The sequence below is a fragment of the Platalea leucorodia genome, assembly GCF_965183815.1.
Source record: "Platalea leucorodia genome assembly, contig: HAP1_HAP1_SCAFFOLD_42, whole genome shotgun sequence".
Classification (NCBI taxonomy): Eukaryota; Metazoa; Chordata; class Aves; order Pelecaniformes; family Threskiornithidae; genus Platalea; species Platalea leucorodia.
Genome location: NW_028121455.1, coordinates 547107 through 617752, shown reverse-complemented (window position 1 = coordinate 617752; position 70646 = coordinate 547107). Strand labels below are relative to the sequence as shown.

Here is a 70646-nt window from a genome sequence, read left to right as displayed (position 1 = left end):
TGAAGGTAGCTGATTTTTCTTTTAAGTCGTGTTTGTTCCAATGTTTTTATTACACACCAGCCCAGATACAAGCAGGGCCTGAGGGAGTGACTGTAAATGATCTGGACCTTCAGGCACTGATCATGCAGGTCAACCACTCCTGCTTTTGTTTTTAGATGCATTCACTCCCAAAAGCAACCAACCAGGTTCAACATTCTCTTAAATGGTTGTTTCATATACACAGTTTTTTCTCCACAGTCACATAATGCAGATCGACAGCTATGAAATCATTAATGTTTATAGAAAACTTTACAGATACTTGACTCGTTTGTTTGAACCCAAACGGTTTACAAAACACACCCAAAACCCACAAAACCTTACTAGGAATAGACCAAAATTCAAACATAGCGTTTCATACATAGGAATAATAAAACAGAAACCTGCTAACACATTGCCTCCATGCTAAGCCAGTCTGCACTGAAGAGGTCAGAGCAAGTAACAGTTTTGAGCTGCTTTATGCTATGTTCCTGTATTTTTCTGAAATACTTAAATTTTCTCAAAAGCTTCAATGTGTGCCCTACTTGGACAGGTTTTCACATTTCAGAGTAAAACTTCACAGGAGTTTACAGAACCAAGGACACGTTCAGAGACAGCACCAATGGAGACCAATTTCTTTTGGTGGCTGCCTTCCAAACAAATTTATGTTTCCTTCCCCCCAGTGTACACAATTTAATTTCTGCAGGAAGAGAGGGAAGAAGTTACCCGTGGGGAGAGATTTCTCTTTCTCGGCAATGAACTCCAGCCTTTATTTTCAGAAGAAAGAACCAGCTCCTCTGCATTAAGCCCTGCCTTCTCTAATCTTTGTAACTTTGCAGACTAGGAATTCAGTTGGCTAGCACTACGCCTGTCACAAAGGGCCATCACTAGTGCTTTCCCCGACAAAGTGACACCTGGCTGAGCAAAACCAGCAAGCAGCTCCATAGCAAAACAGGGCATTACAACCGTTTCAGAAGGGCACATCTGCTAAAATGCCACACATGCGCATCGGCATGTTCCTCTCGACAGTTAGGTACACTGACACAATTTACACAGTCTGCATTCAAACAAATTAGATCGTGGTGTCCACTGTAGATACGCTACAATTGATGAAATTGTGCAGCATCCGCAGAATGCATCTAGAACTATAAGGACTAGAAATTCAAAAATAGCCATGCAATTGTCCGTGTTCCAGAAGCGCTTCTATTTTGGCTGTTGCAAACCCCCTTGAAATGGCCATAACTTACAGCCAATTAAATTCTTCTGTAAAAAGTGTGTTAGTTTCCAACGCAAAATTAACAAAACATAGGAAAAACGGTAAACGGCTTCCGAAGTGCTGCTGCTTTGTGTCTTGCAGATGAGTAATACTGCAACATTATGTTGAGGCTGAGTTCCCATACTGGTAACTCCTCTTTACAGGATAGTACCAAAATATACACACGTTTTAAAGTTAAAATAAAAACTTTAAATTGCTAAGAATTAAATTAAAGTTGTGTTCACATTACAACAGTCATCCAGCTACAGATCACGGTATAGGACTTAAAAATATGAAGCTAACACAGTTTTTTTAAAGTATTTGACAAGAATACGTACATACCTTAGCAAGCTGGCCCAGAGAAATAGATGCAGAAGAGTCATCAATCTGTTCACAAAAAATGAAACACAGATTCAAGTTCTACAATCAAAACACAGCAATAGTTAACCTCTGCTGTAGCCTGAGAGCCTGCGCTATGTCCTCTGAGTGTCACTCAAAGAGGCATTTCTAACCTAGTGCAATCTGTATCTGCTCAAAACAAAGTCCAAGCCTATGACAGCTTAAGAGTGCCTATGTGGTTCATGAGAAGAAACTAAAAGAACCAAACCCGCTTGCGATCAACTCACTGCTCCAGAATATCGCAGAGAAGGACCCCTGTCCAATGTTCACAACTGCTTAAAAGCTGAAAGGGTAAGGAAGCTGTCAATTTTCAGCTCAAAAGGACTTAAAAAAATACTTGAGTTTGTTTGAGAAGGAAGCATCACGACAGGAGACTTCTTTTCAGTGTAGTTTGTAAATTAAGCAGTTAACGTCTCATCATTTAGAAATGCACACGGTTTGGGTTTATGAACGCAGTACAGTTGCCCGTCAAAATAAAGCACAGGCGTATATGCCCTGAAACATGAACTCTGCCCCTCCTGTCCACCAGTTTAAGAATATTCACCGTCCCCCACCAAACCCAAATAAGAACACCAATCCAACACATCAGCCATACAAGTAACCACCACTTTGTCTAGACAAAAATCAACTGCTCAAATTATTGAAATAAAGGTGACCGAGAGCTTGGCCAAACTAAAAATTCAGCCAGGAAGGATCACAGTTGTGCCTGACGGTGCTAAAACAACGGCCATGACTCTCTGCATTTGTGCAGCCTCGAAGGACAAACACCAACTAGAGATCCTTGCTGTTACTGAAATAGTAATCAAAGTCAAAAAGGATCCACTTTCCTGCTTTGGGCGTAGTAACATTAGGGCAAGAGCGCAAATGTGGAAGTGGAGAATGATAGCTAACACAAGACAAGACAATGAAGAAATATTCAAAGTGTAAGCTTTTGTGCATGCTTTTTTTAAAAACTCTTAACTCATTTCAATTTTGCTGCTTTACTCTTCAACAACAATTGGCAAGCTTTCCAGTGCTTTATTCCTGAAAGACACAAAAAGCACACGACAAGCTGTACAAACATACATCTTGCCAGCTCTAGGCAGCCAGATGGAGAACACGGCACCACGTTCAGCTGTGCAAACCCTGAACCTACATGATCTAAAACCGATCACGCGTCCTCTGTACAACACAAAGTCATTCAGGACATGTTCTAGCAGACTCAGTACGAAATACAACGCATTACTGGGCACAAATACCAACGTTCACATCAGAGCTGTGCAAATAATGGCATTACTCAGTTTTTACTATGCCCAATCAAAGACATTGTATTTGCAACATATGCTATGTTTCACTGGAAAAGATATTAAGTTCATGTTTGGAAAACTACTACAAAGCTGCATTGTTTAGAATTAAGGGCAGTGTGTAGAAAAAAGCGTGAGATTGTGTTTTACATACTGCTCTTGATGTGCCACTCGCTGGCTCAGTTCGACTTCTTCTAGAAGAAGAAATAAAGGTGATCAGAACTTCAAATAAAGCACTTGTACCCAACGTAAAGTAGTGAAAACCGATTATAAAACCTGAATATCAAAACATTATGTCCCGATAGTCTCGTACATGTGGAAATTTATTCATATACACAAACTGTTCTCCCTTGGTACATGCAGTGCAACTAAAAAAAAATCCCCAAATCACGTTTCTACTTTGTCACAAATTACTCTAAGGCTTACAGCTATAGAACACAGCAGTGCAAGAGCAAGCCCTCAGGTATTTTGTCTCTGCTATGGAAGTATCAAAAATACAAAGTCTGTACTACAGGTCTGTGTTCTCCCATAATCAGCCATCAAAACACGAAGGTCACTTTAGCCAATGTGGGTGCCCCCAGCGTTACAAATAGGCACCAGATACAGCACTTTAGTTTCTAAGAAAGAACACGGACAGTCTAGACACTTTGAAGTGCAAGTGCACTTATGTTAAAAAAATCAGCCGTCGGACAAAGAAATACCAAAACCGTCAGCAGCAGAGTCTTTAGAACAGGGTTTCTTTGTGGAAGCCCAAGCCCTGTGCTCAGGTATCTGCCATATTTAGCTATGAAAGTGCCAAAATATTAAATGTGTTACGTATGCTATATTGACTCAAAATAGTAATAGAAAGGTCACCTGAAAGCAGTTCCTGGGGCTTTGTGCGATTTAGGAGTCCTGCGACAAAAGAAAAAGGTCTTGATTGCCAGAATTTGCATTAAGATAATCTTGAAAATGTTACAATAGTTTAGGAAATATTTATTACATTTGAACGCTCGCTGAGATTCCACACACTCATTGATCTGTACCTGCATGCTACTCATCATGGATCAGACATGCAACCGCTGATAGCGTTAGCAAACAATTCATACATCCTCCAAAGTGTGCCATGAGCAGAGGCAATTCAAAGGCTGCAGTGGAATTTAGGTACAAATAGAGAGTGCCATTCTTTCCTCACCCCCACATGCAGGCATTTATTTGGTCTTTGATGCTAGCAGCATCTCTCCTCTCCTTTCAGGGCAGCATTACAATACCAGGAGAGGGTGCCATCCAACCCGAAACGGAGGATGCATTGACAAGACGGCGCTAAGCATACGCGTTGAAATTAACCCCCAACACAAGGCCCTGTTTATAAGCACAACGCTGTGGCGTCCAGAATTACCAGGCAGCGCCTGAAAGCACTGTAACAACCACGGCAGTAATACGCCCAAAGTTTACATGCAGAGCCACATTAATTCAGGGGTTTTTGCTTGCAAAGGCTTCCTGGGTCCCAGGATGCTCCTGTACTGTTGGTTCAAGACACGCTGTAACTCATCAGTTTATTTACTGAGAACCAACATTAGAAAGACGTGGCAGAACCCCAAGCTAATAATATCAACTAATTGTGGTGGAGAGGCGTATCTTTAAGTAGGCTGGCAAACAGGACCCTCCAAACAATGCCAGTGGAGCTAATATAGAACTGGACTGCATGAATATATAAATGACAGCAATAATCCTGTAGTCGGGATTGCATTTGAAGGGCTGTCATTTTAATCAATATGCCCGGTTCTCTGTCCTCCGTGAATCTTAGGAATACAGAACTAAAACCTGGGGCACCGGTATCACCTCAGGGTAAAAACAGACTTAGAAGGATAACTAGTAACATTTGGTACCGTGCTAAACGGCTTACTGAGTTTCAAGTTTGGAAAGGATTAACCATTCCTTCATCGTACTCGCACAAAAGGCAATATACTTTAGGATATTGTTGTTTTTCTCTTGCCTGAAACGGACATTGTCTTTAGGAAACTACTAAGAATCACTTCTGAATGGAACTTCTTGTTTGCATGGTTCGCCAGCTGGCAACCCTTGGTCTGTCCTCTAGAGCTAGCGTGCAAAAGCCCCAGATTTGGGGGGTAAGAAGAGCTGCCATATCCCTCCCCCCCCCTCCCCCAAATGCAAGGAAGAGTCAAACCCCGAGAAGCAGACTCTTCGGAGATGGGAACAAATTACAAGTTTACACTACAATGCCTATCTGTCTGTACTATAAAAGCCATCAAAGCAAACACATATAATAAGGAATCTCTCCATGTAGAGGAAACAGGATCCACAACTTGGCTCTCAGAAGAATCAACCCCAAGAACAAACCCAATGAAACCATCTTAAAAGTTACCACTGTTGGAGGTTGAACCCCATGGCCCAGCAGGTCTGAAAAGGTAAGTCTGCTTTGGGACAGATACATTAAAATTTACCCCATTACAACAAAAACTAACAGCAGCTTTCACAAGAAAGATCCAATCGGAATGCCTCTGTAAACTAAGAGCAATAAAAAAGTTAACACACTGAAACCCCCAACAAAGAATGCAATGCTTTACGGGTACTTACATCACGTAGGGTTTGCTGGCAGCTTTAACTCCTGCAACAGGGATTCTTCGAACGATGACCGAGGAGTTCTTAGGAATGAGGGCATTATCATCGGTGTATTCTGCAAACAACACAAATACAGACAAAAACATTAGTCGCTTCCGAAGAATGTGTATTAATAGCTAATTACACAGCACTTCAGAGAACCCCCTCACAGATGTCAAAGCAAAATTTGATGTGTAACATCGCGCTTTTATCATCTCAACACACTAACAGTACAGTTCAAGAAATCTTCAGGTCTGATAATCAAACACAAGCAGCACCATCTTGTTCTTTTTTTTAAAATAGTTGGAATGCCAACAGCAAAATGGTCCCAAGGGTCACTAAAGGAGGCTCTGCTAATGCATGAGGTTCTTTCCTGACCTAGCTGAAGTGGCTTTTGCTGCTGTTGGGCTCCAAACCCAGGAGGTCTTTGAAGAAAAACAAACAGCAGCAAAGTCTCACCTGCATAAACCAGATTCTGAAGCCTGACCAGCTTGCCCTGCAGCAAAACAGGCACTGCGCTAAAGCCTGGAAACTCTGCGCCATTGCTTCAGTAGCCGTTCACTAAAAACGCTTCAGCTACGCTGCTGGTGCTCAGGACGGACAGAACACGGAAGAGAGCCTGCCCTCGCTGCCTATTTCTTGGAGCTTCATCCATCAACAGCCACACTTCTCAGCTGCTCGTTACACTGAAATGGAAACGGGGCTGGCAGTTCTAGAATTTGGATCACAGAAATGTTGGGCGGTTTTTGAGCTTGCTTTCACAAGCAGGGCAGAATGGGCTCCAACGCGGTATCTCCCCTCTTCAGCTGCTCATCTCGTTTGAATGAACCAAAGGAACGTGAATACTTTCCATTCACTTTTTGCAGAGCAGAGAGACTCAATGGAAATTCCTTAGGAAGGCAGCCTCGGAAAGCCTCTCGAAAACAGCGTGTGCCTGAAGCTACCCATGCTCTGCCTTGGCTCACACCATGTCAGTCTGCTGAAGAGGAGGAAAGCCGCCTGACCTTTACACAAGGCCCCAACAAAAAACCACCTGCCTGAGACACTTGGACTGAGACAGCTTAAAATGCAAAGATCTCTCCATGAGAATGGTTTTGATATTGCACTTCCACAAGCTGGAGATGACTAAATATGTTAAAGCACTCTCAGCAGCCATTCCCTGTAATCTGCCTACAGTTTGCAATATCGAAAGCCCTTACCTTCACAGACTAAATCAGAACGATGGTCTGAAAACCAAAGATGCTGCATACCCAGCCAAGCTCTGTCAGGGTCGTTTTGCTCAGTGATCACATACAAAATAGGAATATTTCACAATTCACGCTCCATTTTTCAGTGTCTTAGTCCTAGAAAGGACTACCATTGACAAAACCAGAAGCTTTTCCAGAAGGCCCATATCCTGAAACCAACCCCTAGAGCTCTTCTCAAAAGGAAAATCTAACCATTGCACAGCCCCCTGTCAAGAAAGGCCTGCCCTGGGACGTTTTGATGGAGCAGGAGCTCCGACAGTACTGAGGCCCAGACAAAGAACGGGGAGATCATGCCAGCTGCACTTCTCGAAGCCCCAAGCTTCAAGGTTTTGAGCTGCTGAACGAAGCCGTGCAGAATATTCTTCCTGCTCCAGATCACAAACCACCGGATTTCGATTTCAGAGATACGCGATAAGCAACAGTGGCTCCACAAAAAGGCAGGGGTTTGCTACGCCTGTGCCCAACTGAGGATTGCGGGGGTTCTGCAGAAGATTGCAAGCGGCAGCACCTCTCCTAGAAAGAGACTGTATATATGAGGACAGCAACCAATGCTTTGATTCACAAATCACGCAAGCCTGCAGCGGTCAATTTGAACACGCACAGCGGGTGTACGACGCAGAAAGAGGAATAAGACCTCTTTTAGTATCTTGTGACAATTCATTGACCGTTAGAGGAGAAGCATTGACATCTGCCTTCTGAAGCGACTATCCTTGCATGTATCTGGAGAGAGACAGGTACGTGCTTGTTTTCAATCCACTTGTTAAGTGCACGCTGAAGAGAGCTCCAGCCATCTAATGACAGACTGCTATAAAAATGAATTCACCTTCCAAGTCAATCAGTCCACATTTAAATGGATCACCTGAGGAGTGACAATAGCTTGGTGAAGTAAAGGCTTTATTTGTGTAGGACACTCATCATGGCCCATATTGGTATTTGGTGCTTGAAGGATCCTACTGGCTCAGCCAGCAGTCAGAGAATTTGTGGAAGAGTGTTTGCATACAGCAGAGGACATTGCTGAGCTCGTTGTGGGAAGGGACCTGGGGCCAGTTGGCTTTCATACATTTATTTTTCCTTTGCCTCAATTAATTGAATGCATTTTGGTGAGGAAATTTTGTTACACGTGAAGTCAAACCACGTAGACTAAAAAGTTAATTTTTTTTTTTTTTTTTTTTTTTTTAAATCGGAAAGGACTAAAGCTAAAAAACGTGTCTAAAACACAGCCCTGAAGGTAGCTGTCAGGACAGTGACGACAAAACAACAGCTCTGTCGGGCCCCCAGCACAAGTCACAGCTACCGACTGTGGCCGAATCCCGTTATCGCATCCCACCCCGTGCCCACCACCCCCACCCACCTTCTTGGGTCTGGGCGTTGGAGATCTGCAGGTCACAGTTGGCCGCCTTCAGCTTCTCGCGGCCCATGATCTGGCGCTTCAGGTCGCACAGGGAGATGTGGAGCCCATTGAAGGTGACTGTATCGTAGTTCAGCTTGGAGAAGAACTTATAGTGGATGCACGACATGGTCGGTGCCTGCTCCGCGACGACGTCTACCGCAGCAGACGGCGTCGCAGCCTCCGCGCCAGGACAGGGCCTGCGGCAGCTCGGGGAAGGGCCCACGGAGGGGGCCAGGCAAGCAGCACGGGCTGGGCTCAAGGCCGCTCAGAGGCCACAGCGCTCCACCACGGCCAGGCCCCCTGGCCTCAGGCAGACTCGGCTGATGGAGGCCAAGTGGTGGAAGGCCCCGGCCCTCGCCCCTGCAACGCCCCTGCCCACAGCCCTCAGCGATGGAGCTGGGCCGCGGCGTATGCTCCCGCCCGCTCCTCCTCGCAGTCCAAGCGGACGAGTGGACGACGGGGAGAGGCCCCCACGGCCCCGGCTCAGCCTCCGCTCCCTCTCCGCACGCAGCGCACCTCGGCCCAACCGCTCACTATGGCAACTCGGGAGCCCTTGCCCCAGCATTCCGCCGAGGGGTTTCCCGGCCAACAACCGCAGGGGCTGCCGTCAGCGTGTCACCGCGCACACATAATGGCGCACGCACAACGGCACACCGCACCCACCTCCCCGCGCCTCACGTGGCCGCTGGTGTCCCTGCTGTCCCCCTGGCCTGTCGCTGCCCGCTGTCCTGCCCCGCTTTGGGCCTGCGGTGTCCCCCTGTCACCCCCTGGGCCTTCACCACCCAGCGTCACCTCCCGCCAGCCCCTGGCCTGTGGTGCCTCTCCCAACAGCCCTGGGCCTGCGGTGTCCTGTCGCCCCCTGGGCCTGCGGTGTCCCTCCTGTCACCCCCAGGCTGTCACCACCCGCTGTCCCCTCCTGTCAGCAGCCAGCCAGGGCAAGACAGCCGGGGGGAGATGCAGCGGCCTTTGCCGGCTGGCGCTCGGCTGCCCGCGCCACAGGGCCAGCGAAGGGAGGGGACATCTCAGGGTGTCGGAGTGTATTTGGGTGCATTTATGGGAAGTTCAGTCAAAGAAGCCCACGACCATTTCTATTTCTTGCCATCAACCAAGGTACTTCCCCACTGTGGCACGTCCACGGCTGCCTGAACTCTGGGGAGGAGGACTAAAAAGCAAAGAAGGAACCATGAGCGATAGGAGCTGCCCCAGGACAATATTTCTTGCTTTCTCAGTCCTCACCGCTGCTGCTGCAACAGCCCTAGCGCATGACATCATGCCTTGCCTTACCAGGTCTCGTTCTGCTGACTAATATGCTACAGCTTGCAGACGGTTCTGGCCCAACTGGCTATTCCTTTCTCTTCATGTAAATATAATATGAAAGACCTGTTAGAGTCTGGCGGGGCTAACGAGGGAGCTTCCACCACGGCTTGGTTTAGATCTCTAAATGCCTTTTGGTTTTCTGGAGTCAGGAAACCCTTTTGATTTCAGTGCTGTCCTCTATAGCCAAGGGATGCTTAGTTTTGCTACTTGTGTCTCTTTGTTTTTCCTGTCACCAGTGATTTGGAAGCCTAGGCTTTAATATGGTAGCCTTGCTTATAAGCCTGGGGTGGAATATGGATTATACGCATTCATTCCATAATTGGGCCATCGCCACACTCCAAACGACAGCAGCAGAGGCAAATAAGTCCGACTGTTGGATAGGCACTAAAAGCCTATCCTCTACCACAAATCTACTCTCCTGGGTACCCGTCCCATTGAATTCTCAGTGGTACAAGGACAGGCCCCTACGTTACGAATTTTCACTGAAGAAAGGAAGCACAGCACCCTTCCGCCAAGAAGGGTTTGTCACCGGTCTGAAAGGAGACCCCTGGGTATGCTTGGAGAGCAAACCTATGGACAAGCTTACTCACTCTGTAGGGGCTGGGAACTGGGAATGCCAATAAGCCGTAAAATTCATAGAATGGAGGGACATGGACAATTCAGATCTTATGACCATACGGGCAAAAAGGGGAGGCTTATGCCTGGACTGTTCCATAGATCTGTTCCTAGGCCTAAAGGGAATTGGTATCACTCCACAAATCCTTCTAAAACCTTGTTGTATACCACATCCACCGAGCATGGGAGGCAGATTCTCCAGAAGCCCTTACATAAAACCTATTGCAATAAGCCATCACGCTGCAGATTTCTTCCTGGATGGAGCTTATCAGGCCCTGCAGACTCCAAGACAATGTGGATATTCGCAGATAGATTAACTCGCTATTCTGCAGGAAGCCATAACCAGATTGAAGATAATCAATCACCATCGAGCTCCTGGGGGATATCAAGAACACTTGTCAGGCAGCAGCTGCATCCTCTTGCGCAGGCTTTGAACTAGCCCTGGCGAAAAAGCTGACCAGCAGATTGGGGTGCATAAGAAAAAGCTCCTATGTAAAGATGGCTTCGAAGGATGCGCAAGAGAGCTTGACTGGCAGTGACCTCGCCTATACAAGTGGGTCTATTGTTAGAAGAAACCAGACAGAAACCAGCTGAAAGCAGCAAAGTTGCAACAAAATAGTGCAAACTCAGCTAATAAATGTGCATTAAGCGAGCTTGCACGGGGTTTGTGCGTACAAATCCTCAAAAGTGAATGGTAACAGGCGATCTCACGGCCAAAGCCAACAGGTTTTTTAGACTGTAGAAAAGCACATGTGAGTAGCCTTAAGATTGCCTGTAAGGAATCAAGAATTGTACCACGGGGTCCTTCTCAGGCTCCCAGCCAAGAGGCACCTTGATGGCCGGCAATAAAAAGGGGTTTCAGCTAGAGTGCACCTCTGCTGCCTTCTTTCCTGTACCCACGCGAGAACTAGAAGAGAAGTGCAAGCAAATCCATTTCAGTAAAAGTTCAGGCCAACATTTAAACAGCCCAAACTCTCAGTACTTACACTGACCCTTACTTAGAGATTTATTTTATCTTCCTTTGGTATGTAACTAAGCACATTCCCTCCTACCCACAGTCTTTCCTCCCAGCCTCACAGCTCTCCTACATAAGAAACGTAAAGCTACATAAGCGACAAAAGACAAAAAACCTGCTTTGGTGAACACCAAAACACCCATGACTTGCTCAAACTCTTCATCGCCCCACCTGAGAGTCAAGGGACAGGATCTCCTAAAGGCTCTTTCGCAGGCACTGCCCTGAAACCCCCTCGCTGCTTCTCTGCTAGTGCACAGCGATCAGGAAGAGTTTCATTTTTAACTCTCTGTAGACAATTTCTGAAATTAGACAAGTAATTGTTAACGAGGATAAGCCCTTTGCCTTGCATCTGGCAACCAACGCGGATGCGGACCCAGCAGCACAGACCACTGCCACGCACAAACCACCACCCCACGCCCAGGGAAAGCACGACCCGTCAGAGGTGGTACCCGATCCCGCTCCTCACATCAGCTCTCTGTATGAGCAGGTTAGTTCTTTTAGTCAGACACAGAAATCAGAAGTGATTTCTTCTGCTGCTGCCGCCGAAGCAGACTTTTAAGTAGATATTGCCAAAGAATGCAAAAACAGCCACAAAAAGTTAAAGCAGGTACTTTCATCCTCACTAGATGCACACCATTGAAGTGTTGCTCACATTCTCTTCTCTAAAGGGTCCCCACTTCAGATGCATTTGAGTGACATTGCCATTGAGCATACTCCCCTACAAGACATTTCTCCGGACTGAAGGCTGGCAGCAGTGGACAAGGACAGTCCTTTGTGGTCACCTCACTCCGGCGTAGAAATACCTGAGACTTCCTTTAAGGACAGAAACTGAAGAGCTACAAGCAGCTTTTTAAATCAAGCACGGCAAATAAAAAGCAAACAAACAAGCAATGACAGGTAAACATCTGAGGCACTAAAGAGGAACAAAAGGTCTCCCGTTAAGCCCGCTGCCCATCACAAAACAGGCAAGAGGCTTAAAGAGATGCCCGCAAAGAAACCGTGGATGGAAGATAACCCTGATAACTCCAGTACAAGCGACCAACGTTGAAACAGGAGTGCTGACCCTTCTGCTCCTCCTATGAGCTCTTCACCAGCCACGTGAAGAGGCAAAACCAAGGTTGATTGACACAGGTCTGACAAGAAATTGGCCCCCCCCAAATCCAAAGTGATCAAGAAATCTATCTGAAATACAGATTCACATCCACTACCATGGATGATGAACCTCGTCCTAAGCACACGTTGTGCCTTCAGACAGGAGCTAAGGACTGCATGAAGTCACCGCCACGAGCAGATGTTCAAACCCGATGCCTCCAGAACACGCAGGCAAACACCCACCATTTTTTTCAGCAATGTTTCAAGTCACGCGATACTCAGTCCACGACTTTACAAAATGTCACAAAATGATAGCAGCCTCTCTGCAGTTTTCTTACTCAAAAGCAAAAACCAAAAAGCCACATACCCTCGGGGAAACCCTTGTCCTTCCGTGTGGCTGGTGCCTTCCCATGGGTCATTTTTTCTTGCAGGTTGAATTTAGAGCTTCAATAGTATTTTTTTAAAAGCAAAATCAACAAGCAAACAAACAAAAAAACCGCTGGGCGACATTTTTCCTTCCAGTTGGGCTCTTCTCCCCCAGCCCTGGCCACCCTGCAAGGTGATGATTGTCACCAATATGAGGGCGCAGGACTGGGCCCAGGTCAGGGCTGTTGCAGGCAGCACGTGTCTTGCGGCTCCCGGGAATGCAGGTCCTGGGGAGTGCGCAAGAAATGGGGCAGCTGCCCATCACTCCTATTTTTGCTCTCTCCCCATGGCTCTCTCTCTGGCTCCCGCTCCCCCTTTTTTAATTCCTCCCTGTCTGTCTTTAGCCCGTCACCATTTTTTCCTTTCTCTGACTCCCTGTCTGTCTTATCTAATTCCTCCCTCTCTCTCCTATAGCCTGCTGCTATTTTTTCCTTTCTCTACATCTCTCTCTCCCACTCCCTCTCCCTCTCTTCTTTCTGTCACCGGCTCCTGCTTCCCGCCCTTAATTGTTCCTCCCTGTCCTGCAGCCTGTGCCCTCTTTCCTGACTGCATCCCCTGCTCCACTGCCTCTGCTTCTCTCTGGCCTCCGTCCCGCTCCCCATCCCCTTTTGTTCTTCCTCCCACTCCACCCTGGAGGCCATCGCTGTTCTCTCCTCCTCCACCTCCTTCTCCCCATCCGCCTCCCTCTGTGTCTCGTCCCTCTGGATTGTGTCCCGCCCTTCCCTCGCTCTGTGTCTCGTCCCTCTGGATTGTGTCCCGCCCTTCCCTCGCTCTGTGTCCCGCTCTCCGTCCCTGCCTCTCCCTTTCTCCCTCCCCTTCCTTTCCCCTCTCACCCTTTCCCCTCGCTCCCTCTCTCCCACTCCCTCTCCCATTTCTCTCTCACTCCGCTCTCCTGCTGCCTTTCCTGTCCCTCTGCCCCCCTCTCCCGCTCCCTCACCCTGACTCTGTCTCTCTGTCCCTCTGTCCTCCTCCCTGCCCTGCTGCTTCTCTCCCTGGCCCTCTGCCCTGCTGCTTAGCGCTACTTTTCCTCCTGCACCCCACTCTCCCCTTCCCCTCCACCTCTTTCCCGCTCTATCCCTGGGCCAGCTCCTCACCAGGATTCTTCCTTCCTCCACTCCCTGCCCAGCTCCCCCCGTTCTCGTCCCTCTGTCCGTCTCCCGTCCCTCTCCTGCCGCACCACCGCCCTGTCCCACCCCTCTCTCCTGCTCTGTCCCTCTCTCCTCCTCCTCCTCCCTCCTCCACCGGGGCTCCGGGGCCTGGGCCTGGGCCAGCGCAGCCCCGGGGAGGCGGCCATGGGGCTGCGGGGGGGTGAGGCCCAGCCGGGGCGGGGGACGGTGGCCGCGCAGGGTCAGGCAGCAGGAGGGGGCGCCCCGCGGCATGCCGGGAGCTGTAGTGCTGGGCACAGGGCTGCAGGGCGGCCATGTTGGTTCCCGGGGCATGCCGGGAGCTGTAGTGCTGGGCACGGGGCTGCCGGGCGGCCATGTTGGTTCCCGGGGCATGCCGGGAGCTGTAGTGCTGGGCACGGGGCTGCCGGGCGGCCATGTTGGTTCCCGGGGCATGCCGGGAGCTGTAGTGCTGGGCACGGGGCTGCCGGGCGGCCATGTCGCTCTTGCGAGGCGCCGACTCTGCTCCGGCTGCGGCCCAGCTGAGCTGAGGGCCGGGCCCTCTCGCACTGGCTCTGCCTCTGGCTCTCTGGCCTTGCTCTCCTGGCGACGTGGGTGACAAGGGGCAGGTGGACGCTTACTGGCCTTGGAGAGGAGCCGGTGCAGCTGGAGCTGAAGAGACCAGAAGAAGGTGAAGCAGCTGGAGGATGAAAGGAAGGGGATGCAGCCAGCTGCTGCCTCCAGCTGCAGCCAAGAGACAGCCAGCCTCTCCAGGTGAGGAGGGACCCCTCTGAGCAGGCCTCAGCAGACCACATTGCCCACGGGCACCGCAGGGCCTGTGGAAGTAAGGAAAATTGCAGCATGGCCCTGTAGTGTGTGCGTGTGCGTGTGCGTGTGCATGGCTGTGTACCTGCGAAGCCTCATGTTGTAAGAGCTGTAAGACACCCAGGCGTTCTCTTCCCTGGAGGACAGTCAAGTACCTGGAGCTAGAGAGGAGGAAGGGAGGCAAGGACAGACAGACAGAGAAGTGCCTGAACTCTCAAATTTGCCTGGCAGTGCAGAGAGCAGGAACTGCAGGGAGTCCTGGGCCCCTGGGCTCATGTCACCCCTCTTCTGCGTCCCAGGCCCTCCCTGCCCCCTCCCCTTTCCCTCGGTGTCATTTTTTTCGCTTCCCCCTGCCTCCCTTCATCTCTGTTATTGTGCTCTGCTCCCTGTCCCCCCATCTCTTCAAGTCTCTCTTTCTCTGCCATCCTCCTTCTCCCTTTACTTTCCTTGTCGCCCCTCTTTCCTTCTCCCCGAGCCTCTTTCTTTCGGTCTCTCTCTGTCCTGCAGGCCATCGTGGTTTTTCCCTTCTCCATCTCTTTGTCTCGATCTGCATCCCTCTCTTTTGCCCCATCATCTCTCTGGCCTGTTCCCTGTCTTTCGTCTCTTTCTGCCTGTAGCTTCTGCTCCCTGTCCTTGTCTTCCCCTCTCCCTCATTCCTTCTGCTTCTCTTTCTTTCTCTCTCTCTCTTGCTCTCTCCTGTTCACTGTCACTGTGTTTTTGCAGTCTGGATCCCACTGTCCCTCTCCTTCTTCCTGTTCATCTCCTCTCTCTGTCCCTCTCTGCTGCTCCCTGACCATCTCTCCCCACCACCCCCACCTCTCTGCAGGGCTCCTGATAACCTCCCTCTCTTTCTCCACCCCTCTGTGCTGCTCACCAGCCCTGGTTTTCTCTTTCTCTTTGCCGTTATTCTTGTCTGTCGCTCTGTCCTGCTCCCTGTCCCGTCATTTCTCACTACATCCCTCTGGCCTGCTCCCTGCCCCTATCCCTGCCCCTGTTCTTTTCTACTTCCTCTCCGTCTTGCTGCCCACCCTAGGCTTTTTTTGCAATCTCTCTCCTGCCCCCAGCCCTTCTTTTTCTTTCTCTCTCCTGCTCCCTCTCCCTCTTTCTGCCTCCCTTCCTCTCTCCCTGCTGCTTCTTTCTCCATCTCTGTCAAGATCCCCGTCCCTTTTATCCTCTTGCTGTCCTTCTCTCCTTTTCCTCTTGCTGCCTTTCTCTCTCTGTCCCGTTCCCTGTCCCCTCCTTTCTCACTGTATCGCCCTGTCCAGCTGGCTGCCCCTTCTGTCCACTTTCTCTCGCTCTGTTTTTTTCTCTCTCCATCTCTCTGTCCTGCTGCCCTTCACAGGTGGTTTTTGCCTCCAGTGCTGCCCTGCCCCCTCTTCCTTTTCTCTTTCTCCGTCACTCTCTCCTGCTCCCTGTGTCTTTTTTTAAATTCTTCTCAGTCCTGCAGCCTGTCACTATTTTGTTCTTCTTCCATCCCTTTGTCCTGATCCCTGCCCCCATCCTTGTCTCTCCATCCCTTTGTTCTGCTGCCCGTCTCTTTTCCCTCCTTGCTCCCTCTCTCTGTCCTGCTACCTGCCCCCATCCTTGTCTCTCCTTCCCTTTGTTCTGCTGCCCATCTCTTTTCCCTCCTTGCTCCCTCTCCCTGTCCTGCTCCCTGCCCCTCTCATTCCCTCTCTGTTTCTCTGCCCTGCTCCCTGTCTCTCCCCCACCCTCTTTTTCTTTCCTGCTCCCTCTTCACTTTCTCCGCTCTGTCACTCTGTCCTGCTCCCTGTCGCTGTCATTTCTCACTCATCTTTCTCCTGCACTCCAGTGCTGGTTTTTTGGTCTTCATCTCTCTGCCCTGCTGCCCAACCCAGGCTTTTTTACCTCTGTCTGTGCCCTGCTCTCTCTGTCTTATTTTTGCCTGTCTTTCCCTTTGTCCTGCCTCCCTCACCCTTTTTTCTCTCTATCGCCCTGTCCTTCTCCCTCTCCTTGTGTTTCTCTGACAATCCGTGTCCTGCTCCCTTTCCTTGTCTTTCTCTCTCTATCCCACGTCCTTCTTCCTATCTTTCTGTTCTCTCTATCCCTTTGTTCCTGCTGCTTCTTTCTCCACTTCTGTCACGATCCCTGCCCCTTTTTTCCTCTCGCTCTCCCTCTGTCCTGCTTCCTATCCCATTTTTTCTGTCTTTAGTTCTCTGTCCCGCTGCCTGTCCCACTCTTTCTTGCTATCCACCCCTGTCCAGCTGGCTCTCCCTTTTATTTGTCCTCTCTTCCTCTTTCCTGCTTCTCAGCTCTCTTTTCCTCTTCTTCTAGCTCACTGCTGGTTTTTTTCCCGTTCTCGGTCTCTTCATCCAGATCTTACCCTCTCTTTATTTCTCAGTCTCTTTCTTCTGTTCCCTGTCCTCCTCCTTCTCCCTCCATCTCTACATCCTGCTCCCTGTCTTTCTTCATCTCCCCTTCTTTCTTCTCCTCCCTCCCGCCCGTCCCTCTGCCCTGCTCCTCAAGGCTCCTTTTTCTTCCTCCATGTCTCACCAGGGCTCCCCATCCCGATCTGTCTTCATTTCTCCACCTCTTTAGCATTTTCCCTGGGAGTTTCTTCCTCTCTCGGCTCCTCTGTCTTCTGTCTTGTTTGACTGGTCTCTTTCTAGTCCTCTGTCCTTCTCCCCATCAGCTTAAACTGAATGCGCAGGGGCGCCTGTGCTCTGCTGTTTCCTTTAGCATTGCCCTAGGGAAGATCGGTGCGTTTAGGGCTAGGGGTCATTTAGGAGCTGGTCTCCTTACGGAGACGGCAGAGCTGGGTTCTTCTCAGCGGCTGCTCTCTGCATCTTGTGGAAAGAGCAGGCTGTGGGCCTCATTTTGAAGGAAGGTTTCTTGTTCTGTGCTTATTGCTCCTCGGGAGGCTGCCCAAGAGCGGTGTTGGGGTCTGGAGGGACAGATGGGACCTGCTGTGGTTCCTCGGAAATGTGAATTGAACCTGTCCTAATGTACTCGGATGAGAGCAGACTGACTTCATAGGGTTTTCTTCCCAGCTCCAGTTCCAGCCCACGTGCTCAGCACTAGTGACCAAGAGACCATGTGCTCTCTTCCAGACGGCCGTGGCTGCGGATTAGCTGAGAACATCACTTACTTGGGTAACGGGGCCGTGGCCTGTGATAAGGGATATGCACTCGCATGATGGTGCTTTCATGAATGTCTTCTGATCTTGCCACTCCAAAGCCCTTCCTTTTCGTGGAGATTTTAGGAAGGCATTTCTTATTCTGGGGTTCAGACTGGAGTTGGACTTTATGTTGAACAGCCGATACAATGGACTGCATAAAAGGCGAATAAGAACCCCGCGCTTTTGTTGTTGTTTTCAAACACTGCCTGAACTTTGGTAAGCCAGAGTGGCTGAAAGTCTGTTTGTTGAGAGTAACGTATTCCCATAGCGTGCCCATCTCTGTGTGGTGAAGGTTTCCTACCTGCAGTGGGATTTTGCTGGGCTATGAGGCTGTGTTGGAGCAGCAGAGGTAAGAAGTGGTGTCTTTAAAGGTAATGAAGCTGTAGCAAAACTAGTGGGAAAAGCTAGTTTCTTGCTAGAACGCTGCCTGACAAAAATAGGAGCAAGTCAAGGCACTTGAAATTGGCTTTTTTATGCAGTCTTCGTACGGAGCTTTTGATCTTGATTGGTTTCTGGGAAGCAAGTGCTGAGTGCCTGTGCACTCCCATAAGCCATGTTGCCTCCCAAAATGGGTCCACCCTTCTCCACTCCTGCTCCTTCCACACTCGTGTAGAAGAGGGAAATGCAGCAGTGTGCAGGTTCAGTAATTCCCTGGCAACGGGTGCGCGCTGGGGAGGCCTGGCGGAGGGCATGGCCCGACGGGGCTGTGAGGTTACAGAGCAGCAGCGTGGTGCGATCGTGGGGGGCCGTGGTTCTCCCCTGCCTCCTCCTCCTCCTGGTGGCCCTGCAAGCCCAGGACACCCAGGCTGCTCACAGACGAGCGCAGGGAGCAGGTAGGTGGGTGGGGGCAGCACCCAGCCCCGAGCAGCGTGTCATGGCATCCACCGCACCTCAGCGGGGTGGCAGAGGGGCCAGGGCTGGGGCTGGCTGCAGGAGAGCAGCTGGGCTGGGCCGGGCCGGGCCGGGCGAGCCAGGCAGGCACCATGGTGCGGGCAGGGGGCAGGCGCCCTGCGGGGAGACGTAGAGGGGCTGCAGCTGCTTCGGGGGCATTTTCTGGGTGAGCAGGGGAGATCAGAGCGGCGACACGGGGTAAGAAGCCCAGCGCTGAGTCCCCGTGGGGCTCTCCCTGCTGCCTGGCCCCGTGCCACACTGCCCTGCCCCGGAGCAGCCTGCCCCCAGTGTGCGCGTCGGGCCGGGGGTGGTGAGCGAGCAGCGCCGCAGGAGCCAGGCAGCAGCCCACGGCAGCATTTCTCCCCAGGCTGATTGCAGCCGTGCCCAGGGCCATGGCTCTGCTGCTGCCCAGCTGGATCCTGGCTTCCACCCTCAGGGAGGTCCCGGAGGGGCACGCTCAGGAGGTGTCCGCTCGGGAAAACATGAGCGTTCCTGCTCTCGCCCTGCTTCCCTTGAATGAACTGCAGGTCCCCAGCCCGCAGGAACACGCAGGGGTAGCACTGGTGCAGCCTTTCCCAGGCTCTTGTCCACAAGCAGCACAGACAACTGCTTTTTCCTCCAGTTTCCTCCTTCCTCTGTGTGCGTGGAAACTCCTCTGCTCTGTGCTTGATTCCAGGGGATGGCATTGGCAGTGCTCATCGAGCTTCTCAGCTGGGTCCTGGTTATGAGCCTTGGGCGCGTCGCAGAGGCAAGTTGCCCATGTCTGTCTGCTTGAGGGAACACTTCTGTTTGAATAGGTTATTCATGGGCAGCTTTACCTAAGATCCTCTTGAGGCCTTCCAGGAGCTGTTTGTGCCTCGGGGGCGTTGCACAGATGAGTCCTGAATATTTATTTCCCTGAAGAGCTGCTAGGTCTCGGCAAACAAGTCACCCGTGTTCCTTTTCAGCTGTGGAACCTACACCTCTGTCTGTGTCCCGTGTCATTACCTCACCCCCTTCCAGCCCCTGCAGGTGACTAAGGAAGCAGTAGATCACAACATGCAATGGAAACTCTCCTCACCTGTGTTCGATTACCTCTTTGGTTCCTGCAGTCCATGTTGATCACGACCCTCGGTGGAATCCTGTTCCTGGGCCTGGGGGGAATCCCAGAGGTAAGGATTCAGTCTTCCTTTGTTATTGGCGTTTTGTGTTTGTTAATCATTGGTTTGTTATTTGTTAATATCTTGTCGTGATAGTTCAGCCTCCCAGTGGCCAGCAGGCTCTTCTCCACAAGAATTGTGAATGATCGTTTTTTCCTCTGGTGCTACCTGCTCCCACTTTTGCGTGGGCTTCCTTTTGTGTGTGTGAGAGGTCTCCTGGTAAGAGGGCCCTGAGAGGCCCTATGTTTGTCCGTCTGGTCCTTGCGGGGTGTCGCACGTGGCCTGGAGACAGTAGTTTGAAAGCCGCCGGGCCCCAGCCAAGAGGTCACCAGGCCCCTCTGCAGCTTTGGGAATCGCAGCCTGCGCCTGCGTCCCATGTTGTTGCCTGGCTCCCTTCCGGCCACTGCACGTCACCAAGGAAGAGGTAGATCACAACGTGCAACGGAAACATTTTTCATCTCAGCTTGATTACAGCTGTCCCTGTAGGCAGCGGCTACTTGAATTCCCGACTTGAGCCTGTCCGTGAGTCTCAGGGCGATCCCACAGGTGAGGCCCTTGAACGAATGAGCGTTTACATTTTAATTTTCTGTTCATGTGAAAATTAGCTTACTGCTTTCTTGGCTGCTGCTTGGGCATGCAGAAGAGCAGAGAGGGAATGGGTGCGGCTCAGTGATGTACCCCGGGGCGCTCTGCCTTGCAAAGCTGTCTTTGCCAGCTGCTCCGCCCCTGCACTGGTTCCAGTGCCCGCTGCAAAGCCAGCAGGCACCTTGGGGTTGAGTTGAGAGCTGGCGTGAGCTCCAGGGAGTCCTTTCTCCCGACAGCTCCATGCCTGGTTAGTGGCCCCTGCAGGCACCCGGGAAACGTTTGCAAGATGCTCCCGAGTGGAAGGGAGAGAGGATTGCTCTCGAGTAGCCCTGTGTTTGAATTGCATTCACTGTCATTCCGATCTGAAGAAGTACATTGAAATATTTCAGGGGCGCTGCTCTGTCCTGTGCTCGTTTGCAGACGTGGCTGCAGGCAGTCAGTTACCCAGCTTCCCGGCTGGGTGCCAGGGCTGACCCGCAGGCAGGTCGCGTGGGTACGTCGTGGCTTTTTACTGCCTTTGAGAGCTGCCAGCTCGAAGTCCAAAGTCAGCCAGGTGCCTCTGCAGGTGTGAGAATACAGAGCTGCGCGTGTGTGCCGTGTCATTCCGTGATCCCCTTGTATGTTCTGCTATTCAGTTATGATGGTACAGAACAGAGCATGTGATGGTAACTTCTCGTGGGTGTTTGGTTGTAGACATGGCCACAGGATGGGCTTTTCCAGCTCCTCGGATGGATCCAGGGCTGGATCCCAGCTGGCATCCCAAGGGTGAGTAGTCCGTCTTTATTGATTTTACCGAGTAAGCACTCCTTTTCAATAGTTTATTAATGTGAAATTGACCTTCATACTTTCTGTTAACGTCCTCAAAGAGGAAAGCCTAAAGCTCAAATAGGGAAGTATTCCCAAAAGATACCGGAAGGTGCAAAGGAAATCCTGAAAGACTTGGAGCAAGCAGCACCTGGTTGGTGTATTTCCCTCTGACCTTATGACTTGGGCAGCTGAGGTTTTAGATTCGTGTATGGACGTGCTGTAGCCTGCACAGCAGGAAGGGATCAATCAGAGCCTCACCGCAGTGACGCTCGATTTCACGCCTTGCGTGGGGTGGTGCGCCGCAGAGATGGTCCAGCACAGCATCTGCTACCAGCTGTGGTTCAAGCTGAGTCCCAGGGGCAGCTGCTGCCCCCGTTGTACCATTACTGGTCAGAGCTGCTTTGTGCAGATGCTGGTATGCAGGTGTCAGGAACCGGCGTGTGCTGAATTTGTGTTCAAGGCAGGAATGATGTCCCAAGAGATCTTGGCTGCCCTTTCCTCATGTTGGAAGTCAGGTGCAGATGCTGATTCTGCTTGTGATTGACTTTCAGCCTGCAGACTGATAGTGGTGGTAGGACGAGCGTGAGTGGTGGTGGTGCTCCTGGAGCGCGTGCGGGACTTGCGGAGGAGTGCATTGCTCATGAGCTGTGAGAGGGCCAGCACCCTGGCAGTCGCTGGAGGGGAGAGGGCCCTTGGGCAGCGGGGAGGATGGGTAGGCAGATTTGGGTGGCTGGGACCGTGTCGCGAATCCTGATTTAGGATCCTGCCAACTACGCCAGTTTGTCGCAAAAGAGTGATTTAGATCGCTTAAGGAATCACCATCAAAGGTAATAGCAAAAGTGGTTTCCATATGATGTTGTAAAACTTTGACTTAACAAAGTTCGATGGCGAGGTTCACTCTATTAATTCAGCCTGTAATTAAAGTTACCAAGACAAAATCAAAGTTACCGTACTACAAGGTTATGCACGATATCAGTCACTTACCAAAGATCTGTCGTTGGTAAAAGTGGTTGAGTCTCCATCCCTGGAGGTATTTAAAAGACGGGTAGACGTGGTGCTCGAGGGCATGGTTTAGTGGTGGACTTGGCAGTGACAGGTTAATGGTTGGACTCGATGATCAGATTGAAACGAGAGGAGTTCACAGCCTGGCCATGGCTCAGGCCCTTCCCTCTTCCAGAGCCTGCCCCAAACCACGGGCAGTCTGGTCAAGGGGCTGAGCACACCCATCACGGACGGGCAGGATTTGCCTGGGCTGCAGGCCGCATCGATCCCCTTGCCAGGATCGGAGCAGCCCAGGCTTCACAGCCTGGTCCAGCCCCGTTGCTCTCCTTGAGGTCTGCAGACTCTTGGTGACACCTCGGGGTCAGGGGTGGGTTGGAGCTGGACACCCAGCTCGAAGCTGGACCCCTAACTTGAAGGCACCCTTGAGTGGTTCATTCGGTTAATTCAGTCTTGGCTGGTTTAGCTCTCCGTTTCTGGCTGCATTTCAGAAAACTTGGCTGGGGTTTTCCTCTTGGAAGGAAAGTGTTTTGCATACAAATATGTAAATACCTTCCAATTCCTTTCCCCTTTGCTGGCTTTCCTCTCGGCAGCGCCTCCCCACATGGCATCCGTTCAGAAGACTGAAAGTCCTACCGCTCTTTGCAAAATTAAACCTGTGGACGTTATTTTTCATACATGTCAGCTACCAGCAAGCTTTTACTGGCGGCTTTTTTCTGTCACTAGGCTTTGCTTTGCTGATGTTCAGCTATCACTGAAAAGCTCATCACACCGGGTAGTTTACTGAAAACATTTTATTGTAATCAAGAAGTGACATAACAAGGCTGCAATGTATTCTGCAAATCATTCTGCTGATATTTTATAATGATACCAGCTGCTTCTGCCAGGCAATTAAAAGAAAATTCAACTGTGAAAATTTTCAGGACAGAAGACTCCAGCCAGACTAATTAAAGGTGGTTAAAAATAAGAGGCCCCAGCATCGCCTTTCATGTTGCGTGGTCACAACTCACAATTCTGTACAAAATGTTCGCTTTTTAAAGCTCCGATGTAAAAATCAAACAATCCAGCGGCATTTTTTTAAGTGCAACGCAGGGTCTTTCATGTCATCATTTGCAATGCTTGAACTCGTTCACATTTTAACAAAGTTTAACACAGATGACTTGGGAATTAAGTCTCTTTTCATTATCTGTCATTCTATGTAGGGACAGATTTCACTTTTTGGTCCTCTTGCTCCTTGTCTTTGCTCTTCTTCCATTTGTTCTTCTTGTGCTTGTGTTTGTGGCTCTTTTCCAATTCCATTTCATTTCCAATGTGTTTCTTAGGCTTCTTGGGTTTCTCCTGCTTCTTGTCCTTCTTCTTTTTTTTCTTGTTCTTTTTCTTGCTGTCTTGCCTCTCTCCTGAGCTGGCACTGCTCCTGTGGCCTCCAGTCTGACTCTCAGAAGGGCTCTGGCTACGGCTGCGCCTAACACTGGGACTGCTTTGCCCTTGACTTCGCCTTGCTTCAGGCCGGTCACCTGCAGCAGGTGCTGCTGTATCCTCTTTCACCTTATCAACAGCCTTTTCCTTTGGGTCGTCATGAGTTTTCCCTGCCGCTTCCTCACCTTTTGCAGATACCTTACTCTCATTGCAGTCTGGTACAAATGCAGCCTCATCAGTGTCTCGCGTTCGATCAGAAGAGAGCGGCGAGGAGCTGCTTACCTGAGGCTTAGGCTGGGCAACACTTTTATTGTTTTGTCCAGTCACGTTCTCTTTCTCATGTTTTACATCTGGCGATTCCTCTCTCCAAGGTGCCTTATTACCACCTGGCTCTTTCTCTTCATTGCTCTTTACTTCTGGTACGTGCTTCTCTTTCTCTTCTCCTGCGTTTATATCTAGAGGTTTGGGTTCCTCCAATGTACGCTTGGAATCGTGAGCAGCTTTGTGATCAGACTGCTGCCGCTCAGGCGGAGGGCTGCAGCTGCTCCTGTTGGCGTCTCCAGTGCACTTTTCGGACAGCTCTGCTCGTTCGTCTCTCGGCTTACTCTCCTGGACTGACGTAGATTCTCTGTTTTGAGAAGGGGACTCTCTTCCCCTTGCTAATTCACTCTTTTCATCTCTACGCTTGGAACTAGAATAATCTCTGTTGCCATCACGGTCAGAATTTTTGTCTTGCTTAGGAGTAAAGTCTTTAGCAGCGGATCCATGGCCAGTATCAGGCTTCTCTGAAAATCTGCGGTCTTTGGAAGATTGGGAAATACTTTTTCCATCTCCTTGCTCGGTTGCACGTTCTGAGGGGTCTTCTTCTTGCTGAACACTGCTCTTTCTCTTCTCAGAGGTGTCTTTGTCTGACAAAGAATGATCCCGGTCTTTGGTTTTTCCTTTTTCATTTGACATCGAACTTCTTGAACTTTTTGCGTCATGCTGGGAGCTTTCATAACTCACCTCTTTTGTAGTTTTCTGTCTTTCCTTCAAAGGCTCCGTCTCTTTTTCACTCTGTTTTACAGGGTTTGGTGGCTTAGCACTCGCATTTTGTATAACATTAGCAGGTTTTCCTACGGTTGCGGGCACCTGGGTAGATCGAATGTCTTCCTCTTCAGACTCAAAGTCATCCTTCTCCCACTTTGACTGAGGGACCTGGATCATAATAACCATGTCTTTCTCAGGGGCTGTGATATCATTATTATACTCCTCCATGGTCTTAATGACAGTTTGTTTTGTGTCTGGCTTTTCTTCAGTCTTTCTAACGGGGCTTCCTCCAGTAGAACTAGTGCTAAGAGGAAAAAAGCTGACATTAATCATGGGTGAGATATACGCACCGCCATCTTTCGTAACAGTTTAGAAAACGGCTTGTGTTTCCATTCTAAATCTTGCGTATTTGTTCAAAAGATGTTCAATTAAGGGAACAGACGAGAGAAAGGATGAGTCCACTAGCTAAGACTACGAGCAATCAATTAATTTAGTACCTTCCTACTCTACATTTAATTAACAAAGACACGAGATTATCAGATTGGGGACTGTCTGACCTGGTAATTCCTTCATGTCCTGCTTCTACCAATGGTAGATAAATTAGCTATACATTCTTGTTTCGACATCTAAGCAAGCAATTAGGGAGAGGTATACACAACCACAGTTTTATTCTCATGTCCCAGTGTTCTTCTTCAGAAAAAATGTACGTTTTAAAAACTGTTTAGAATATCAAGACACTATCTTAAGTCTCCAGTGACGTCTTAAATGGTTTGAGTTTGCGCTGTCCGGCTTCTTTAGATGCTGAAATGTACGTAATAACAGCTTCGCACTAGATTCACTCTTTCAAAAAAGTTGGCACTGAGCTGGAAGCAGTGTAGCTGTGTCAACACGGCACTGTGCTCAAAGCTCAAATCAGTACAAGATATTGGCAACCAAGCTGCTATTTCTGCAAGGTATCGTTTCATCTCACACTGACAAAAGTAGATCATTACAGCACCTTGCAATTTTCAAAGGCAACATATTGCATGGTAGAGACATGTCTGTTATCCTTGCCTTTAGCAGTAAGCTGGATCTGAAGGAAGACCTCGAGGGGACTCCTCAGAGAGTCAACATATAATGAATAAGAAGGGGGGAAAAAAGTCCCAGAAGTAAGGGTGAAAGACGTCATCAATGAATTAACCTTATGAGCTGTCTGGGCAGTACAGACTGCTTGTTTTCTTTCACAAAATTTGATTCTGACCCAAGTACAGCTTAGCAGGAAAGATCACAGATTATTCACTCATTTAGCACAGACTTAGCTGTTCCTTTCATTAGTCACCATAAAGACTTTTACATTTGTTTGCGGGGGGGAGGGAGGAAAGAAAGAATAGGAAAAGAAAAGATGAGGTACCTGGTGCAATGTACCAGAGTTGCACTAGATCCATCAGCTGCCGTTCCTTTGCTTCTTACTTTTCCCTTTGCTTTTTCTTGCTTAACTTTGCTGCTGTTCGGCTCAGGTTTCTCACCAGGTTCTTCTGCAGGTAGCACATTTTCTCCACTCACAACCTTTTTGCCAGTTTCTTGGTTAAGTTTAATCTTTTTGGCGGGGTTGTTAAGAAAAGCAGGTTTATCCTCTTCTGGAGTTTGCTCTCCTTTTTCACCATCAGGCTCAGTCTTCCCCTTTGGTGGTCTTTTCGAGTCAGCAGCTTCTGGTTTAGAGGCCTTTAGGGAAGTCGCTTCATGTTCTTCAGCAACCTTTTCATCTACTTTTCGTTTTCTTTGTTCAGGTTTTGCATCAGAGGGGTTGCTTTTTTCAGCAGGTGTTTTTGACTTGCCCTCTTTGTTGGAGGGCTTCTCCGACTTGGTTTCTTTTCGATGGTCTTTCTTTGCCGTTTCCTCGTTGGCTGCTCTGGTTTCTGGGTGATCTTTTGTAACTTTGGGGTGAGCTTTCCGTGGGGAACCAAGAGCCTTCTCAGCCTTTTGAGAGGAAGAGGTTTTAACACTGTCTGTCTTTGGCAACTCCTCCTTCACTTTTTTCACAGCAGGTTCCATTCGAGGAGATTCTTCACGATCGCTGTCCACCTCCTCTTGGGAAGCTTTAGCTGGTTTTATTATGCTGTCGTTCTTAGGCAGAACAGCCACTTCTGCTTTCCGCTTTGTCTTGTCAATTTTTGCTTTTGCCTTCTCCTTCTCTTTTTTCGCCTTTGCAGATACTGGTTTGAAAGCAAGAGAATCTGCTTCCATAGGCTCATCTCTCACAGGGGTGGCATCATCTCTTCTTGGGAACATGAACAGAGAGTCCATTTTAACATCTGCTGCTGGAACTGGCTCTTTAGCTTTCCTCGCACCGTCTAACAGCTCAGCTTTGGGAAAGCCTTCATTCTCATCCCCTTTTCTTCTCTTCTGGGGGTTTTTATCTTTATTTCCTTTGCCATCCCCCAGTGGATGTTCCACCTCCTTCTCTTTGGATTTTGTAGCATCTCGGATGTCATGGTGCTCTCTTCCAGAAGGTTTTTCAGGGTAATTTCCAGCTGTATTACGATTTCTGTGGCTCTGCCCACCAGGATAATCCTCCCTACGTCCCCAAGCCTGTGGCAAATTCTCTCGTCTGGTCCCAGGCGGACCAAACCTATCTGGAGAAAAGTTGCCCCTGTTTACTGGAGGCGGAGGTTGAGGGCCAACAGCAAAGCTCTTGTGAAACTTTTCGTACCATTCTCTAGAGTTCCTTTCCCATTCTCTGTATCCTTCCTTTTCAAATGGATCTCTCAAGTCAACAGATCTGCCATAGCAAGCTTTCATATCATGTGGAGGAACTTCTCTGTATCTGTTAAAATACTCCCTTCCTCCTTCCCCTCGAGGTACGGTCCGTGCAGTGGGAGAGTGGCCTCTAAACACTGGAGACCTTGATCGTGAACGGTATCTTCTTAGCCTTGAATGGTGATAACCCCGTGACCTTGACCTAGAACGATATTTATGACTCTTCCCTTTGCCTCTTCTTGAATACCGTGGGGATCGTGAGCAGGAACGAGAATGGGAACGACTAAAGGATCGAGAGTAGGAGCGAGAGCGGGAAGAACCTGATCTTGACTTGGAGTAGGTGTATGAACTTCTCGAGTAAGATGAAGCACTATAGGGAGACTTGGACCTCAAAAAAAACACAAAACACAAAAAAAGTGAAGTTAACTCAAAACAGTCGCTCTCCCCAGTTTTTTTCCTCCCAAATTTGGTTTGGGTTTCTTTTCCTCTCCACAGGCTAATGCCAAAGCTTCTTTCAGCTGCTGACATACTGCTACTGCAAACTGAAGAACTTGATCGTATGTAAAAGTTTCTGCTTAGGAGACAGAACAGCTGCTGCATTGTTAGTGTACCAACATACAGGAAGGGGAAGCGTATTTCCACCCACTTCTATGACATTAACTACCATAGCTATTGATTGATCTAAGGCGGGGTATACTGGCCTCTACTGGTACATGAACGCACACATTTTTCACTACTCAACAACTACCTGCAGTGCAAATCATTTTTGTTGCAGTAAGATGCAAAAAGTGCAAGTCTTAATGGCTAGAGTGCAGTATCAAACACCAAGAAAACACGATTTAGCCTGAAGACGGCAAAGCTCCATTTTAAAATGCCAGCTGAGTCTCTTCATCTTCACTACTGGTTTGGCAATTTGTACAGGATGCAAAAGACTTGTACTGCAATCTTACACCCAGGACTATTTACTCCTGTCGCTGCTGATCCCTTGACTCATCCAATCCATCTGACGATGGAGAGGTGGAGGCGAACTCCTCCTGATTCTTCTAGACAACCCGCTTCTCCATTACGGACGTGTAAAGCAGTTACCTGGAAAACAAACGCCTACGCTCCTTTTGAATCTTTTTATATTCCATCAGTTCTTTACCAAAATCCTTTGTAAACTCATCACATTTGGACTTTTTCTTCTTCCTGTTAAAAGAAGTTTGACCTTTCTTACAAGGATAGTTTGACCTTTCTTACAAAAAGACATCAAGAAACAAACCCTGGCCGATAGGAGAAAATGTCTACTGCACGCAAATGCAAAAGGTGAACATCCTAGTTAAGCAAAGCCAGTTTAGAGTGCCTAGAAGTTTCAGGGAAAGCTTTAGAATGACATTTGTCTGGGTTTACTTTTGCATGGTTTCACCTGCAATGAAAAAGAATATTGCAAAAACCACTAGGTCATCTTTGCTTCTGTCAGACGCACTTTAGTGTAACTGCAGTCCGATATACTATCGCAAGAGATACAAAAATGAAAACCAACGCAACTTCATTGAGCCAAATACTTACTCCTCTTTAGGTCTCTGTTGTTCTCTGTAAAACTCCTCCCTAGGTAAAGGAGGTGCTTGTGTCGTTGGGATGGTATTTGAAGGAGCCGTTGGTCCTGCTGCTGGTACCCAAGCTGGCGACCTGTTGGCAGGAGCTGGGGGATATCCTGGAGGGGGGGCAGTGCACCCAGCAGCTGGAGGCTGACCAGGGGGAAACTGAGGAGGCAACTGGGGCGGTGGTACCCGCGGTGGGAGAGGAAGGGCATGGGGTGGTGGAGGATGCAAGGGAGGTGGAGGCACAGGCACAAAGATGGCGATTGATGGTGGCAGTGCTGGGGCCTGAGTCCTTTGGGTACGTTTGCTGGGCGGGCGTCCTCGATTTGAACTTCTAAAGAAACCCAAAAACATGTGTCACTGTTTGTTACACTCTGCCCCCATTTTAAAGAGGAAGGCGAAGGAAGCGGGAGCACGGTGGCGAGCACTTCTTGTTCTCAACTTAAGCATTTCTCTCCCTGCTGTCTGTTCATTTGAGACTGCCCTCATTTCTTGATCCTCAGACTCGCCTTCCACATCCCCAGCCCCAGCGGTTCCCTCAGTCTTCTCTCCTTATACTCAGCTTTGCGCCTGTGGATGGAGGCTGCCCGTGCTTGAAAGACACTCCCATCTCCCCTGTGCCAAGTGCCCACCGCTCCTCTGCCACTCCTTGATATGGTCAATACTTCACACTTCTGATCTTCAAAGCACTGCACAAATATTAACTCATCTTCTTTCAAACTTCTTTTAACTTCTTCCACATAAGCCTCCTATGTTGTTGCCTCATGAGGATGTGTTTGGCCTGGTTTTGTCCCCAAATTGTTATTTTCTCGCTTACTGAATTTGAGATTTTAGACAATCTGTGGGATGGATCCTGGGGTTTGGTTTTATTTATCTTTAGCATAGTATGAACACAATGCCCCCTCACAATCTATCTATAACAAATATGTACCAAAAGGAAGGACTAACTTGACACTGCAATAATAGAGAAAACAGACTCCTCTCTCTCTCTCCAACTGAGAGAAAGCAGCTTGGCTATTTGAGAGGACTGAACTGAAGACATTCAAAATTTTTATAAAATAACACAACACAGCGTTGACTATCCAATGCTTTGCTCAATCAGTATCAACTAAGTTGGTAAAAAAGAACGTTGGAGGCTGATTTCTATGGGGAAATCAATTTCTCCAGCCCTATTCAGCCAGTGATCAGAAGGGTGGCTTTCCACCTCACCCTTTAATGATATTTCAATTTTATATGTAATTATGGTTTCCAGCCAATTCAAATGAAGCCATTTAAAAACGAATTACCACTTGTATTCTCCACAACTATCTGTGCACACTTATTTCATTCTAAATCAGCTTTAAGTTATTAAATTATTATTTACTGTATAAGCTACGTGTTATGGTCTCGTTTAACGGGTTACAAGTAGGAATATATTGAATTTCTGTAGCATACTTACAGCTCCCAGCCTGGTCTGCCAGCTGCTGAGCGAACTGCGCTGGCTCTCCTGGGATGGCCTTTTGGCATGGAGAGAGGAAAAAGAAAAAAATCCCATTCAGTTGATCTGAAGATAAGTTTGAAAAGAACTTCTCAAGTTATAGTTGCTTACCAGTTGTGTGTATTGAGTGTCCTTGGGGGCCCAGAAGACTTGGTAACGCTGGTTGTCTTACTACAGGAACCCGACAGCCCTTGTGAATAAATGCAAACAGTTGGAAAAGAAGCTCTGCTAAAATACAAGCAGCACTGCATATGTTGAAATAAAATTTACCTTCTCTTCCACCAAACTGCCGATTGACTGAAAGGAAGATTTAGAAAGCCCAGCAGCACTCACCAGCGCAGCAGGAGGCAGAACAGTACCGGCATCACTACAAAAAAACCCAAATTTTTATTATTCAAACAGTGTTTTGAAGTGCTACTTGAAATACAAAGTCCCAAGTGAGAAAAGGCTGACTATAGTAAATGGGGAAAAAAATGAAAAAATAATCTTCTCCAGATGTACAAACGGGAAGTTGGCCGATTCCAAATGAAGCACTGACGAGAAGTCTGTTTGGACTAGTGGCATTTAAGGAGAAATAGAACAGAATAGACTAGACTATTTCAGTTGGAAGGGACCCACAACGATCATCTGCTCTGACCGCGTGACCAATTCAGGGCTGACCAAGTTAAAGCATGGGATTAAGGGCATTGTCCAAATCCCTCTCCAACACTGACAGGCTTGGGGCATCGACCACCTCTCCAGGAAGCCCGTTCCAGGGTTTGAACAACCTCTCGGTAAAGAAATGCTTCCTCATGTCCAGTCTAAGCCTCCCCTGGCACAGCTTGGAACCATTCCCACATGTCCTATCACTGCATCCCACCGAGAAGAGATCAGCACCTCCCTCTCCACGTCCCCTCCGCAGGAAGCTGCAGAGAGCAATGAGGTGGCCCCTCCGCCTCCTCTTCTCCAAACTGGACAAAGGCAGAGTCCTCAGCCGCTCCTCAGAGGACATTCCTCCCAGCCCTTTCACCAGCTCTGTTGCCCTCCTCTCGACGCACTCAAGGACCTTCACCTCCTTCTTCAATTGTGGGGCCCAGAACTGCACACCGTGTTCAAGGGGAGGCCGCAGCAACGCTGAATACAGCAGGATAATGACCTCTTTTCACTGGCTGCTTCCCCTGCCTTTGATGCATCCCAGGATGCAGTTTGCCCTCTTGGCTGCCAGGGCTCACCGGAAAAATATTTTAGTAAGCTGGCTGCACATAAAAGGATTGGAGTACGTCTAGCCCAGACACTGACTCTCAGTTGTGGAAGATGCAAGAACTGAAATTCTCTTGGGAAACGTTTATGTGCTGGCTCAGTGGCTGCCTTAGAGGTTCTTTTGACTTGTGACCTTTGTAGTCAACGGTACAGCTGCGCCTGACAGTCTTCTGGACAGAGTGGCTCTTTGCATTCCAGGCATAAAATCGAAAGGACAGAAGCCCTCAACAACAGTACAGATTTTTCCATGTATTTTCATACCGCTTCACTGGGTTGCCTACTAGGACTTTGTTGGTAAATGTTTGTAAAGACTTCTAATTTACAGTGTTTCAATGTTTATTATCCAAATCTGCGTGCGGCGCTGACTACACGGCATTACTGAGAATGACTCTGGCTTATAATACTGATGATAGAAATACTGTAGAAAAAAGTGATGTGAAACACCTGGTCAGTTTTACCTCTCATTGGGCTTTTTCGCTTTTCAGGAAACGATTATTTCCTCAGTACTAAAGAGAAATGAATGCACTCCAGAAGCTCTGACATAACCAAATGCTTACTTTAGGAATTGCTAGCCGCTTAAACTCAAAGGGCTCCTGGGGGAAAAAAGTTCCTCTTTCAGGGTCAACGCGTACTGAATGACTTGTAAGAGAAGCAAACCAAAATACTTTGGAGAAAATTCTTGCATGAGGCACGCTTCCAAATTATTCAAGTGTCCTCATTCAAAGTAAAACCCAAACCCAGAACGGCCACAGTTCTCTGGAACTGTCACTAATGCTATAGAAATCGCTAGCTGAGAAGCTCAGGAGAAACAATCTAACTTCAGCACCTTGGTGCCTTTTATATTCGTGTTGATCTACAGATTTCCTTACTGAAAAGGTCCACCTGGCTTTTCAGCAGGGGCCAACGATGACAGAGCAGCAACAGAAGGAGAAGCCAGAGAAGCCAGTGGACTCATGAGCGGATCCCGCTGGCTGGAAATTGCTGGCCAGAGCAGAGGCTGCAGGTTGCGGGCTGTTGTTTGCCTCAGGAGTGGTGGTGGAGGTGGTGGCGGTGGCGGCTGCTGCTGCTGTTGCTGCTGAACCTGCTTATGGAGCCCTTTTGCGTAGCCAGTCCCATTTCTGAAGTTGTTCACAGCCTAGAGGCAGGAAAGCATTTACAAAAAGTTAATACGAAACTTCAGTAGACAGACGAAGAAAAGCCTGCACGGAGTAAAACTCCTTGTGTATTCCTGTAAATGCTATCAGTCCTAAAATGAATCAACATACAGATGTATGGATACATCACACTGAACACTGATATTCATGACTTGCAACTCAGAGTAGCCGTATTTAAAGTACTCCAGCGTTAGCACTGAGTTTGAAAGTGAGACAAGCCTGTTAAACAAAAGGGTGACCTGAATTTGCCAGATTGTCTCTAAAGAGTTGTAAGCTTCTGTAACAACAGATAACATATTTGAAAAGTAAATTGAGCCTAACTCAATTTAGCCTTGCTTAAGGAGAGGTAAATGAATATCTTCTTCCCTTTCAGCTTTTGAAAAATAGACTTTTCCTTGCCAACAGTTTACGTGAAAGTCATCGTGTTACCTGGCGTAGGGACTTGTTGGCGACTAAAGCGTCAGGAGAAACGTCTGTTTGATGACATGTGGGGCATCTGTGTTCCTCAGAGTCCAGTAACGCTGTTCTAATACCTGTGAATCATCAGAATCATCAAAACAGCTTTTAGCCAATCTAAGGAGTATTTTTGGGCTCTAATCAATTATAAAGACAAGTGTGTGGTTAATGGGTGAATATGGTCTTGAATTGAGAGCACGGAGCGATCAATGTTCAACAGTGTAAAAAATTTCCAGTCTGCAGCAAATAACTATACGGTTTGATATTGCACTCATGCAACACCTGAAGATGTAGAGGAGGCTGTGCCTTGATGTTCCGACTGATCTTCTTTCCGCTGGCTAGTACAGTGAGAAGTCACTAACCTCAAGGTTAATGAAGAAAACACATTTCAACACATTAGGAGGTTTGAGTTCTGAAGGTTTTAACCAACCCTCCGGTGGAGAAGAAGGCGGATTAAATGCCTGACTATCCGTTTGTTGCAGACCACACCAAATCACCAGAGCTGGCTATATAATTTTGTATGAGAGAAAGGGCTGTGGACAAATAAATGCAGTCACTATCTAATTCTGGAATCTCCTGCACAATTACGCACTCTTCTCATACTCGTCCTTCCGTATTGTGCTGGTCTGGGCGGGGACAGAGTTCATGTTCTTCATAGTAGCTAGTGGGGGGCTATGGTTTGGATTTGTGCTGGAAACAGGGTTGGTAACACGGGGATGGTTTCCTTATGGCTGAGCAGTGCTTACACAGAGTCAAGGCCTTTTCTGCTTCTCACACCGCCCCACCAGCAAGGAGGCCGGGGGGGCAGAAGAAGTGTGAAGGAGACACAGCCGGGACAGCTGACCCCAGCTGAGCCAAGGGCTATCCCACACCGTATGGCGTCATGCGCAGCATATAGAGCTGGGGGAAGAAGAAGGAAGGGGGGGATGTTGGGAGTGATGGCGTTTGTCTTCCCAGGTAACGGTTACGCGTGATGGAGCCCTGCTGTCCTGGGGATGGCTGAACTCCTCCCTGCCCATGGGAAGGACGGAATGAATTCCTTGTGTTGCTTTGCTTGTGCGCGCGGCTTTTGCTTCACCTGTTAAACTGTCTTTATCTCAACCCACCAGCTTTCTCGCTTTTACCCTTCCGATTCTCTCCCCATCCCACTGCGGGGGAGCGAGCGAGCGGCTGGGTAGTGCTTAGTTGCCGGCTGGAGTTAAACCACGACACGCGCGTAAAGAGATTTAACGAGATACATAAAAAGGGGAAAAAGCTTTCTGCCTTTTTTTTTCCTTTCTACAAGGAGAGTCCTTTCCTAGTCAGGCTATACTTCAGTCTTAAATCGAACTGGTGACAAAGTAATGCCGTTATCTCCTATGTCTGCTTTCAGAAGATCAGTTTGATGTTGGGGATTAACAAACCTGGGAGTAACACTTACATTCGTCACAGTAACTGTTTCTACAGCAGGGAATAACCACGGCATCAGTCATTGTATCTTTACAAAGGAGACACAGCAGCTCCTCTGGAATGGGATCATGGGAGGAGGAGGGGGAGGACGGCTCCTCGGGTAAAAAGGGTGGCTTTTCCTTCTTGCCTCTGGCATAAGCTTCCCTGGAGGGGGGGGGGGAAGGAAAAAGAAAAAATGAAAGATGAGGAAAGGAAAACTTTTCCAAGCGTAGGATTTTATCAAAGGAAGACAAGAGATGGAATTCTTCTCGCTCCACACTAGCCTTCGAAGACGTAGGCATCTCATTTAAACTGCTTTTCTATAGCCACAAGACCAGAAGAGGGAGGGGGGAACAATTTTCCTTCTGCAGAACTCTCCCATTCATTGGATCAACTAAGAAATTGGCTCCGACTACAACAATAATGTTTTGACAGCTAGAAATCGGGTGCAAGGAATCCCACCTCTCCTTTGCCAGGGGGTAAAGGTAAATTGCAGGCTCAGGATGAAGTGAGTCTCCGAGTAATTCCATTTTATAAATAAGGGCAGTCTATGTTCCAGCTTCTACAAAAGGAGATCCACGACAGAAAAGCAGAAGTGCTACCAAGTGCATTTCGTAACAGCCCCTCTTGTCAGCCCACGGCAGGATTTTCTGAGTTTAGAGCAACAGGGAAACTTCAGCCTGTTTCACACGTGAGCTTGGATAAAAGTCAGACGGGGAGGAAATCTCAGTCCAACGGCGATGGGTTAAATTTTGCAAGAAGCCTTTGAAACATAAACCAGCAGCAAAACGAGCTTTCAGAGAGAACAACTCCCACTGTCAACACTACTGAAATATTTTGCAGAAATACAGATTCTTAGCACAGCACAAGTTTAACCAGCTTCCAGGGCCATGAGCAGTAGGGCCACCCTATTTTAATCTTAGAAAGTATCACAGATTTTAAGGTTCAGATACAACGACAATGCTTCCTCCCCCGCAATTGCAGAGGCTGGCCGATTTGGTCGCGTGGCCACTCAGACATTTACGCACAGTTTCTCTCATTTGCTTTTGGGTCGGTCCAATGAATTTCCTACTTACGCATTAATAGTTGGTATGGCATACTTCCCAGTGTTGGTTAGCATAGCACCCTTTGTATTGGGATCTTTCACCTCCATCAGGAAACTCCGTGGAATTCCCGTGCTCCTTTTAATTCTGGGAACAGACTCAACATTTTTGCCCTGTTAAGAGAAGAAAGGCAAACATAGCTCATCTTAAGACCCACACTTAAAATGACATGTCCATGATTATTCTAAGCAGCAAAAGCCTTTAATCCTCTCCTTTTCCTTAACAGAAGGGTTGCTTGACTAAAATACTTATTTTCCTAAATGAATATAGCCAGGGTGTTCCAAGGCTTGAGCAGTGTTTTGAACGCCGTCGACACTCTTGGGCTTAACTTCAGGTTCCTTAAGGGTGAAATATCCCTTAGCCTGCCCTCCGCTCAGAAGAGACACCAACCCGCTCCTCCTCCAAAGCGCAATTCCCAGGGCGAGCTCAGTTCAGTGCTCTGAAGCAGGCACTGAGGAACTGTATATGAAGGTTCAGTTCATACCTCACGCATATACAACGGTAAATGGCATGCATACTCACCCAGAGGCTTGTGTCATTAAAACAGGCAAATATTCAGCAGGTGGGGTCAACAGAAAGGAGCTTGGGTTTATACGAAATACTAAAAACTGTGAACTGTTGTTAAAAAGAGTTAAAACCAGAAACATTTCCAATGATATTGGAATATCTAAAAATATGCATGAAAGTTCACAGAGAAAGATCTATGGACATATTGAATGTCTATGACCTGGAAAAAATAAAAGTTTACATTTACAACTCCAGGTTTCCCTTGAATTTTGAAGGGCTTTGCAACATTGCTATACAACCTCTATATTTCACCCCCAGAAAAACAATTCCGAAGATGAGCAGTCATGTAGCTGTTAGGTAACTGCCAAGGTAAAAAAATGAACCCCCAAGTAACACCAGAAGTCCCCCTCAACCTTACCCCATTTGTTGGGCAGTTCTTTATATAGTGGCCAGGTTGTCCGCAACGGAAGCAGGTATATGATGGTGGAAGCAGACCCAAGGGTTTCTTCATGTAACTAAAAGGTTTTTGGGAAAAAGAAAAAGCTATGCGTGCGTCTCTCTTGTTAAAACAAACATCTCTACGATTTTTCCATCATCTTCAAAGAACAGATTGGACGTTATCAACACTTACTTGATTGGATGATACTCATGGCAGGACTGTGTCATCATAGCCTTGATTTTATCTTCTTCAGAAGCATTGGCCTCAGCCAGATTGGCAGTCTGTTCAACAGGCAATACACACATTAGAAACACATTTCAGCCCACACGGCCAAAGACACCACCACTCCCCCGATCCTGCAAAGAGCAGCACAACGCGGGCTGAGGTTGCATGAAAACAGCCGCTGACAGAAAACAGAGCCGTGCTGAAGATGCGCTGGGGAGTCCTTAGGCCACTGCAGGGGGTTTATGGGCCTGGGAACCTACTTGAAAGGAGCCTTCTTGGGCACTCCAAACCTTGGGCTCTCTTTGTACCTCACACAAAGACTCCTGTAACCAATCCAATGTGCTTCCAAGTGGACTGAAGCTCTGTGTAGGAAAAATTATACTATCCAGCACTTTTAAACGGATTTTTAAGCCCCAGACTATTTGAAGCAGAAGATAGCCCCTGGACATTTAATTGAAAAAGATGCAGGCAAGTACCATTATTTACATTTCGCAGCAGTAAAAGGACACACAAGAGTCGGGGAAGTTGGTTTTACTGGCTGAAATTCAGCTTCAGACACAGAAGCATTAAAAGGAATCAAGCTTTTGATAATCCCTCAGCAAGACAGAAGATTCTTGTCAGTGGACCACGATGTGCTGTAGGCAGTCCCAGCTGCACGTTCCCCCCCGCTACCCTCTTCATATTCAGCGATTTAACTGCAGCAAGCAAAACCTGCCGGTTTTTCCAGTTTACTGTGTCCTTTTAACATACAAATCGTAATAGAAACCTTGTCCAGAATTACTGAAGGTAGCTGATTTTTCTTTTAAGTCGTGTTTGTTCCAATGTTTTTATTACACACCAGCCCAGATACAAGCAGGGCCTGAGGGAGTGACTGTAAATGATCTGGACCTTCAGGCACTGATCATGCAGGTCAACCACTCCTGCTTTTGTTTTTAGATGCATTCACTCCCAAAAGCAACCAACCAGGTTCAACATTCTCTGAAATGGTTGTTTCATATACACAGTTTTTTCTCCACAGTCACATAATGCAGATCGACATCTATGAAATCATTAATGTTTATAGAAAACTTTACAGATACTTGACTCGTTTGTTTGAACCCAAACGGTTTACAAAACACACCCAAAACCCACAAAACCTTACTAGGAATAGACCAAAATGCAAACATAGCGTTTCATACATAGGAATAATAAAACAGAAACCTGCTAACACATTGCCTCCATGCTAAGCCAGTCTGCACTGAAGAGGTCAGAGCAAGTAACAGTTTTGAGCTGCTTTATGCTATGTTCCTGTGTTTTTCTGAAATACTTAAATTTTCTCAAAAGCTTCAATGTGTGCCCTACTTGGACAGGTTTTCACATTTCAGAGTAAAACTTCACAGGAGTTTACAGAACCAAGGACACGTTCAGAGACAGCACCAATGGAGACCAATTTCTTTTGGTGGCTGCCTTCCAAGCAAATTTATGTTTCCTTCCCCCCAGTGTACGCAATTTAATTTCTGCAGGAAGAGAGGGAAGAAGTTACCCGTGGGGAGAGATTTCTCTTTCTCGGCAATGAACTCCAGCCTTTATTTTCAGAAGAAAGAACCAGCTCCTCTGCATTAAGCCCTGCCTTCTCTAATCTTTGTAACTTTGCAGACTAGGAATTCAATTGGCTAGCACTACGCCTGTCACAAAGGGCCATCACTAGCGCTTTCCCCGACAAAGTGACACCTGGCTGAGCAAAACCAGCAAGCAGCTCCATAGCAAAACAGGGCGTTACAACCGTTTCAGAAGGGCACATCTGCTAATATGCCACACATGCGCATCGGCATGTTCCTCTCGACAGTTAGGTACACTGACACAATTTACACAGTCTGCATTCAAACAAATTAGATCGTGGTGTCCACTGTAGATACGCTACAATTGATGAAATTGTGCAGCATCCACAGAATGCATCTAGAACTATAAGGACTAGAAATTCAAAAATAGCCATGCAATTGTCCGTGTTCCAGAAGCGCTTCTATTTTGGCTGTTGCAAACCCCCTTGAAATGGCCATAACTTACAGCCAATTAAATTCTTCCGTAAAAAGTGTGTTAGTTTCCAACGCAAAATTAACAAAACATATGAAAAACGGTAAACGGCTTCCGAAGTGCTGCTGCTTTGTGTCTTGCAGATGAGTAATACTGCAACATTATGTTGAGGCTGAGAAGGTACTCCCCTTCGATCTTCCCAAACGGGCAGCTCCTCTTTACAGGATAGTACCAAAATACACACACGTTTTAAAGTTAAAATAAAAACTTTACATTGCTAAGAATTAAATTAAAGTTGTGTTCACATTACAACAGTCATCCAGCTACAGATCACGGTCTAGGACTTAAAAATATGAAGCTAACACAGTTTTTTTAAAGTATTTGACAAGAATATGTACATACCTTAGCAAGCTGGCCCAGAGAAATAGATGCAGAAGAGTCATCAATCTGTTCACAAAAAATGAAACACAGATTCAAGTTCTACAATCAAAACACAGCAATAGTTAACCTCTGCTGTAGCCTGAGAGCCTGCGCTATGTCCTCTGAGTGTCACTCAAAGAGGCATTTCTAACCTAGTGCAATCTGTATCCGCTCAAAACAAAGTCCAAGCCTATGACAGCTTAAGAGTGCCTATGTGGTTCATGAGAAGAAACTAAAAGAACCAAACCCGCTTGCGATCAACTCACTGCTCCAGAATATCGCAGAGAAGGACCCCTGTCCAATGTTCACAACTGCTTAAAAGCTGAAAGGGTAAGGAAGCTGTCAATTTTCAGCTCAAAAGGACTTAAAAAAATACTTGAGTTTGTTTGAGAAGGAAGCATCACGACAGGAGACTTCTTTTCAGTGTAGTTTGTAAATTAAGCAGTTAACGTCTCATCATTTAGAAATGCACACGGTTTGGGTTTATGAACGCAGTACAGTTGCCCGTCAAAATAAAGCACAGGCGTATATGCCCTGAAACATGAACTCTGCCCCTCCCGTCCACCAGTTTAAGAATATTCACCGTCCCCCACCAAACCCAAATAAGAACACCAATCCAACACATCAGCCATACAAGTAACCACCACTTTGTCTAGACAAAAATAAACTGCTCAAATTATTGAAATAAAGGTGTTGACCATTACAGAGTAGCCTATAAAAATGGAGAAAAATGGGGTTTTTGCATTGCATTAGACCACAGGCCATAGGATCCAAATTAGTTTGGGAAGCATGAGAATTTAATATTATTCTCCTTGCTATCGGGCCAAAACCAATTTTTAATGATGACGAAAACATGGATTCAGAGCACAACCCTGTACATTTTTTCTCCATTGCAACCACACTCCTCCCTCCCAGCTACCTACTGGAACAGCTTGCAGCAATGAACTTCTCAGGCCACTAGTTCGTAAAAAGGGTCACTCTTTTCTCGGTCCTTTTCCCCTGTATTGAATTATATGATGCCACAAGCCACAGTTAAGCTGACACTAGTGAAACCTTATTAGAAAGACACCTGAATCACTGCTCATTATGTCCTAAGTTGTTCAAAAGCGTGGAATAAAATTTCACAACGTAAACTGAACAGCTCTCCTCAAGAGGTCACTAAACGGATCAGAGGAGAGATTAAAACCCTTCCTTGGAAAAAGCTCTTGTCCTTTGTTACCTAATGCAGTGGAAGAATTCAAGGGAGCAGTTTTAGCAGACTCTGGGGAAAACATATTGACATGCAGGAGATGATTCCTCACTCCAGTTAATCATTCCTTCTCCCTACGTTTAGGAAAGCACAGACAACATTCCTGTCTGACCAACTCAAAAGGTCTTGAAAATGTGCCTTTGGAGGGGAACACCCAGATCTGGGAAAAAAGACCTTCTTTCCACTGCAAGTCTGACCAGAAGATTCACCTTGCCTTCTTTTCAGAACAGTTTGTACCTAGTTAGGTTAAAAAGGAGGTCTTCTGATCAAGCATTTTGAAGCTTCACGCTCCATGTGCCACTCTTTTTGACATGTGGAGAAAGAGGCCTATGTTCTCTCATGGCAGGCGCAACCACTATCCTTTTGCCTTTCTTCAGCAGCAAACAAGAAATTAGGAAAGCTCTCGACTGGAGCCTGGCATTAAACAGTCTAGTATTGACCAGGAACTGAAGCACAACAGTTAATAAGCTATTCATTACTTCTTGTATTGTTTAGGAAGCAGTTAGTATATGGCCTGCAGGCAACAGTCCCATTTCTTAGAAGAGGTGATAGAACTCCTTCCTACTAAACAGTTCTCAAGATAAGAGGCTTGCAGAAGAACTGGGGAAAAAACAAACCAAAACAAAACCCAGACAACCCCCAAATCAACAGACCAGGTATTAACTCCCATTTCAAACAGAAGACTCAACAGAAACTAACACAAAGCAACTGGGAAAGGGGGCAGAAAAGAGGAGGCAAAGACTAATCTCACTGGGGGATTGCTACAGTAAAATTACAGTGCTTTCCTAAAAACCGAGAGCTTGGCCAAACTAAAAATTCAGCCAGGAAGGATCACAGTTGTGCCTGACGGTGCTAAAACAACGGCCATGACTCTCTGCATTTGTGCAGCCTCGAAGGACAAACACCAACTAGAGATCCTTGCTGTTACTGAAATAGTAATCAAAGTCAAAAAGGATCCACTTTCCTGCTTTGGGCGTAGTAACATTAGGGCAAGAGCGCCAATGTGGAAGAGGAGAATGACGTAAGACAAGACAATGAAGAAATATTCAAAGTGTAAGCTTTTGTGCATGCTTTTTAAAAAACTCTTAACTCATTTCAATTTTGCTGCTTTACTCTTCAACAACAATTGGCAAGCTTTCCAGTGCTTTATTCCTGAAAGAAACAAAAAGCACACGACAAGCTGTACAAACATACATCTTGCCAGCTCTAGGCAGCCAGATGGAGAACACGGCACCACGTTCAGCTGTGCAAACCCTGAACCTACATGATCTAAAACCGATCACGCGTCCTCTGTACAACACAAAGTCATTCAGGACATGTTCTAGCAGACTCAGTACGAAATACAACGCATTACTGGGCACAAATACCAACGTTCACATCAGAGCTGTGCAAATAATGGCATTACTCAGTTTTTACTATGCCCAATCAAAGACATTGTATTTACAACATATGCTATGTTTCACTGGAAAAGATATTAAGTTCATGTTTGGAAAACTACTACAAAGCTGCATTGTTTAGAATTAAGGGCAGTGTGTAGAAAAAAGCGTGAGATTGTGTTTTACATACTGCTCTTGATGTGCCACTCGCTGGCTCAGTTCGACTTCTTCTAGAAGAAGAAATAAAGGTGATCAGAACTTCAAATAAAGCACTTGTACCCAACGTAAAGTAGTGAAAACCGATTATAAAACCTGAATATCAAAACATTATGTCCCGATAGTCTCGTACATGTGGAAATTTATTCATATACACAAACTGTTCTCCCTTGGTACATGCAGTGCAACTAAAAAAAAATCCCCAAATCACGTTTCTACTTTGTCACAAATTACTCTAAGGCTTACAGCTATAGAACACAGCAGTGCAAGAGCAAGCCCTCAGGTATTTTGTCTCTGCTATGGAAGTATCAAAAATACAAAGTCTGTACTACAGGTCTGTGTTCTTCCATAATCAGCCACCAAAACACGAAGGTCACTTTAGCCAATGTGGGTGCCCCCAGCGTTACAAATAGGCACCAGATACAGCACTTTAGTTTCTAAGAAAGAACAGGGACAGTCTAGACACTTTGAAGTGCAAGTGCACTTATGTTAAAAAAATCAGCCGTCGGACAAAGAAATACCAAAACCGTCAGCAGCAGAGTCTTTAGAACAGGGTTGCTTTGTGGAAGCCCAAGCCCTGTGCTCAGGTATCTGCCATATTTAGCTATGAAAGTGCCAAAATATTAAATGTGTTACGTATGCTATATTGACTCAAAATAGTAATAGAAAGGTCACCTGAAAGCAGTTCCTGGGGCTTTGTGCGATTTAGGAGTCCTGCGACAAAAGAAAAAGGTCTTGATTGCCAGAATTTGCATTAAGATAATCTTGAAAATGTTACAATAGTTTAGGAAATATTTATTACATTTGAACACTCGCTGAGATTCCACACACTCATGGATCTGTACCTGCATGCTACTCATCATGGATCAGACATGCAACCGCTGATAGCGTTAGCAAACAATTCATACATCCTCCAAAGTGTGCCATGAGCAGAGGCAATTCAAAGGCTGCAGTGGAATTTAGGTACAAATAGAGAGTGCCATTCTTTCCTCATCCCCACATGCAGGCATTTATTTGGTCTTTGATGCTAGCAGCATCTCTCCTCTCCTTTCAGGGCAGCATTACAATACCAGGAGAGGGTGCCATCCAACCCGAAACGGAGGATGCATTGACAAGACGGCGCTAAGCATACGCGTTGAAATTAACCCCCAACACAAGGCCCTGTTTATAAGCACAACGCTGTGGCGTCCAGAATTACCAGGCAGCGCCTGAAAGCACTGTAACAACCACGGCAGTAATACGCCCAAAGTTTACATGCAGAGCCACATTAATTCAGGGGTTTTTGCTTGCAAAGGCTTCCTGGGTCCCAGGATGCTCCTGTACTGTTGGTTCAAGACACGCTGTAACTCATCAGTTTATTTACTGAGAACCAACATTAGAAAGACGTGGCAGAACCCCAAGCTAATAATATCAACTAATTGTGGTGGAGAGGTGTATCTTTAAGTAGGCTGGCAAACAGGACCCTCCAAACAATGCCAGTGGAGCTAATATAGAACTGGACTGCATGAATACATAAATGACAGCAATAATCCTGTAATCGAGATTGCATTTGAAGGGCTGTCATTTTAATCAATATGCCCGGTTCTCTGTCCTCCGTGAATCTTAGGAATACAGAACTAAAACCTGGGGCACCGGTATCACCTTAGGGTAAAAACAGACTTAGAAGGATAACTAGTAACATTTGGTACCGTGCTAAACGGCTTACTGAGTTTCAAGTTTGGAAAGGATTAACCATTCCTTCATCGTACTCGCACAAAAGGCAATATACTTTAGGATATTGTTGTTTTTCTCTTGCCTGAAACGGACATTGTCTTTAGGAAACTACTAAGAATCACTTCTGAATGGAACTTCTTGTTTGCATGGTTCGCCAGCTGGCAACCCTTGGTCTGTCCTCTAGAGCTAGCGTGCAAAAGCCCCAGATTTGGGGGGTAAGAAGAGCTGCCATATCCCTCCCCCCCCCTCCCCCAAATGCAAGGAAGAGTCAAACCCCGAGAAGCAGACTCTTCGGAGATGGGAACAAATTACAAGTTTACACTACAATGCCTATCTGTCTGTACTATAAAAGCCATCAAAGCAAACACATATAATAAGGAATCTCTCCATGTAGAGGAAACAGGATCCACAACTTGGCTCTCAGAAGAATCAACCCCAAGAACAAACCCAATGAAACCATCTTAAAAGTTACCACTGTTGGAGGTTGAACCCCATGGCCCAGCAGGTCTGAAAAGGTAAGTCTGCTTTGGGACAGATACATTAAAATTTACCCCATTACAACAAAAACTAACAGCAGCTTTCACAAGAAAGATCCAATCGGAATGCCTCTGTAAACTAAGAGCAATAAAAAAGTTAACACACTGAAACCCCCAACAAAGAATGCAATGCTTTACGGATACTTACATCACGTAGGGTTTGCTGGCAGCTTTAACTCCTGCAACAGGGATTCTTCGAACGATGACCGAGGAGTTCTTAGGAATGAGGGCGTTATCATCGGTGTATTCTGCAAACAACATAAATACAGACAAAAACATTAGTCACTTCCTAAGAATGTGTATTAATAGCTAATTACACAGCACTTCAGAGAACCCCCTCACAGATGTCACAGCAAAATTTGATGTGTAACATCGCGCTTTTATCATCTCAACACACTAACAGTACAGTTCAAGAAATCTTCAGGTCTGATAATCAAACACAAGCAGCACCATCTTGTTCATTTTTTTAAAATAGTTGGAATGCCAACAGCAAAATGGTCCCAAGGGTCACTAAAGGAGGCTCTGCTAATGCATGAGGTTCTTTCCTGACCTAGCTGAAGTGGCTTTTGCTTCTGTTGGGCTCCAAACCCAGGAGGTCTTTGAAGAAAAACAAACAGCAGCAAAGTCTCACCTGCATAAACCAGATTCTGAAGCCTGACCAGCTTGCCCTGCAGCAAAACAGGCACTGCGCTAAAGCCTGGAAACTCTGCGCCATTGCTTCAGTAGCCGTTCACTAAAAACGCTTCAGCTACGCTGCTGGTGCTCAGGACGGACAGAACACGGAAGAGAGCCTGCCCTCGCTGCCTATTTCTTGGAGCTTCATCCATCAACAGCCACACTTCTCAGCTGCTCGTTACACTGAAATGGAAACGGGGCTGGCAGTTCTAGAATTTGGATCACAGAAATGTTGGGCGGTTTTTGAGCTTGCTTTCACAAGCAGGGCAGAATGGGCTCCAACGCGGTATCTCCCCTCTTCAGCTGCTCATCTCATTTGAACGAACCAAAGGAACGTGAATACTTTCCATTCACTTTTTGCAGAGCAGAGAGACTCAAAGGAAATTCCTTAGGAAGGCAGCCTCGGAAAGCCTCTCGAAAACAGCGTGTGCCTGAAGCTACCCATGCTCTGCCTTGGCTCACACCATGTCAGTCTGCTGAAGAGGAGGAAAGCCGCCTGACCTTTACACAAGGCCCCAACAAAAAACCACCTGCCTGAGACACTTGGACTGAGACAGCTTAAAATGCAAAGATCTCTCCATGAGAATGGTTTTGATATTGCACTTCCACAAGCTGGAGATGACTAAATATGTTAAAGCACTCTCAGCAGCCATTCCCTGTAATCTGCCTACAGTTTGCAATATCGAAAGCCCTTACCTTCACAGACTAAATCAGAACGATGGTCTGAAAACCAAAGATGCTGCATACCCAGCCAAGCTCTGTCAGGGTCGTTTTGCTCAGTGATCACATACAAAATAGGAATATTTCACAATTCACGCTCCATTTTTCAGTGTCTTAGTCCTAGAAAGGACTACCATTGACAAAACCAGAAGCTTTTCCAGAAGGCCCATATCCTGAAACCAACCCCTAGAGCTCTTCTCAAAAGGAAAATCTAACCATTGCACAGCCCCCTGTCAAGAAAGGCCTGCCCTGGGACGTTTTGATGGAGCAGGAGCTCCGACAGTACTGAGGCCCAGACAAAGAACGGGGAGATCATGCCAGCTGCACTTCTCGAAGCCCCAAGCTTCAAGGTTTTGAGCTGCTGAACGAAGCCGTGCAGAATATTCTTCCTGCTCCAGATCACAAACCACCGGATTTCGATTTCAGAGATACGCGATAAGCAACAGTGGCTCCACAAAAAGGCAGGGGTTTGCTACGCCTGTGCCCAACTGAGGATTGCGGGGGTTCTGCAGAAGATTGCAAGCGGCAGCACCTCTCCTAGAAAGAGACTGTATATATGAGGACAGCAACCAATGCTTTGATTCACAAATCACGCAAGCCTGCAGCGGTCAATTTGAACACGCACAGCGGGTGTACGACGCAGAAAGAGGAATAAGACCTCTTTTAGTATCTTGTGACAATTCATTGACCGTTAGAGGAGAAGCATTGACATCTGCCTTCTGAAGCGACTATCCTTGCATGTATCTGGAGAGAGACAGGTACGTGCTTGTTTTCAATCCACTTGTTAAGTGCACGCTGAAGAGAGCTCCAGCCATCTAATGACAGACTGCTATAAAAATGAATTCACCTTCCAAGTCAATCAGTCCCCATTTAAATGGATCACCTGAGGAGTGACAATAGCTTGGTGAAGTAACGGCTTTATTTGTGTAGGACACTCATCATGGCCCATATTGGTATTTGGTGCTTGAAGGATCCTACTGGCTCAGCCAGCAGTCAGAGAATTTGTGGAAGAGTGTTTGCATACAGCAGAGGACATTGCTGAGCTCGTTGTGGGAAGGGACCTGGGGCCAGTTGGCTTTCATACATTTATTTTTCCTTTGCCTCAATTAATTGAATGCATTTTGGTGAGGAAATTTTGTTACACGTGAAGTCAAACCACGTAGACTAAAAAGTTAATTTTTTTTTTTTTTTTTTTTAATCGGAAAGGACTAAAGCTAAAAAACGTGTCTAAAACACAGCCCTGAAGGTAGCTGTCAGGACAGCGACGACAAAACAACAGCTCTGTCGGGCCCCCAGCACAAGTCACAGCTACCGACTGTGGCCGAATCCCGTTATCGCGTCCCACCCCGTGCCCACCACCCCCACCCACCTTCTTGGGTCTGGGCGTTGGAGATCTGCAGGTCACAGTTGGCCGCCTTCAGCTTCTCGCGGCCCATGATCTGGCGCTTCAGGTCGCACAGGGAGATGTGGAGCCCATTGAAGGTGACTGTATCGTAGTTCAGCTTGGAGAAGAACTTATAGTGGATGCACGACATGGTCGGTGCCTGCTCCGCGACGACGTCTACCGCAGCAGACGGCGTCGCAGCCTCCGCGCCAGGACAGGGCCTGCGGCAGCTCGGGGAAGGGCCCACGGAGGGGGCCAGGCAAGCAGCACGGGCTGGGCTCAAGGCCGCTCAGAGGCCACAGCGCTCCACCACGGCCAGGCCCCCTGGCCTCAGGCAGACTCGGCTGATGGAGGCCGAGTGGTGGACTCCATCCCGGCGGTGCTGCAAGGCCCCGGCCCTCGCCCCTGCAACGCCCCTGCCCACAGCCCTCAGCGATGGAGCTGGGCTGCGGCGGCGGCTCCCGCCCGCTCCTCCTCGCAGTCCAAGCGGACGAGTGGATGACGGGGAGAGGCCCCCACGGCCCCGGCTCAGCCTCCGCTCCCTCTCTGCACGCAGCGCACCTCGGCCCAACCGCTCACTATGGCAACTCGGGTGCCCTTGCCCCAACGTTCCGCCGAGGGGTTTCCCGGCCAACAACCGCAGGGGCTGCCGTCAGCGTGTCACTGCGCACACATAATGGCGCACGCACAACGGCACACCGCACCCACCTCCCCGCGCCTCACGTGGCCGCTGGTGTCCCTGCTGTCCCCCCAGCCTGTCACCGCCCGCTGTCCTGCCCCACTTTGGGCCTGCGGTGTCCCCCTGTCACCCCCTGGGCCTTCACCACCCAGCGTCACCTCCCGCCAGCCCCTGGCCTGTGGTGCCTCTCCCAACAGCCCTGGGCCTGCAGTGTCCCTCCTGTCACCCCCAGGCTGTCACCACCCGCTGTCCCCTCCTGTCAGCAGCCAGCCAGGGCAAGACAGCCGGGGGGAGATGCAGCGGCCTTTGCCGGCTGGCGCTCGGCTGCCCGCGCCGCAGGGCCAGCGAAGGGAGGGGACATCTCAGGGTGTCGGAGTATATTTGGGTGCATTTATGGGAAGTTCAGTCAAAGAAGCCCACGACCATTTCTATTTCTTGCCATCAACCAAGGTACTTCCCCACTGTGGCACGTCCACGGTTGCCTGAACTCTGGGAAGGAGGACTAAAAAGCAAAGAAGGAACCATGAGCGATAGGAGCTGCCCCAGGACAATATTTCTTGCTTTCTCAGTCCTCACCGCTGCTGCTGCAACAGCCCTAGCGCATGACATCATGCCTTGCCTTACTAGGTCTCGTTCTGCTGACTAATATGCTACAGCTTGCAGACGGTTCTGGCCCAACTGGCTATTCCTTTCTCTTCATGTAAATATAATATAAAAGACCTGTTAGAGTCTGGCGGGGCTAACGAGGGAGCTTCCACGACGGCTTGGTTTAGATCTCTAAATGCCTTTTGGGTTTCTGGAGTCAGGAAACCCTTTTGATTTCAGTGCTGTCCTCTATAGCCAAGGGATGCTTAGTTTTGCTACTTGTGTCTCTTTGTTTTTCCTGTCACCAGTGATTTGGAAGCCTAGGCTTTAATATGGTAGCCTTGCTTATAAGCCTGGGGTGGAATATGGATTATACGCATTCATTCCATAATTGGGCCATCGCCACACTCCAAACGACAGCAGCAGAGGCAAATAAGTCCGACTGTTGGATAGGCACTAAAAGCCTATCCTCTACCCCAAATCTACTCTCCTGGGTACCCGTCCCATTGAATTCTCAGTGGTACAAGGACAGGCCCCTACGTTACGAATTTTCACTGAAGAAAGGAAGCACAGCACCCTTCCGCCAAGAAGGGTTTGTCACCGGTCTGAAAGGAGACCCCTGGGTATGCTTGGAGAGCAAACCTATGGACAAGCTTACTCACTCTGTAGGGGCTGGGAACTGGGAATGCCAATAAGCCGTAAAATTCATAGAATGGAGGGACATGGACAATTCAGATCTTATGACCATACGGGCAAAAAGGGGAGGCTTATGCCTGGACTGTTCCATAGATCTGTTCCTAGGCCTAAAGGGAATTGGTATCACTCCACAAATCCTTCTAAAACCTTGTTGTATACCACATCCACCGAGCATGGGAGGCAGATTCTCCAGAAGCCCTTACATAAAACCTATTGCAATAAGCCATCACGCTGCAGATTTCTTCCTGGATGGAGCTTATCAGGCCCTGCAGACTCCAAGACAATGTGGATATTCGCAGATAGATTAACTCGCTATTCTGCAGGAAGCCATAACCAGATTGAAGATAATCAATCACCATCGAGCTCCTGGGGGATATCAAGAACACTTGTCAGGCAGCAGCTGCATCCTCTTGCGCAGGCTTTGAACTAGCCCTGGCGAAAAAGCTGACCAGCAGATTGGGGTGCATAAGAAAAAGCTCCTATGTAAAGATGGCTTCGAAGGATGCGCAAGAGAGCTTGACTGGCAGTGACCTCGCCTATACAAGTGGGTCTATTGTTAGAAGAAACCAGACAGAAACCAGCTGAAAGCAGCAAAGTTGCAACAAAATAGTGCAAACTCAGCTAATAAATGTGCATTAAGCGAGCTTGCACGGGGTTTGTGTGTACAAATCCTCAAAAGTGAATGGTAACAGGCGATCTCACGGCCAAAGCCAACAGGTTTTTTAGACTGTAGAAAAGCACATGTGAGTAGCCTTAAGATTGCCTGTAAGGAATCAAGAATTGTACCACGGGGTCCTTCTCAGGCTCCCAGCCAAGAGGCACCTTGATGGCCGGCAATAAAAAGGGGTTTCAGCTAGAGTGCACCTCTGCTGCCTTCTTTCCTGTACCCACGCGAGAACTAGAAGAGAAGTGCAAGCAAATCCATTTCAGTAAAAGTTCAGGCCAACATTTAAACAGCCCAAACTCTCAGTACTTACACTGACCCTTACTTAGAGATTTATTTTATCTTCCTTTGGTATGTAACTAAGCACATTCCCTCCTACCCACAGTCTTTCCTCCCAGCCTCACAGCTCTCCTACATAAGAAACGTAAAGCTACATAAGCGACAAAAGACAAAAAACCTGCTTTGGTGAACACCAAAACACCCATGACTTGCTCAAACTCTTCATCGCCCCACCTGAGAGTCAAGGGACAGGATCTCCTAAAGGCTCTTTCGCAGGCACTGCCCTGAAACCCCCTCGCTGCTTCTCTGCTAGTGCACAGCGATCAGGAAGAGTTTCATTTTTAACTCTCTGTAGACAATTTCTGAAATTAGACAAGTAATTGTTAACGAGGATAAGCCCTTTGCCTTGCATCTGGCAACCAACGCGGATGCGGACCCAGCAGCACAGACCACTGCCACGCACAAACCACCACCCCACGCCCAGGGAAAGCACGACCCGTCAGAGGTGGTACCCGATCCCGCTCCTCACATCAGCTCTCTGTATGAGCAGGTTAGTTCTTTTAGTCAGACACAGAAATCAGAAGTGATTTCTTCTGCTGCTGCCGCCGAAGCAGACTTTTAAGTAGATATTGCCAAAGAATGCAAAAACAGCCACAAAAAGTTAAAGCAGGTACTTTCATCCTCACTAGATGCACACCATTGAAGTGTTGCTCACATTCTCTTCTCTAAAGGGTCCCCACTTCAGATGCATTTGAGTGACATTGCCATTGAGCATACTCCCCTACAAGACATTTCTCCGGACTGAAGGCTGGCAGCAGTGGACAAGGACAGTCCTTTGTGGTCACCTCACTCCGGCGTAGAAATACCTGAGACTTCCTTTAAGGACAGAAACTGAAGAGCTACAAGCAGCTTTTTAAATCAAGCACGGCAAATAAAAAGCAAACAAACAAGCAATGACAGGTAAACGTCTGAGGCACTAAAGAGGAACAAAAGGTCTCCCGTTAAGCCCGCTGCCCATCACAAAACAGGCAAGAGGCTTAAAGAGATGCCCGCAAAGAAACCGTGGATGGAAGATAACCCTGATAACTCCAGTACAAGCGACCAACGTTGAAACAGGAGTGCTGACCCTTCTGCTCCTCCTATGAGCTCTTCACCAGCCACGTGAAGAGGCAAAACCAAGGTTGATCGACACAGGTCTGACAAGAAATTGGCCCCCCCCAAATCCAAAGTGATCAAGAAATCTATCTGAAATACAGATTCACATCCACTACCATGGATGATGAACCTCGTCCTAAGCACACGTTGTGCCTTCAGACAGGAGCTAAGGACTGCATGAAGTCACCGCCACGAGCAGATGTTCAAACCCGATGCCTCCAGAACACGCAGGCAAACACCCACCATTTTTTTCAGCAATGTTTCAAGTCACGCGATACTCAGTCCACGACTTTACAAAATGTCACAAAATGATAGCAGCCTCTCTGCAGTTTTCTTACTCAAAAGCAAAAACCAAAAAGCCACATACCCTCGGGGAAACCCTTGTCCTTCCGTGTGGCTGGTGCCTTCCCATGGGTCATTTTTTCTTGCAGGTTGAATTTAGAGCTTCAATAGTATTTTTTTAAAAGCAAAATCAACAAGCAAACAAACAAAAAAACCGCTGGGCGACATTTTTCCTTCCAGTTGGGCTCTTCTCCCCCAGCCCTGGCCACCCTGCAAGGTGATGATTGTCACCAATATGAGGGCGCAGGACTGGGCCCAGGTCAGGGCTGTTGCAGGCAGCACGTGTCTTGCGGCTCCCGGGAATGCAGGTCCTGGGGAGTGCGCAAGAAATGGGGCAGCTGCCCATCACTCCTATTTTTGCTCTCTCCCCATGGCTCTCTCTCTGGCTCCCGCTCCCCCTTTTTTAATTCCTCCCTGTCTGTCTTTAGCCCGTCACCATTTTTTCCTTTCTCTTACTCCCTGTCTGTCTTGTCTAATTCCTCCCTCTCTCTCCTATAGCCTGCTGCTATTTTTTCCTTTCTCTACATCTCTCTCTCCCACTCCCTCTCCCTCTCTTCTTTCTGTCACCAGCTCCTGCTTCCTGCCCTTAATTGCTCCTCCCTGTCCTGCAGCCTGTGCCCTCTTTCCTGACTGCATCCCCTGCTCCACTGCCTCTGCTTCTCTCTGGCCTCCGTCCCGCTCCCCATCCCCTTTTGTTCTTCCTCCCACTCCACCCTGGAGGCCATCGCTGTTCTCTCCTCCTCCACCTCCTTCTCCCCATCCGCCTCCCTCTGTGTCTCGTCCCTCTGGATTGTGTCCCGCCCTTCCCTCGCTCTGTGTCCCGCTCTCCGTCCCTGCCTCTCCCTTTCTCCCTCCCCTTCCTTTCCCCTCTCACCCTTTCCCCTCGCTCCCTCTCTCCCACTCCCTCTCCCATTTCTCTCTCACTCCGCTCTCCTGCTGCCTTTCCTGTCCCTCTGCCCCCCTCTCCCGCTCCCTCACCCTGCCTCTGTCTCTCTGTCCCTCTGTCCTCCTCCCTGCCCTGCTGCTTCTCTCCCTGTCCCTCTGCCCTGCTGCTTAGCGCTACTTTTCCTCCTGCACCCCACTCTCCCCTTCCCCTCCACCTCTTTCCCGCTCTATCCCTGGGCCAGCTCCTCACCAGGATTCTTCCTTCCTCCACTCCCTGCCCAGCTCCCCCCGTTCTCGTCCCTCTGTCCGTCTCCCGTCCCTCTCCTGCCGCCCCACCGCCCTGTCCCACCCCTCTCTCCTGCTCTGTCCCTCTCTCCTCCTCCTCCTCCCTCCTCCACCGGGGCTCCGGGGCCTGGGCCTGGGCCAGCGCAGCCCCGGGGAGGCGGCCATGGGGCTGCGGGGGGGTGAGGCCCAGCCGGGGCGGGGGACGGTGGCCGCGCAGGGTCAGGCAGCAGGAGGGGGCGCCCCGCGGCATGCCGGGAGCTGTAGTGCTGGGCACAGGGCTGCAGGGCGGCCATGTTGGTTCCCGGGGCATGCCGGGAGCTGTAGTGCTGGGCACGGGGCTGCCGGGCGGCCATGTTGGTTCCCGGGGCATGCCGGGAGCTGTAGTGCTGGGCACGGGGCTGCCGGGCGGCCATGTCGCTCTTGCGAGGCGCCGACTCTGCTCCGGCTGCGGCCCAGCTGAGCTGAGGGCCGGGCCCTCTCGCACTGGCTCTGCCTCTGGCTCTCTGGCCTTGCTCTCCTGGCGACGTGGGTGACAAGGGGCAGGTGGACGCTTACTGGCCTTGGAGAGGAGCCGGTGCAGCTGGAGCTGAAGAGACCAGAAGAAGGTGAAGCAGCTGGAGGATGAAAGGAAGGGGATGCAGCCAGCTGCTGCCTCCAGCTGCAGCCAAGAGACAGCCAGCCTCTCCAGGTGAGGAGGGACCCCTCTGAGCAGGCCTCAGCAGACCACATTGCCCACGGGCACCGCAGGGCCTGTGGAAGTAAGGAAAATTGCAGCATGGCCCTGTAGTGTGTGCGTGTGCGTGTGCGTGTGCATGGCTGTGTACCTGCGAAGCCTCATGTTGTAAGAGCTGTAAGACACCCAGGCGTTCTCTTCCCTGGAGGACAGTCAAGTACCTGGAGCTAGAGAGGAGGAAGGGAGGCAAGGACAGACAGACAGAGAGAGAAGTGCCTGAACTCTCAAATTTGCCTGGCAGTGCAGAGAGCAGGAACTGCAGGGAGTCCTGGGCCCCTGGGGTCATGTCACCCCTCTTCTGCGTCCCAGGCCCTCCCTGCCCCCTCCCCTTTCCCTCGGTGTCATTTTTTTCACTTCCCCCTGCCTCCCTTCATCTCTGTTATTGTGCTCTGCTCCCTGTCCCCCCATCTCGTCAAGTCTCTCTTTCTCTGCCATCCTCCTTCTCCCTTTACTTTCCTTGTCACCCCTCTTTCCTTCTCCCCGAGCCTCTTTCTTTCGGTCTCTCTCTGTCCTGCAGGCCATCGCGGTTTTTCCCTTCTCCATCTCTTTGTCTCGATCTGCATCCCTCTCTTTTGCCCCATCATCTCTCTGGCCTGTTCCCTGTCTTTCGTCTCTTTCTGCCTGTAGCTTCTGCTCCCTGTCCTTGTCTTCCCCTCTCCCTCATTCCTTCTGCCTCTCTTTCTTTCTCTCTCTCTCTTGCTCTCTCCTGTTCACTGTCACTGTGTTTTTGCAGTCTGGATCCCACTGTCCCTCTCCTTCTTCCTGTTCATCTCCTCTCTCTGTCCCTCTCTGCTGCTCCCTGACCATCTCTCCCCACCACCCCCACCTCTCTGCAGGGCTCCTGATAACCTCCCTCTCTTTCTCCACCCCTCTGTGCTGCTCACCAGCCCTGGTTTTCTCTTTCTCTTTGCCGTTATTCTTGTCTGTCGCTCTGTCCTGCTCCCTGTCCCGTCATTTCTCACTACATCCCTCTGGCCTGCTCCCTGCCCCCATCCCTGCCCCTGTTCTTTTCTACTTCCTCTCCATCTTGCTGCCCACCCTAGGCTTTTTTTGCAATCTCTCTCCTGCCCCCAGCCCTTCTTTTTCTTTCTCTCTCCTGCTCCCTCTCCCTCTTTCTCCCTCCCTTCCTCTCTCCCTGCTGCTTCTTTCTCCATCTCTGTCCACATCCCCATCCCTTTTATCCTCTTGCTGTCCTTCTCTCCTTTTCCTCTTGCTGCCTTTCTCTCTCTGTCCCGTTCCCTGTCCCCTCCTTTCTCACTGTATCCCCCTGTCCAGCTGGCTGCCCCTTCTGTCCACTTTCTCTCGCTCTGTTTTTTTCTCTCTCCATCTCTCTGTCCTGCTGCCCATCACAGGTGGTTTTTGCCTCCAGTGCTGCCCTGCCCCCTCTTCCTTTTCTCTTTCTCCGTCACTCTCTCCTGCTCCCTGTGTCTTTTTTTAAATTCTTCTCAGTCCTGCAGCCCGTCACTATTTTGTTCTTCTTCCATCCCTTTGTCCTGATCCCTGCCCCCATCCTTGTCTCTCCTTCCCTTTGTTCTGCTGCCCATCTCTTTTTCCCTCCTTGCTCCCTCTCTCTGTCCTGCTCCCTGCCCCTCTCATTCCCTCTCTGTTTCTCTGCCCTGCTCCCTGTCTCTCCCCCACCCTCTTTTTCTTTCCTGCTCCCTCTTCACTTTCTCCGCTCTGTCACTCTGTCCTGCTCCCTGTCGCTGTTATTTCTCACTCATCTTTCTCCTGCACTCCAATGCTGTTTTTTTGGTCTTCATCTCTCTGTCCTGCTGCCCAACCCAGGCTTTTTTACCTCCATCTGTGCCCTGCTCTCTCTGTCTTATTTTTGCCTGTCTTTCCCTTTGTCCTGCCTCCCTCACCCTTTTTTCTCTCTATCGCCCTGTCCTTCTCCCTCTCCTTGTGTTTCTCTGACAATCCGTGTCCTGCTCCCTTTCCTTGTCTTTCTCTCTCTATCCCACGTCCTTCTTCCCATCTTTCTGTTCTCTCTATCCCTTTGTTCCTGCTGCTTCTTTCTCCACTTCTGTCACGATCCCTGCCCCTTTTTTCCTCTCGCTCTCCCTCTGTCCTGCTTCCTATCCCATTTTTTCTGTCTTTAGTTCTCTGTCCCGCTGCCTGTCCCACTCTTTCTTGCTATCCACCCCTGTCCAGCTGGCTCTCCCTTTTATTTGTCCTCTCTTCCTCTTTCCTGCTTCTCAGCTCTCTTTTCCTCTTCTTCTAGCTCATTGCTGGGTTTTTTTCCCATTCTCGGTCTCTTCATCCAGATCTTACCCTCTCTTTATTTCTCAGTCTCTTTCTTCTGTTCCCTGTCCTCCTCCTTCTCCCTCCATCTCTACATCCTGCTCCCTGTCTTTCTTCATCCCCCCTTCTTTCTTCTCCTCCCTCCCGCCCGTCCCTCTGCCCTGCTCCTCAAGGCTACTTTTTCTTCCTCCATGTCTTCACCAGGGCTCCCCATCCCGATCTGTCTTCATTTCTCCACCTCTTTAGCATTTTCCCTGGGAGTTTCTTCCTCTCTCGGCTCCTCTGTCTTCTGTCTTGTTTGACTGGTCTCTTTCTAGTCCTCTGTCCTTCTCCCCATCAGCTTAAACTGAATGCGCAGGGGCGCCTGTGCTCTGCTGTTTCCTTTAGCATTGCCCTAGGGAAGACCGGTGGGTTTAGGGTAAGGGGTCATTTAGGAGCTGGTCTCCTTACGGAGACGGCAGAGCTGGGTTCTTCTCAGCGGCTGCTCTCTGCATCTTGTGGAAAGAGCAGGCTGTGGGCCTCATTTTGAAGGAAGGTTTCTTGTTCTGTGCTTATTGCTCCTCGGGAGGCTGCCCAAGAGCGGTGTTGGGGACTGGAGGGACAGATGGGACCTGCTGTGGTTCCTCGGAAATGTGAACTGAACCTGTCCTAATGTACTCGGATGAGAGCAGACTGACTTCATAGGGTTTTCTTCCCAGCTCCAGTTCCAGCCCACGTGCTCAGCACTAGTGACCAAGAGACCATGTGCTCTCTTCCAGACGGCCGTGGCTGCGGATTAGCTGAGAACATCACTTACTTGGGTAACGGGGCCGTGGCCTGTGATAAGGGATATGCACTCACATGATGGTGCTTTCATGAATGTCTTCTGATCTTGCCACTCCAAAGCCCTTCCTTTTCGTGGAGATTTTAGGAAGGCATTTCTTATTCTGGGGTTCAGACTGGAGTTGGACTTTATGTTGAACAGCCGATACAATGGACTGCATAAAATGCGAATAAGAACCCCGCGCTTTTGTTGTTGTTTTCAAACACTGCCTGAACTTTGGTAAGCCAGAGTGGCTGAAAGTCTGTTTGTTGAGAGTAACGTATTCCCATAGCGTGCCCATCTCTGTGTGGTGAAGGTTTCCTACCTGCAGTGGGATTTTGCTGGGCTATGAGGCTGTATTGGAGCAGCAGAGGTAAGAAGTGGTGTCTTTAAAGGTAATGAAGCTGTAGCAAAACTAGTGGGAAAAGCTAGTTTCTTGCTAGAACGCTGCCTGACAAAAATAGGAGCAAGTCAAGGCACTTGAAATTGGCTTTTTTATGCAGTCTTCGTACGGAGCTTTTGATCTTGATTGGTTTCTGGGAAGCAAGTGCTGAGTGCCTGTGCACTCCCATAAGCCATGTTGCCTCCCAAAATGGGTCCACCCTTCTCCACTCCTGCTCCTTCCACACTCGTGTAGAAGAGGGAAATGCAGCAGTGTGCAGGTTCAGTAATTCCCTGGCAACGGGTGTGCGCTGGGGAGGCCTGGCGGAGGGCATGGCCCGACGGGGCTGTGAGGTTATAGAGCAGCAGCGTGGTGCGAGCGTGGGGGGCCGTGGTTCTCCCCTGCCTCCTCCTCCTCCTGGTGGCCTGCAAGCCCAGGACACCCAGGCTGCTCACAGACGAGCGCAGGGAGCAGGTAGGCAGGCGGGGGCAGCACCCAGCCCCGAGCAGCGTGTCATGGCATCCACCGCACCTCAGCGGGGTGGCAGCGGGGCCAGGGCTGGGGCTGGCTGCAGGAGAGCAGCTGGGCTGGGCCGGGCCGGGCGAGCCAGGCAGGCACCGTGGTGCGGGCAGGGGGCAGGCGCCCTGCGGGGAGGCGTAGAGGGGCTGCAGCTGCTTCGGGGGCATTTTCTGGGTGAGCAGGGGAGCTCAGAGCGGCGACACGGGGTAAGAAACTGTGGCAATTAAACACGGACTCCGCCTATGAGTTTAGGCAGTAAGACAAGCGAAGATGACGACGACAACGACAATGGCAATGGCGATGATAATAACACTTTATTTTTACGATCTATCCCTTTTATAATATGATCTAGTGTTCACGAGCAAGCAAAACCCATTGCATTGGCTACTGTCTTTTGTCCACGCGTCTCTTCAGCGTTACTTATTGGTTCTTCAAGCTGGTGCACACGAATTCCTCTTTCAGGGATGTATCCAATCTCATCCTTATTTTTCTGCCTCTAAGTTTCACAAACTTGTTTGTAACAAGCCTCAAGGCCACAGCTGCATTCCTGCGAACCTGTAACAAGCCTCAAGGGCACAGCTGCATCTCGTCAAAGTAAACACAATCTCACTTATTCCTACAAATCCCCCTTTTTGTTTTTCTACCACAAAAGCTTGTTTAATCATATTCTGTAGCATTTTCTGTACCCAAGACACTAGACAAGAAACTATCATTATTATAGTGCAAAATATTAGTAACAAGAAAAAACCTATTTTGATTAGAGACATTATCCACCCGCCAATTCCCCAACTTGTTAGTAAGTGATTCAGCCAACCAAATCCATCACTGACTTGTAATTTGCTAACTTCAAATCTTTGATTGCTTTACGGATTAATTTGGAGTTATCTAATAAGTCATTCCCCATCAGTCTTCTCGGAGTTCAGTGTCTTCTGCTGTTCGTTCTTGTTATCCGATGCAAGAGCCGGTTTATGCACTTTGCAGGTACCCACTTAGGTCCTACATCTGTTGAGACACAAGCATACCCTCGACCCCAAGTTAGTAGCTGATATGGCCCTTCCCAACACTCAGTATTTAAATTTTTCATCATTGCCATCGCCTTCTCCTGTGATATATGTGTCATTCCCGACTCCATAGCTTTAAAATGTTTGACTATGGGTGTGACATCTTCATGTTGAAAAGGCAGCGATAAATGGTTTAGTACATATATAGCTTTTCCTAATCTGTTTTGGGGAGATTCCTGAGCTTCCCCCTCTTTTTGTTTTTGCAATAGAGTTTTTAAGGTTCTGTGTGCACGTTCTATAATAGCTTGCCCTGTGGGAGAATGGGGTATCCCTGTCTTATGAGTGATACCCCATGTGTGGAATAATTTTTGTGTCGCGTGGCTGACATATGCGGGGCCATTATCTGTTTTTATTTCTTTTGGAATACCAAGCGCTGCAAAGGCAGCTCGGAAATGGCTTTGTACGTGCCGGCTAGTTTCACCTGTCATTGCAGTGGCCCAGATTGCATGGGAGTAGGTATCTATGGAAACGTGAACATATCTCTGCTGACCAAAGTCGGGTACATGAGTCACGTCAGTTTGCCAGAGCTGAAGGGAAGAGAGTCCCCTAGGGTTTGTTGCAAACAATGGGCGGGATGGTTGTTGTTGACAGTCTGGACATGTTTGCACAACGAGTTTTGCATCCCCCATAGAGATTGCAAATTGTTTCACAAGAGCTTTGGCAGATTGGTGGAAAAATTGATGCGATAATTGAGCTTGAGAAAGTGTGTTTGGTACTGGGGTATGTAATGCAATGTTCGTTAGGTAATCAGCCGGGTTCTTTACACAAGGAAATGCACGAGCCAAGTTTGTATGGCTTCTAATGTGGATTACACAATAGGGATATTTTCGTTGTTCTATTAAGAATAATAGCTCCTTAAACCTCAAAAACAAGGCTTCTTTCAGTATACGTTTTAGTTGTGCCCTTTCAATGCGTTGCACAACTCCTACAGCATATAGTGAGTCTGATACAATATTTAGTGGAGTTAGAGGCCATTCTCTAAAAGCCATGGTAATGGCGTGCAACTCGACTAATTGAGGTGAACCCTCAATTTGTTCTATTTTGTGTTGCCGTTGACCTTCTTTTTGCCATGTGATGACTGCTTTTCCTGTTTTCCCTGAGCCATCGGTGAACACCGTTTGACCCTTAACCGGTTGCCACTGGTATAGTGGCGCCTCTTCAATTTTCACATTATTGTAAAAGGTGAACATTTTAGGGGGGTGGTGGTGGTGATGAGTATCAATTCTTCCACTAAACCCTGCTAAGGCCATTTGAAGTTCTAGACTATTTTGTAAGCGCCAATCTAAGTAGTCCTTTACGACAGGAAGGACAATGAGATGAGGCTCTTCTCCAGCCATTTCTACAATTTGCTCTCTGCCCTTTTTTATCAAGGCGGCGAAAATTTCAATACGAGTAGCCAGGGTTTTCGCAGGCTGATGTGGCAAAAACACCCATTCCAACATTATGGGAGGGTCTACTCCTTTGTTCTCCCATTGTCCGATGATTGCTAGAGGCTGTTGGTTTTGGTTGCAGATATATAATTGTATGGGTAAATTTTCAAGTCGTCGGTGACATTGTTGCAGTGAGAGTTTTTCATTTATGATTCTCAGTGTGTTTTTTGCTTAGGTCGTCCATTGGCGTGGTGCGTTAATATCGGTATCTCCTTTAAGTAGCTCAAATAAGGGTGTTAATGTGTAGTTATCAATACCACACTGCACTCTATTCCAATTTATGTTTCCCAATAGATTTTGTACATCATTCAAGGTTTTTATGTCTGCTGAAATGATCACATTTTGAGGTTGGATACTTTGTTGTAAGATTTTCCACCCAAGATATTTCCATGGTGCTTCCATTTGAATTTTTTCTGGTGCGATTTGCAGTCCTTTGCTTTGCCATGCATATTTTAAAACAGGTAGTGCTTCACGCACCATGGTGTTCGTGGGGCCTGCTAGTAAAATGTCGTCCATATAGTGATAGATATACATTTCCGGGAATTTTAGTCGCACAGGACGTATGGCTTTAGCCACATATGTTTGACAGATCGTTGGAGAATTCTTCATTCCTTGAGGCAGGACAGTCCAGAGGTATCTATCCATTGGCTCGCCTCAGTTAATTTTTGGTACCGAAAACGCAAAACGCGGTGCATCTGTAGGAAGTAAGGGGATAGTAAAGAAGCAGCCTTTTAAGTCTACTATGATTATGTCCCAATTTCGGGGTATCATTGTTGGAGAGGGCAAGCCAGGTTGGAGCGCTCCCATTTCTTCCATAGCTTCGTTTATTTGTCTCAAGTCATGTAGCAGTCGCCATTTTCCACTCTTCTTTTTTATAACAAATACAGGAGAATTCCAGGGGCTGGCTGTAGGAGTGATATGTCCTTGTTGAAATTCTCCTTTGACCAGTTCTTGAAGGGCAGCGACCTTTTCTTTGGGGAGCGGCCATTGATCTATCCAAATGGGTGTTTCTTTTTTCCAAATAAGTTTCATTGTCGGTCGCTCATCAATGGCCGCTACTGAAAATTTTCAGGACAATTTAAGGTGAAGCATATGAAATTAGCAGGTAGAGATCTCAGGGAAAAAAAATGCCTGGGAACACAGCATCTCCAGTGCTGCTCCATTAGAGGTTCAGGTCACCTGCCTGTGATTCACCTTGTCTTCTCCCAAGTGCAGCATCCCGTGCAAGAGAGACAAGGAAACCAAGGCATTACAAGCATTGCCACTGACGGTCCCCATCAACAGGTCATCTTGTTGAGAAGCTGGTTTCCTGGCAAACTTGGCCAGTGGACTTTGAGTAAAAGAGACCACACTTCACCTTGAAGATGCTTCTGCAGTGTCCCACAAGAGCTGCCGTTCATACGCCTTCTGGCCCATTTCTGAGCCTGTCACAAGGCGTCATAGATAGGAAATCAGTTTCTGAGGCAAAACCGAGGCAGAAACACGTAGGCACTTCTCCTCACAGAAAGTATAAAACACTCAGCTCCCAAGCCTACCGCGAGACTCACTGCAAAAGGAGAGAAGGTGCTTCTCCATCATCATCCTCTTTTAACTCCAAAAGCCAGCGCTTGGGACTACTGTGCCCTCTAAAAACCGAATCCAGCGAGAGAGGCGTTGGGAATGGGGATGGGAGCAGGAGAGCGGAACAAGCAGAAAATGGGATATGTCTCACCCACCTCTCATTTCAGAGGAACTTTCAGGGGTCGTTTTTTGTCTTTGGTTTTAATTTTTAATGACTGCACAGCATGAGTGATAAAACACACACCTGCCTTTTAAGGCGAACTGTAAACTACACGAGTAAAACTATCCAGTCTATGTAATTACACTTCTTTCCAGGATACATCTGTCATTTTTTTTTTACATTTTAGTGGAGAGTTTTATGGTAAAATCACTAAATTCTGATATGGAAATAGCAAAACATTGTCTGCAAATCTTTGAAAAGAACACTACATTGAAGGAAAACTGTTCATGTAAACTGTAAATGACATGTTTCTGCTGTCAAAGGTTATAACGCTTTTGAGTATCTTTGCCGTCTTCATCTTCTTTGTCTTCACTTTCTCCTGATGACATGATAACTACCGTACCTCAACGTAACATTAAACTGGTCAAGCACTCTTGCAAATCATAGGAAATCCAAAATGCCTTACTGTCCTAGTTTTGGCTGGGATAGTTGCATTTCTTCATAGTAGTTTGTATGGGGCTATGTTCTGGATTTGTGCTGAAAATAGCGTTGGTAACACACCCATGTTTTAGTCACTGCTGAGCAGCGCTTGCACAGCGTCAAGGCCTTTTCTGCTCCTCACACTGCCCCGCCAGCGAGTAGGGTGGAGCTGCACAGACAGTTGGGAGGGGACACAGCTGGGACAGCTGACCCCAGCTGACCAAAGAGATATTCCATACCCTATGACGTCATGCTCAGCAAGAAAACTGGGGGCGAGGGTGGTGGGGGGCCACTGCTCAGGGACCGGCTGACCATTGTGAGCCGAGCGCAGTTGTTTTCATTTGCATCACTTGTTTTTCTTGGGTTTCATTCTCCTCTCTCTCTTGTTTTTGTTCTTTTCCTTACAATTTTTAAAATTAATTTCTTTTTCATTATTTAACAGTTTTTAGCTTAACCCATGAGATTCTTTCTCACATTTACCCTTCTGATTCTCAACCCCATCCCATCAGGTTTGGTTATTACCATCCTGTTAATGACACAATAGATCCTGCCAAACCTACAACCTGCAAAACCTGAAGACCAACTCATGCAAGACACGTTCCAGAAATTACAATCAGCACAGAGGAACATACGTATCTACCTTGTTCTGTCCTTGCCAAAACTGCTGGGTGAGCTGTCATCAGCCTCAGTGGATGACGGCAGGCAAGACTCTCTCATCTGGCTTAGCTCAGATGCAGCTCCTGGGAAAACAGCTATTTCAGAAGGGCAGGTCTTGGTGTGTTGGCAAAGTGCTTCAAGGAAATGTTTCTAATACTCTGGAATGGTAAGACTAAGCAGGGTAATCTCACTACAAGTTCGAGCTCTGCCACAGATTACCTTCTCTTTTATTTTTCCCCTCCTTTCACCAAAAGGGTGGCACTTCTTTCTCAATGCAAGATGAGATACGTGGGGTACGCAGCCAGCCCATGGAAAACTGAGAAATGAGTCTGTGATCACTTCCATCCCCATGCCTTGGCACTCCAACACTCCTTTCACACTCCCTTCCTCGCCAGCAGTCAGGCCTTACACAGTATGAGCAACACCTACAAGATGCTGACTTTGCCAGATACTGCCCAAATCATCTCCTACTTGAGTTCTGATTGGCTCAACCACTGCCACAGCCTCTCCTTGTCTTGCCCCATTCTCACCCACTCAGTAAGCTCCTACAAGGATCATCTCACTCACTGCCTTAATCACAACTCACAGTCTCCTTAACACCCTGAAGCTGACTCCCTCACATCACACATGCAGTTAATATGGCCTTTCATGACTTAGCCTCCTCCCTCATCTTATTTCCCACTGAGTACCACAATGACAGCTCCTAATTACAGGCCCTGAGAGCAGCTTCCACCGACTCTCACCTGCTACACACCAACAGCAACAGCACTGTCTCTCTCATGCCCATCTCCACTCTCGGGAGGAGCTGTTCGCACACCCCTGCAGCCAGCCTTGCTGCCTGACAATCCTTGCTGTGCTGCTCAAGGCCATGAAAACTGTCATGCTACGGCTGTACCCGCATCACTGTTCTGCATTCTGACTGACGCTGCCCATGTCTGTGTATTCCCACCTGCCCACAGCCATCGCTTGTTTCCAACCTTGTCAGCATTTTGGAAAAGCACACTTTATATTTTTTTTTTTTAATACCTGCTTTGATCTCACTAAAGTACAGGCCCAGAGTCCATGACTATGGCTGGTAAAGTCCATAGCAATACAGAACTGTGTAGGGATGAAAAATACCCACCAGTTCAGCTCACATCAAATGTTTAAGCCAAGGCTTTTGGCTACAACACAGGCAAGAAAATGTAAAACCAGAACTAACCTACACTCCCTCCTTGACTGGCACCTCTTTCTTCATCAGTTCTTTGCATTTCTTTAGTTCCTGGTGAGTACGTATCAAGATTTCCCTGTTTAAAAGAAACAAGAAAGATCAGTCACAAACACGCAGAAAACCTACCCTTCACATACACGGTGCTCACACAGGAGCATTATTGAGGCCCTGCATATACGCGAAAGATTAAATTAATGCACTGGGGAGGAGTGAGCAGGAACAGCGCTCTGGCACCCACGATGAGCAACAAGAATTTCTGCTCTGAACTGGGGCTTAGTCAACGTGCAAGGACAGTACTGATCCAGACACGACACCGTGCGTAGCACTTAATCCCAGCTGCCACGTACACCGTACCTTCTTCCATGAATTGTTTTCCGTCCCATCGCAGCTTAGATACCTGCACTCTGGCTCAGGGCTGACTGGGGGAACTTCTCACTGCTTTAACTTTGCTTCAGGCTTGGCATGAGCACGAGGCTTCATCCCTTTGCCTTGGCCCCCAGCAGAAGGCGGGCAAGTGGCAGGTTTGCAAGTGGGTTGATGGAACGGAGCTTGGACACGTACCAGAGATATAAACCAACCAAAGAAAAAGCCCAGAGAAACTGTGTTGGAAGGTAGCAGAAAGAAACATCAGGGCTGATCACTGTTTAACACATGGGCTTTGGAAGTTTGGAGACTGGAGCTCCCAGCACACTCCACTCCTTGAATGGAAACATCCTTTAGCTTTTGATCCTGGCAGAAACACTACAGACTGCCCCCAGCTCTGCTCTGCAGGTGCCTGAAGCGTTTGCTTGTCCATGCCCAGTGCTCTTCCACGCTTACAAAGTCTGTTTAATCTGCAAAACAGTCAGTACTACAAATTGGCAGCCAAATGCCGCTTCTCTCAAAGGTGTGAAAACTGCAGTGAAAGACAACACAGGTACCATGACAAGGCTTCTGCTCTGGCTTAGGTTTTAAAAAGCAAGGTCTTCTGAACCTCTGTCTTCCAGCTGCCACCAACAGCTGGAGAAAGGGTCTGGTTTGATCAGCTGGATGATCAGTGCTGACTACCAAATCCCAGTACAGGACGTTACACCACAGGCTGCAGATTTTGAGCCCAACCCCAAGGACTGAATAACCTCCCTCCTGCCACTGGGCTGACGGCAGTATTGCACATCCCCTGGCTTCTCCAGCTCTTCCCCAGCACTCTCCTCCCGGCCACGCTGCTGTAGGCCGCTAGATGGTTTCAGGGAACCATATCCTGGACCCACTCTGGCATCTCCCATCAGTGAGGATGCAGAGATGCTCTCCCAGCACACTGGGCTCCTCTCACCTCTTCTGGCCTCTCTGCGTTGTCCTTTCCTCATCTCCACACACTGGTTCTGACCTTCAGCCAGATCTCCACTGCTTGTAAAGCTCCCCCGTTGCAAGGAAATCAGCAAGATGACCATGTCCTCCTGATCCTTGTCCGGGAACTTTGGTCTGGCAACCAATGCAGAACATGGCAGTGGGGTCACAAAAACATCAAGGCTTGCCCCAGAGGTAGGTGGGATGAGCTTGGCTGTTCTTCTGCAGGGAAGCACAGCACAAAGAAAACCTGGGCAGGTTTAAGGATTAACAACTTTACCGGGTTTTCACTGCCTTCAGCAGACCTCTTGGCTGTTAACATGCCAAACTTTCTTTTCAAAAGTGCTAACTATTTTTTTTCCATGTCCGTATTTTCCTCACCATGGGGAGGAAACACAGACTCTGCAGCCCCTGCAGTTAAATATGGTTCTGCAGGACAGAGGGGAGATGAAAGCAGAGAAACCCGAACAGGGAATTTTCAAATCTGTGAAGAATCAAGCAGAAACAGTTGCAAAGCGTAGCATCAACTTAAAGAAATGTAAATCTGATGGAGCAGAGCAGTAGAAGTGAGTATCACAGAGAACTATAGGGGAGAACTGCAACCAAAAGGGGCAGCAACACAGACAGCTTTAACTGCACGTTTTCACCTGATTGCGTTGAACAAAACAGGCTTGGGATCCCCATTACTTCACCCTGGAACAGTCCCATTCCTCATCTGAAAGCTGCTGTGTGCCCAGCTGAGGACAGACACAATCCACGCAGAGAGCAATCACAGCTAAACACTGCACTTTCCTTGGTGAAGTTTCCTTGGAAATAATACATTTATTTTTAAAAAAAGTGTTATTGCAAGAACTGAGAAGAAAAAATCCCTGACAGGCTGACGGGAACTTCCCGGCTGTGGTAAAACCATCCGCCCTCTGTACCCCCGTTTCCCAAGAGCCGGCAGCACAGCTTGGCTGGGGGAACCTCGGGGCCGAGAGAGGGGCACAGGCATCTGCCAGGGGAGCTGCATCCAGCCAGCAACATTCCCCGCTTGCTTCTCTGACAACAAAGCCCTACTGCATGCTCCCACCAGGAGGGAGAAACAACTTCCATGTCTGGAAATCCCCATTTATCAGAGGCTGTCAGCAGAGACGGGACTGTCCATGAGCACCAGACCCACACGAAGACCTGGGGACAGCAAAGGCCCCTGGCCTGTCCCCACCAGAGCATGCCTGCTCCAAAGCCTGCAGCCGCCTGGAGAGAGGAGGCCACTCTGCCTTCCCCTGGCCTGCGGACATCAAACACCGACCCCCAGCTGTCAGGGCTGGGGCTGGCGACCCTCGGGGCAGCAGCAGGAACCGCCCTGACCCTGCTGCTGGGGCTGGCCCTGGGCTGAGCCCTCAGGCCCAGGGCTGGGGACTGGGCCGTGGCGGGGCCCGTGGGTGGTGAAGCCTCCAGCTCCCTCCCCCCAGGCCCATCCGCACTGGCAGATACCTGCTCCTGCTCCTGCTCCTGCTCCTGCTCCTGCTCCTGCTCCTGCTCCTGCAGCTCCCCTGGCCCTGGCCCTGGCCCTGGCCCTGGCCCTGCTCCCCCCGGGCCCCGGCTGCCCCCGGCCCGGCTCTCGCCCCTTTCTCCTCAGGCCCCTGGGCCTCGGCCCCCTCTGGCCCCGCCCCACCCAGCTGTGACTGACAGGCTGCCTCCGGCTCCGCTGATTGGCTCAGCCGTGGCCAATGGCGCGGCCGTTGCTGGGCAGGCTCAGGCAGCCCGGGCCTCTCCTCCCAGCGCCGCCCTGCGCCCGCTGCCCCCCGCAGCGCAGCGGCTCCTCAGCCCGCCGGGACACGGGGCCTGCGGAGAGACGGCCTTGAGAAGGGCCATGGCGCCGGGAGCTGCTCTCTCAGCAGCACAAGGTGTGTGTGTGCACAGCTCTGCCGTCCCTCGGTCTGCTGGTGGGGTCTGGGCCTGCGCAGGGAGGGAGGGGAGGAAAAGCGGGGGAAGGGCAGGGAAGAGGAAGGAAGGGGAGCTGCCCTGGATTTGCTCTGGATTGGCAAGTCTTTCCAAAATTGTGGGTCTGTCTGTGCTGGCAGCCACAGCCCTGGGCAGGAGGAGCTGCGTGACAGGAGCCACTCGCATCGGCCAGGCCGGCAGCTGGCAGGAGACGGGGCTCTGCCCCTGGTCCCACCTCCTGTGCTGAGCCCAGCACCCAGGGCCTTCCCCAGGCCTCGCCTTCCCCCGGGCGGTGAGGAGGAGAGACGGCCTGCCCAGGGCATCCTCCTGGGGCCAGAAGGAAGGACAGAGCCCTGTCACTCTCCCCACAGGGGCTGACCACTGTCCTTGGCTTCTGTCCCCGGGACTCGCCAGTGCTGGCAGGCCCCGCAGGGCTTCAGGGCCAAGCAAGTGCCAGGGTGCCAGGGGCTCCTGCGGCTCAGGGCAGCTTTGGGCATCTCCGAAGCTGAGGTGTGGCTGCCCCTTTGCTTCTGCAGATGCAGTTGTTTTCTACCCCCTTAGTGGTCAAAACTGTTTCTCCTCGTGGCACATGGACTGGACAGATGCCACATCCCTGTTGTCTGGGAGGACTTCAAGGAAACAAGAAAGTCACAGCACGCACACAGGTAGGAGGACAGTGAAAAGGAGATGTGTCAAGGTTTTTCTGCTGTTTCACGTCCGAACTCAGACACCTGTGTGCATCAAAGTCGGCTTTTTTTCCTTCAAGCTGCGCAACTTGTTGCCAGTAAAAGCAAGGTGGGCTGAGCTGGTCTTTGGGATAACTCGGCACCTTTCTTTTTTAGTTGTGTGCCTACACGTTTCCTTTTCTCCACCTTTTCTTTCTTCCTCTTTCTCCCCCAGTTGCATTCTCTGTTAAAGATAATTATGATTTGGCTTTCTGGACACATCATAGAGTAAGTAGAGGCTGGTTTGTACCTTCAGAGCTGTAGGCTATAGACTAGATAGATACGGGCTCCAGGCAGAATTACTATTTGCTAATTATAATTTCTTTTCCATATTCTACACTAGTAAGCATGGGGACAGCAGTGTAGTCCTCCTACTGAGAAGTTGGGCTCAGTGTAGAATGACAAGAAGCCCACCCTGACTGATACGGTGGGAAACAAGACGGAAGAAGAGCATGGCCAAGAGAGCCATTAAGGTAGCAGCTGAAAGCCAATCACTCCTGCATGCAAAGTGGGAAAGGGTGGGTTGTAGAGCCAGAGGGCTCTGCTGCTAACACTGGCAACAGGTAAGCAGCAGGTCCTCTTTAGAGAAGGTGACACGCATTTGAGCCTTTCCAAAGGGCCTTGGTAATTGCTGTCAACTGGGGCCGTGTGACAGTGATGGTAAGGTCATCAGCCTGCAGCTCTCCGGCAGTTAGAACTCCCACTGAAACAGTTTGGATGGTGGATGCTGTTCTGTTTTGTTTTGGGTACTCACTTCATTGAGCTAGAATTATTTCTTTGCAATTAGGTGGCGGGGATCTTCTTGCAGGGGTCTTCTCTTTCTGGAGCACGTCCTGACATCGTTTGTCATCCAGAGCTTTCCCCTCTGTTCCTGCGAGGAGCGATGTCCGCAATGGGGAATGACTGCTGTGAGTAAGGGCTTCACCAGCAGGCTTGGATTTTGGGAATGCCCAAAGGCAATGGACGTGGCTGGTGCTCATCCCTGAATGTTGATGTGCTGACAATCTAGAGTGAATGCTGGGGTGTTTCCTGATGGCACCCAGACTTACCCAGGTGTTTTCTATGAGACACAGAACTTGAAAATGACTTAAAAGTGTATAGTGCGAACACAAGAGAGCTTGGTGGTGGGTGGGAAGAGGAATGGACTGTGTCCTTCTATGGAGGCCATGGCAGTGGTCTCCTTGTAGGTGCTGGCTTTAAGGTGGACAAGCATGCGTTATCTTCTCCGCACCCTTGACGTCCACTCATCCTTCTTCCTTTTGCCCTCCCTCCATACCCGTCTGACTCCTGGGCTGATGGGTTGTATTATTTTAATTATGGATGACCCTGCACACCATGGGTAGTTGAATTGTGTGGTGCCACAGAAAGGTAGCTCTTGATGGTAGCTCTTTTCCTCAGCATGGGAAGGACATGGAGCTGTTGGAGCGGGTGCAGAGGAGGTCCACAAAAATGATGGGAGGGATGGAACACCTCTGCTATGAGGAAAGGCTGAAAGAGCTGGGGTTGTTCAGCCTGGCGAAGAGAAGGCTGCGGAGAGACCTCATTGCAGCCTTTCAATACTTAAAGGGGGCTTATAAGAAAGATGGGGACAGACTTTTTAGCAGGGACAGTAGCGATAGGACAAGGGGGAATGGTTCTAAACTAAAAGAGGGTAGATTCAGACTAGATCTAAGGAAGAAATTTTTTACAATGAGGGTGGTGAAACTGGGAAGGTTGCCCAGAGAGGTGGTAGATGCCCCATCCTTGGAAACATTCAAGGCCAGGCTAGGTGGGGCTCTGAGCAACCTGCTCTAGTTGTAGATGTCCCTGCCAATTGCAGGGGGGATGGACTAGATGACCTTTAAAGGTCCCTTCCATCCCAAAGCATTCTATGATTCTATGGCCGTGGGAATCCCTGGGAAATGAGGGAAATGTTGGAAATTGTTTCTCCCTCCTGGTGGGAGCACGCACCGGGGCTTTGTTGCCAGAGAAGCCAGTGGGGAGCGCTCTTGGCTGGATGCAGCTCCCTTGGCAGATGCATGTGCCCCGCTCTCAGCCCTAAGGTCTGACACCTGCCTTTCCCCCCACCCAAGCTGTGCTGCCGGCTGTTGGGAAATGGCCGTACAGAGGGTGGATGGTTTCACCACAACTGGGAAGTTCCAGTCAGCTCATCAGAGGTGTTTTCTTGCAGTTACAGGTTTTAAAACAATCCAGGAAAGAAGTTTTGCAAGAAAACTTGACCAGGGAAAGTTCAGGGTTTCGCTCTGATTGCGTTCTGTGAGTATTACGTTTGCCCTCAGCCAGGCACACAGTAGCTTTCGGACAAGGAGTGGGACTATTCCAGGGTGAAGTGAGCAGTGGGGATCCAAAGTCTGCTTTCTTTAAGGCAATCAGGTGGAAATGTGCAGTTGGAGCCTTCTTAGTCGCTTACCCTTTTGATTTCAGTGCCATCCTCTAGTCCGAATCCTGCAGTGTTTAAGTGGAGAAAGCAGATCTTCCTCACCCACGCACGCACCTTCCGCCTGTTGTCCCCAAAGCGGGGTCATTTGCCCGGTGTGCAGATGCCAATTAACACACAGAGCAGAGGTGTTTTATTTCATGTCTGCGCAGAGGTGGGTGCTAGGTGGTAAATCCACAAAGCTAGCACACCTTCGTACATA

General features: G+C 48.7%; 2 protein-coding genes across 2 annotated transcripts in view; both read right to left on the bottom strand.

The window, feature by feature from the left end:
- Positions 1–8317, bottom strand: part of LOC309603263 (E3 ubiquitin-protein ligase RBBP6-like) — a gene marked incomplete at both ends in the record, with an annotated part of 22676 nt that extends 14359 nt beyond the window's left edge. The window contains 5 exons of the mRNA XM_082338149.1: positions 1613–1657; positions 3107–3143; positions 3808–3846; positions 5530–5629; positions 8152–8317. Of these exons, the coding sequence (XP_082194275.1) occupies positions 1613–1657; positions 3107–3143; positions 3808–3846; positions 5530–5629; positions 8152–8317 (387 nt within the window). The remainder of the gene's footprint in view (positions 1–1612; positions 1658–3106; positions 3144–3807; positions 3847–5529; positions 5630–8151) is intronic.
- Positions 8318–23334: 15017 nt separating this feature from the next.
- LOC309603265 (E3 ubiquitin-protein ligase RBBP6-like) lies at positions 23335–47379 on the bottom strand (the record flags this gene model as incomplete). The annotated part of the gene is made up of 18 exons (XM_082338151.1): positions 23335–24889; positions 25976–27709; positions 28408–28509; positions 28870–29232; positions 30340–30397; positions 30490–30568; positions 30649–30745; positions 32487–32752; positions 33201–33304; positions 34648–34820; positions 35732–35871; positions 36684–36780; positions 36897–36985; positions 39342–39386; positions 42175–42211; positions 42876–42914; positions 44598–44697; positions 47214–47379. 18 exons carry the CDS (start codon positions 47377–47379, stop codon positions 23335–23337), a joined length of 5244 nt encoding a protein of 1747 aa, XP_082194277.1.
- Positions 47380–70646: the final 23267 nt, after the last annotated feature.